The 72089-nt window shown below is 31.6% G+C and overlaps 6 protein-coding genes, 1 long non-coding RNA gene and 1 other non-coding gene across 9 annotated transcripts in view; 5 read left to right on the top strand and 3 right to left on the bottom strand.

Moving 5' to 3' along the window:
* The window catches only part of LOC130973574 (uncharacterized), a 542-nt gene extending 268 nt beyond the window's left edge, over positions 1 to 274 (bottom strand). Inside the window, exon 1 of the mRNA XM_057898169.1 lies at positions 1 to 274. This exon is cut by the window's left edge and continues 268 nt beyond it. Within this exon, the coding sequence (XP_057754152.1) occupies positions 1 to 205 (205 nt within the window). The 5' untranslated portion in view covers positions 206 to 274.
* Positions 275 to 15707: 15433 nt separating this feature from the next.
* On the top strand, positions 15708 to 20974 carry LOC130976401 (uncharacterized). Its single transcript, XR_009084671.1, has 9 exons — positions 15708 to 15975; positions 16118 to 16248; positions 18389 to 18579; positions 18686 to 18873; positions 19066 to 19183; positions 19904 to 19999; positions 20069 to 20215; positions 20567 to 20619; positions 20703 to 20974. It is a non-coding gene; the product is annotated as an uncharacterized LOC130976401 (long non-coding RNA).
* A 16636-nt stretch (positions 20975 to 37610) lies between these two features.
* TRNAH-GUG (transfer RNA histidin (anticodon GUG)) lies at positions 37611 to 37682 on the bottom strand. The gene has a single exon. It is a non-coding gene; the product is annotated as a tRNA-His (tRNA).
* Positions 37683 to 38588: 906 nt separating this feature from the next.
* Positions 38589 to 40833, top strand: LOC130976316 (DELLA protein RGL3-like). Its single transcript, XM_057901153.1, has one exon. The coding sequence runs from the start codon at positions 38762 to 38764 to the stop codon at positions 40568 to 40570; it is 1809 nt and encodes a 602-aa protein (XP_057757136.1). The 5' UTR covers positions 38589 to 38761; the 3' UTR covers positions 40571 to 40833.
* An 891-nt stretch (positions 40834 to 41724) lies between these two features.
* LOC130976713 (ubiquitin-conjugating enzyme E2 32-like) lies at positions 41725 to 44940 on the top strand. Its single transcript, XM_057901637.1, has 5 exons — positions 41725 to 41975; positions 43406 to 43537; positions 43673 to 43757; positions 44011 to 44174; positions 44266 to 44940. Exons 1-5 carry the CDS (start codon positions 41868 to 41870, stop codon positions 44701 to 44703), a joined length of 927 nt encoding a protein of 308 aa, XP_057757620.1. The 5' UTR covers positions 41725 to 41867; the 3' UTR covers positions 44704 to 44940.
* Positions 44941 to 45413: 473 nt separating this feature from the next.
* Positions 45414 to 46211, top strand: LOC130974700 (uncharacterized). The gene has a single exon (XM_057899559.1). It carries the CDS (start codon positions 45414 to 45416, stop codon positions 46209 to 46211), a length of 798 nt encoding a protein of 265 aa, XP_057755542.1.
* A 931-nt stretch (positions 46212 to 47142) lies between these two features.
* LOC130972905 (universal stress protein PHOS32) lies at positions 47143 to 48523 on the bottom strand. The gene is made up of 4 exons (XM_057897243.1): positions 48290 to 48523; positions 47817 to 47926; positions 47613 to 47731; positions 47143 to 47451 (listed from the first exon to the last, which is right to left on the bottom strand). The coding sequence occupies exons 1-4, from the start codon at positions 48471 to 48473 to the stop codon at positions 47361 to 47363; spliced, it is 504 nt and encodes a 167-aa protein (XP_057753226.1). The 5' UTR covers positions 48474 to 48523; the 3' UTR covers positions 47143 to 47360.
* A 6471-nt stretch (positions 48524 to 54994) lies between these two features.
* On the top strand, positions 54995 to 61955 carry LOC130977099 (aldehyde dehydrogenase 22A1-like). 2 transcript variants are annotated; one of them, XM_057902108.1, is made up of 14 exons: positions 54995 to 55462; positions 55556 to 55599; positions 56340 to 56444; positions 57089 to 57216; positions 57398 to 57520; positions 57693 to 57846; positions 58065 to 58168; positions 58256 to 58334; positions 58605 to 58700; positions 58848 to 58985; positions 59463 to 59678; positions 59964 to 60155; positions 60650 to 60793; positions 60877 to 61955. In XM_057902108.1, exons 1-14 carry the CDS (start codon positions 55351 to 55353, stop codon positions 61024 to 61026), a joined length of 1785 nt encoding a protein of 594 aa, XP_057758091.1. In that variant the 5' UTR covers positions 54995 to 55350; the 3' UTR covers positions 61027 to 61955. The 2 variants fall into 2 exon arrangements, with proteins under 2 accessions (XP_057758091.1, XP_057758092.1); XM_057902109.1 differs by lacking the exons at positions 54995 to 55462; positions 55556 to 55599 and adding an exon at positions 56931 to 56997 and having other exon boundaries at positions 56371 to 56444.
* The last annotated feature ends 10134 nt before the right edge of the window (positions 61956 to 72089 follow it).

Genomic DNA, 72089 nt, shown 5'->3' with positions numbered 1-72089 from the left:
GGCCACTGTTATTAATGGTAGGGCCAGAACCATGATTGTTGGTGATGTGGTGGCTGTTACCGTTACCAGAGTACGCACCATTGTTGGTGTTTGGAGCAGCATAGTTCTGGTTCCCGTTGCCATGGTTGGCGAACGAGTTTCCACCCTTCTGTGCTCGTTCCTCGGCTTCGAGCTCTGCAATGAGCATTCTCAAGCGAGATGCCATGGCCTTTTGATGATGATGTTGGTGTGTTTGTGTTGTGTTGTGATATTGAATGGATTGTTCTGTAGTAAGGTTCAATTTATTTATAGGTGATATGTGTAGTCATAGTCATGTGTTGTTATTGTTTAGGTTTAGCTTCATGATCAAGATAGAATAATTTTTGGACCATACGCACAATGGATTCGTTTTGATAAGGAGAAATAAACTTTAGTCTTTATTGCTTATTATGTTATGGGCATATGCTCTTCCTGCAATTTGGAAAGGGATCTATACCCATGCTTCCAATTGAACCGGTCGGTTCAACTCATAAGTTAATTAACCGAAACTCGATCATTTAATCCATTTGATTGGATAAAAAAAGCAAAATAAATAAAAAATTAGTAAATTGGTTGAATTAGGTTAATTTTTATTACTTTTTTTTAAATTTATTATTTTATTATATATAATTTAGATTTAATCAATTTTAATTAAAATTTTAAATTTTAAATTTTACTTATTCAATAAATGATCTAATAATTTTAGAATCTTGAATCTATTACTAAAAGAAAAAAGGTTTGTCGCTACACTTTTTTTTACCACGCTTTTAAGGTCAATGATCATATTTGTTTGAGGGTGACGATTAATTAAAAATTTGGCTACGCTTTTTTTACCATGCTTCAAAAGCGTGTCAAAAAGGGTCAATGACCACGCTTTTTCTTGCCACACCTCAAAAGTATGGCCACAGAAAAAAACAGACACGCTTTTAAAACGTAGCAAAATATTCTTTTTAACGTCATGTTTTTGAAATGTCCCTATTTCCTTTAACTATTTCAACAACCCTAAAAATTATGGCCAAAAGATTCCACTAAAACAATTTAAATTTTTCCTAACGACGTCGTTTCATTTATTGATGAAGAAAAAGAGAAAGAAAGCATGCGTGAGGTCGCTTCTCCGAACCCTAGATTCCCTTCTCTCATTTCCTTCATTCTCCCCACTTAAAGAAAAATGGAAACCATAGCCTCTACGACTACCGCAAGCTGCAAGGAGTGAGCCACTACCGCTATCCATCGCAATCAGAGGCTTCTCTCCATCTGTCCTTCCATTCATCTGTCGGCGTTCTCTAGAGAAAAACTCTTGTTTTCTCTCACATCAGTCTCACCAGTTGCAGGTGTGAACTTTCTCACCTCCTGAGATACTCACTCCCAGACCCAGAAAGTCCTAAGCCTCCATCTCTTCTCTCTTTTTCAAAATGTGTAGCGTCGCCATCCTAATGCCGCCTTTCCATCACTGTCTTTGAATCTGCTCCAGTTGTCGTCCCCGCTGCTCCATTGCTGTCGCAACTCGTCTCTGTCGTGTTGCAACTCATCGAATCGTCTCAATTGTGTCGCCTTTATTCCACTTCCATCACGCCGCCTCTGTTCCGCCGGGCTCCAACTGTCGTCTGTTCCAGTTCCGTCGCCTTTAGTTCGAGTTCTTCATTTATGCTCCTTTTTTCTCATCTGTGTTTGAGTTCCATCTCTAATAGAAGGTAATTTTTGAGTTTTTCCATCATTCATCACTGTTTTAGACTTCTTTGTTTTTAGGATTTTGTTTTTTTTTTCTCTTGTATGTTTTTTCTTTTTTTGGTATAAAAGATTTTCAATTTAAAAAATTTAAATAAACTAACCTCTCTTTTTTTCTATGAAAGATTGATCAAGAACAAGAAAGAGAGCAGATTGATCGAGCTCTATTAAAAAATGTATTAGACATATTTGTTGAAATTGAAATGAGTCAAATGAATCACTATAAGAATGATTTTAAAGCAGCCATGCTGAAAGATACTTCTGCTTATTATTCTCAAAAGGCTTCAAACTGGATCCTAAAAGATTTTTAACTTAATTATATGCTTAAGGTGCTATTTTTTGTGCTAATTATTGTATGTTAGAATTTTAGTTTTATTATGTTGGTGTGTGGTTTTTATTGAATAGTAATTTATTTGATGTTGTGCAATTTATTTCGGGCTGAGAAATGTTTAAAACGAGAGAAAGATAGAGTTACTCATTACTTGCACTCCAATAGTGAATTAAAGTTGTTGGAAGTTTGTTGACTTTGTAATTTATTCAGATGTAGGAGAGAAAGATAGAGTTGTTCATTATTTGCTATGATTTTTTGCACTTTTTGGTACATTTTAAAAACGTGACAAAAGACTTATTTTTTTTAATTTGTAGTGTATCACGTAGAAAAAGAAATATCTAACTATTAGAATTGGACGAGGGGAGAACTTTGCTTTTATTTCTTTGAGCTCTTAATCCTTTATTCAAAACCTTTTTTAACATTTTAACTATTTTTTTCTCTATTTAATAATAAATTCCGAGTAAATTATTTAAAAACTAAGAGCAATTATTTTCGATCATTGGTCTACTAGTTAATTTATTAATTCGTTTAAATAAGTATTGAGGGTTTGAATTCGTCTTGGGAAGACAGTAACCAATGCATTGACTGCGATAAACCCTTAGATTAGGGATATTTATGAGCATAGCCAAGCCAAGTTTGAATAGACCTAGATTCGGACTTAAAAAGAAATCGGATCTATTTTGACCCGACTTGAAGCGATATGAAACAAACCGAATTAAACTGAGTTGACCTTATATAAAATTGGTATATACAAATTTGTAGATTGTATACATTAAAGTAATAAAACGTTATTTTTAAAAATTCAATTTAACAAATATTATATCATATTTATACCAAAATAAATTATTTTAAAACAAAAATTATACCGCATAATATAAAAAATATTAATTGAAGTATAAAAGTATAAGATAACATTACTAATTAATTTCACTCTAAAATATATATTTTTATTATAATAAAAAGAATCTTTAAATCGAATTGGATAACTTAAAACATAATCTAAACCTGACCCAAAATTAATACAGAATGAAAATAATAAACCCAAACCCAAAAGAATATGCCTTTGATTCCGGAGCGGGATGGGTCTTAAAAAAAAGGAGTACTCATTTTTTAATAAAATAAAATAGATCATTCAATAAAAATTTGTTTAGTGAATCATGATATCAAAATTTGAAAAGTTTACTAAAAGGATAAATAAAAATGCTATATATATCAAAATTTGTTACTGTATATTTATTTTGTTATTTAATTTATTTTTAATATATATTTTATATTTTAATATATATTATATACTAATACTTAATTTTAATGGCTAATTTTAATATATAACTAATATGATTACTAATTCATACAAACAAGAAGGAAAAAAACAAACATGTTTATTTTGTTCAAAGTTTATATTTATTTAGAAACATGTTTATTTTGTTCAACTTAAAGTTTATACTTGTATACATATATGGCACATCTTTGGTGGCCACGTTATTGATGGTTACAGGTGGTTAAACATAGACCGCTCAATAAAAGATTGACAAATGGCTTTTTTATTTTTAGGTAATCTTAAACCGTGTTTAAACTCGCTAAATTTTTTTAATTTTATTGCTAATCATCATGTTTGGTCAAGAACCATGCAATTGACTTTAATCATTGTTGTTAAACTCTCGAGTTACAAGTTTAGATATGAAATCGAGTTGACTCGAATATAGACTCTATTTTGAATAAACTCGGTTAGACTCGATTAAACTCGGATAAATTCATGAGTTTAGGATCGAATTAGTGAGTTCGTGTTTTTCTTCATTTTTACTAAAAAAAATATCATTTTGAAACCAAAAAATATTTTTTTATTAGGGTTATAATAACACTCTCAAAGAATGAAAGAAAACTCACTCACAACTCACTCATCTGCGTCGATTCTCTCAAGTCTCACTTTCTCCATGTTCTGCCACAATTGCTGTTCCCCGTCGAGCTGCCGCTGTTCGCCTACGTCTGCTACCTCTGCTCTGATTTGCGTCATTGTCTTTGTGAATTTTACATATGTTTCTCTCTATTTTGTATTTCTTCACATCTCCACTATCCGCAACTCCATCGTGCTATCACCGTTCACAAGTTCGACTACTTTTCCTACAGTCTTATCTCTGCTCTGGTTTGCGCCGTTGTGAAATCCATGATACTTTGTCGCCATCGTTTCGTGCTGCTGCTGCACTGTCACCACTACTGCCTGCTGCACCCTTGTCTTCGATCTGCTGTTGCTGAGACTTTGTCCCTTCTTTTCTTCTGTATCTTCTATTTTTTGTATGCCTTTTGCCCTTTTTTTGAGTCTGTGCTTCTTGATTTAGTTTATTTTTTTCTTTTTTGCTTTTTAAATTTTATTACTTCTAATTTTAGCCTATTGCTTATCGTTTATGTTAGATGGCCAGATGGTTCATCCATTCATGGCTGATTAGTAATTAATTATTTTGATTAGAGTTAATTTGACTATTTGATATTGTTTAATGTTTAATTAAAAATTTAATATTACAGATTTAGAATTTTTAATTTTGTGTGTTCGATGTTATATTTGTATAAGAATAATTATAGAGGATTTGAATGTGTATTTTAAAATATTTGTTATAATGTATGCTACTATTTTAATTTATTATGTGCTTTAAGATTGATATTATTAATTTTGAAAGGTTAGAATTGAGTAAATATACATTATGTATGTATACGAGTTCACCTGTTATGAAGTTTATATATATATATATATACAAAACTAGAAAATGGATTAATACAGACAGATTTACAGATAGATTTAGTCTTTATTACAAATGGATTTTTGGTTACCGACGAATTTTGTCCCTCTGTAAATTTTCCATCCATTTTCCAAAGGCGACGAACTTTCAGACGGATTTTTCATCTGTAATTACAGATGGATTTTTTGACGGATTTTCAGACAGATTTTTCAACAGATTTTTCGTCTGTAATTTGAATTTTAGAAAATCATTTCACACTTTGATTACAGACAGAAAATCCGTCTGTAAATCCGTCAGTAAGGTAAAATAGAATTTTTTTATATTTTTCTAATTACAAAATAAACTTGTTTTCATACAAAATAAATATAAATTTAATACAAATTTTTATCTAATTTGTATTCGAATATTTATAATATTTCAAAAAATAAACAAATTCATCGTATTATCAAACTAAAAGAAAAGTACTATAAACAAGCAAGTCAATATAATTCAAAACATAAACAAAATGTATTCATCATCAACTATAATTCCTAGTATATTGTTCAACCATACTAAAACTATCAGCAATAGTCTTCAGTGTCATCTTCATCCTCATCATCATCATAGTCCTCATCCGAAGACATTGAGGGTGGCGGCGGTGGCGGTGGCGGTGGTAGTGGAACTGCACTAGAACTACTTAACGCTCTAACCTTCTCATAATAGCTAACATCAATTACAAGAGCAATCCTCATCAATGATTAATCAACATCAATGATGCTGGGAAATACTCCTGATTGTTGGATCTAATTACAAGAGTAATCAACATCAATGATTTAATCAATTTGCCAATAAATATCAATTCTAAAAGGATATAAATGTCAACAAGGGCCATTATGCAGATATTAATTGAATTCTTCAACAACTAGATTGTAGTCATATATTAGAACATGGCAATGTCAAGATGAGCAAAAAACCTGTTGCTTCCCTTTGCCACTACTTTCTGCTCAGCTATATGGTCCCTGTGAAGAGATCCACATTCTTGCTCACTTGCAAGCATATTACGCACCCCAAGTAGAAGGCTTAGAAGAGCCTCTAGACTTGTTGATTCCACTAGATCCGGGAAGTGGTTTCAATCTGTACCACAAAATGCTTATTGATATAAGACTCTTAGCAGGGAGGACAAGAAGTTATGGCATACACAATAACCCTAAAGATATAATTCAAACAAAGAAACAATGGAATTCACAAGCAAACTCAACCCTATAAAAGTGACATTGATTCAATACCATGACCATGATCCATTCAGTTTTAACATACACAAAAAAGTATAGAATCATTCATATGATATTTTCTATCATTAACAAATTCTGTTGGATGAAAACCAGTGTGTGAAATTACTCCATATATATCATCATTGATGAAAAATCTAATAAATCCTCGAAAAAATGATTTGGTCAGTATTAGCATGACAACTAAAACATAAGTTCTGAAATCTATAACAAGACAAACTACGTGAAACCCTGTGTGTCATAAAAACGCATCTTTGAATCAGCATTTGCCTTTGGAAGAGCAGATCGTTTCACATCTCTTTCATCAGTCATGACTCTGTTTCCTACAGCTCCAACAGATCTCTTCTTTTTAATTTTTTGATCCAACCCTTCACCTCCAGCAAGTTATTTTAATATGTTAAGAATCAATTTGAGTACATATAAAATATTACAGGCCTAAAACTAAAACTAACTTACCTAAACTATCATGATCAATAATAATGTAGTTATTTAAAATCAAATGCTTGTCTACTTATATAGCAAGTATTTTACATCAAAGCATCTCCACCTCATGTTTTCATTCCATAAATTCCATTCATATGAATGAATGTGTGTTTTGGGGGTAAGAGGGTTGTTTTTGTTTACCTTCATATGAATGAGAAATTAGAGAAAGTTGAAGGCATAAAATAAGTGGCAAGCTATACCTAGACTTAATCCATCAAGCAAAACAAGAAAGATCTTAGAGTGATTTTTATTCTACCTATCATTGTAACCTTTAAGATAAATTGTTGTTTAGTAAAGATCATAGAGTGATTCATATTCTACCTACATGTTCAAAATCCTTGTTAATAATTTTTACAAAGTGATCAGGAGGATTCTGGAGACTTGGGCAAGGAAAACCATTTGATGAGAAAAACTGCAGCCAAAAACAGAATTCAATAAGCCATTGATTTGCAGCAACAAATACATATATGGACAAACGATACTGATTTCTAACCTTATTGGCAGTTGAGACAGGTCCGAAGTAGCTTATTGCTTATTGCTTATCAAACATTTATGTGAGTAACTTCTATTCTATTTTATTTTATTTATTTAATCACAAACACAAGTTGCATTAAAGACTTTACACCCACGCCATCACTAACTCTCAATTCCTAAAGGTCTATTAGTATTCTGAGGATCATAGGGTTCACCATAAAAGAAGTCCAGAATAACCACATAGTAACCAGAAGCTACAATCTTGTCTGCAAGCTTCCTAAACAACAAAAGATGAACAATGTTATTTAGGACAGGAACACATTGAGATGGAAACATAGATAATTGACAATAAGAGCAGATTGAATCAGATTAGCCTCCTGCTTCTATTGGTGGTAAAATTTATCAAAATCTTCAGAAATTTTAAGTGAAAGATAGCGAGGCTTTAATCTTAGCAAGTAACCTCAAACAAGTAACTCTAACAAGCAAGTAACCTCAAAAAAGAAAAGCTTATACCTTCCTTCTCGTCAATTTTTGTTCAGTCAAACAAGAACACATTCAAATAATTAGAATAAAGCAACAAAATTTGGAGAGAAGAATGTTAGAGAGAAGAAAACTTAAAATTCTTCTTATAATTAAGTAGCTTCATGAGTACTACATTTATCATACAAGCAACAACTAATTAACTATTTATGTTCATGGTTGAAGACTAGATTCATTCGCTTAATTAATTTAAAAAATATATATTATGATCTCAATTTATTAAAAAGGTTATGTTAGAACTTACAACAGACAGAGAAGGAGTGAAATTTGTTAGAAAAGGATGTGACAAGTATGATTAATTAATAACTTAACAAGCCCTGCAATCAAGTGAACACTAAACCTATACTAGCTAGGAATATAGTAATATAGTATCATGAATAAATGACTTACTGGCCGCATGAAATTGTAGATATTGATTTCAAATTCAAATATTGCTTTCTTACTATTGTTGATGAGAGATAATAAAAATAAATGGATAAACATACATTGCGTGCTTGAACCTTGAAAAACATTTAAATTTGATCGATGGGTTGGTTTGCTTTTATTTTCGGGAAGATTCAGAGAAATATATAACATAGCAGAGACGTAATAATTTCTTACTTCTATTTTAGAAACCTAGCTTAGTCATGAAATTATATTAAGTCTCTTACTTTGAACTAGTTAATAATCTTTTATATAGTCAAAATTGAATTTAAAAGCAAGGAGAGTAAGTACCTTACTTGTTCATATAATAACATGGTGCAATAAACTTATATCTAACTCTTGGGTTCCCTTCATTAGCTCTGGTAAAGCCCAATGGGCCGCTAGAATCCATCTTGAATGGCAGAGGCTTGGCTCTGTCTCTCCTGCCTGTAACTTGTAACACCCTTTTTCCTCAAACATTCTCCTTGTCTTGCAATCCAAATCTATAAAGAGCAACTGGCGTATAAAGAGCAAAATACTGATGTACCTATTAAGAACAAAACACCATCTTAAGGTGGTTGCTGTTGAACTCTGACTCACTGTAAGGAAGCAACTGGCATAGAAGCCAACCACCATCCCACAGCGTCCCTGCAGATATAATAGAACAACAGAAAAGGCTAACTAATACATCAATCACCTGAAAAATACACCATACATAAACATAGGAATTGAACACTGATTAATTAAGAATGTGCAATTCTAGGGTTCCAAAAACAATCAACCAAACAGAATAAACAAACATGTATACAATATGAGAAGAAATAGATTAAACCAGCGTTACAATAGTGAAACTGAAGAAGTTTCAGTAGCCTCTTCAAGCTATATATATATAATTGAAATCCAAGTGTTTCGCACATTGTATAAGAACGAAAAATACTAAGATGAATGATTGAAAGCAATGCATTTATCCACACACAAAAAATCACAAATAGAATAGAATCGTGAAATAAGCTCAGAACAGGTGATCGAATCCCTAAGCTGAAAATTAAAAACATTTAAACAGAAGAAAGAGAATGGAAAAGGCAAAATTACCATCGATTTCGAAATACCAGCATGTGATAGAAACTGCAACAGGAAGAAGAAGCTCAATCAGCATCAACAACAACAAGAAGATAGAAACTGCAAAGAAAAATTAATAAACCTAAAATTGGCACAGAAAAATTGAACCCTAAGCAACAGAATCACAAGGAGGGGGCTCATGCGACGCAAGGGATGACAGAGAGAGATCTGCGACGCGAGCAGTGGCGGCAGCAGCGAAAGAAGCTCGTGGACGGAGAGAGGAAGAAGCTCATGGACGGAGAGAGGAAGAAGCTCGTTTTAGTTGTGTATAATGTGAATGGAGCTCGAGAGAGGCGAGATAGAGTTAGGTTTAAATGAACATTTTCTGGCGGAATATTTTAAATTACAGACGGATTTTCCGTCTGTAATAATTTAATAAAACGCAGCATTTTGCCTATTTAATTACAGACGGATTTTCCGTCTGTAACCATTTTCCACGGAAAAAAATTAATTTTTTCGATGGAATTATCGACGGATTATCTTTTCCATCTGTAATTTATGCTAATTCATTTTTTTTGTTTTTCGACAAAAAATTCCTCTGAAATTCCCTCTGTATTTCCGTGGGATAAAATCCGTCAGAAATATCCGTCTGTAATAACTAGTTTTCTAGTAGTGATATATAAACTTCATAATAGGTGAACTCCTACAAGTCTACGAGTTAACTCGCGAGTCGAGTCTAGGTCAACTCCACGAGCTTATTTAGACTCGCGAGTTTGACAACCTTGCTTCTAATGGAAAAAGAGATCGTAGTATCAACAAAATCGGAGGACATCTTAGCAACCGTCGAGGACCAGAACCGATTTAGAGAAGTGAAGCGCGTCTAAAAGTGGAGCCAGGCATCGATTTCGGCGGCAGTGATGAAATCCAGGCGCCGGTAAGTCCAACCAAGTTTTGTCACAACCATGACGAAGAGAGTAGACAACACAACAGCATTGATAAGCGGCGACGGCGGCGTGTTACCAGCATTGCGTTTGTCATCTTTGGCCTTAGACAAGATACGGAAGGGGGGTTGCAGCGACAGAGTAGCATTTGGTAACCATAAATCTCATCTCGTCGAGCATCAAAATGGCAGAGAAGACCTTTGTTTTAGTCAGGTTGGGGATGAGGTTCGGATTGGTTAGGGTAGTCGGGGCAGATGGGTTTTGCATATAACATTAAGCCTATGATATAGTGTACAATGGGAGGGATTCTGTGGTGGCTAAAAGTAGCTTTTATTTTATTGATCAACAAGTGTTTTATTGATACTTGGCGTTCTGATCATTGCAAGAGAAGCATAAAGTATAAAGTATTAAAGTACATGCCAAAAACTATTTTTTTTTGATGTGGATTATTAATTTATTATTGAATTATGGTCCTTGTTTCTATAAGTTTTATTTATTTTTTTCAAATGGTATAATTAATTTTTTATTTTATTACTTTATTATCAATTTTTTTTAGAAGATATTGATTCATAAGAAAAAAATTATCTTGTTATTTGTTCCCTCTCGTACTTCACAAACAATAAGCTTTAAATTAATTTATAAAGAGAAATATAAAATCAAACTGTTTTAATAATATTTTTTTATAATTAAAATGTAACAATGATGTTAAAAATTTATTTTGTCACCCACTTTTTTTTTATTTTAGAAAGTATAAATTCTACAATAAGTTATAGTTAAATTAAAATTACAAAATTGATACCGCATTTAATAATAATAAGCTAAAAACGATAAGCTCATTTTTTGGAGACAGTAAATTAAATTAGATAATAACAATCTCTCTAACTTAAAAATTTAATTAATTTTGATTAAAGATTCAATATTTATTCCTGTTCATTAACAATTTTATCGTGTTTGACTCAATCAATTCGTCTGAATTATTTTCTTTAAAAGTGGCACGTGTTCTTTTTAGATTGGACATTTGTCCTTGGCCACCTTAACTATTGTTTTAGTCTAGCGACCACAGAAGTCACCCGAGTAAATCTCTATAATAGTCCCTGAGATTCAGCGGATTACTCAATTTGGTCCCAAAGGTCCCAATTTCACCATAGTGGTCCTCCAGACTCAGCTCCGAACACCATAGTGGTCCCTGGGTCAATTCCGGTGCTGACTCAGCTGACGAAGTGCTGATGTGGCACTCGTTTGCCACCCTGGAGGTTCCCAACAGCTAGATGACCTGAAAAAATTATAATTGAACCCAATTTGGTCCCTCTCCCATTATAAAACCCTAATTTATTCTCAATGTTTAGATTGCGTTACAATTCTTTTTCTTTTTCTTCTTCTTAATCGAAATTCTATGATCATCTGCACTTATTGACATTAATAAACTATTATGGGAAGTGGGAGCATTGCTGCAGGCAGTTTGATAACGTTACCTTCGAATGGGTACTGTACGAAGACTACTAACTGTGGGAACACAATGCGCGTGCCGGAATGGTGTGGTTGTGGTTGCCATCCGGTTTTGCGATGGTCTGGGACAGATTTAAATCGAAACAAACTTTTTTTTGTTTGTCCTAGTTATAATGTGAGTTAATTTGTTAGTGTTGCGTTAAGTTGTTAGTTCTTTTTTTTCTGTAGCATATTTAAATTTTTTGTTTGTTTCAGAGAAATGGGAAGAGGTGATGTGGGTGATTTGTGTGGATAGACACAAGATGAAAGTACCGAAAAATCAGAACTTGTTAGTCAAAATAATGAACAAAACCTAAACTTTGCTTGGAGATTAGCAAAGTTAGAAGATGATGTTAGGAGTAAAAAATGATTCTTTGTTGTAATGTTCTGTAAAATTTGAATGCACTTTCTTATTAGTTTATGTATTTAATGAATGAAATATATGAATGCAAAAATCTGAAGTTGTTATAATAATGTTCCTTTGTTATTAGTTTATGTAATGAATGAAATATATGAATAAAAAAAATCTGAAGTTATTAAATATGCAAAGTATTGATCCTATAATTGCATCATATTATGAATGATGCCTGATTCAAGTAATAAGTATAAAGAATAAAAATAATAAATCATCATAAGGAGTCACAATTATATCATTATCAATGTACAAGATACCAAACATAATGCAAAAGGAATTATGTGGTATAATGTTTACACACAGTCATAGCCATAGACTAAAAAATAACACTAAAAATTGCACATCTTTAATCAAACACTGTCTAAGACTGTTGTTCTTAAACTAGCACTCCGCATTGGATTGACTGGGATAAAAGATGTTAGTGGAGAGGACTTCTTTCTTTATGCCAACTTTAAAGGCCTTGTAGGGACAGCAACATATGAAGGAAAAAAACAACACTAACTCTTTTTGTAAGAGATGCAGCACTTTTCCATGAGTTCCAAATTTAAGAGATGCAGCACTTTTACCATCATCATCATCATCCAAATACACCACTAACTCCTTGCCTACTAATATCTCTGGAATCGAAATACTATGCTCATAGTACAAATCAACCATTCCTTTATTTTTTTTTTATCACAAATGATTATCTTTATTAGTTCCTTGTCACTACTCAATTTTCTTAAACCATTCTCCAAACCTCTACCAGGAAGGAGCCACCAGCAGTGCTTTATGTCAATGCATATACCAACATTCCTTCTTTCTTTCTATTGAAATTTTCATAATATCGAGTAACTCATTCATCTACAAAAAATCACAGAAACATAACTTCAGAATGCAAAAATTTGATAAAAAATTTAAGATACAACAGTATAATAACATTCCAATCCATGCAAGCATCTTTTTTTAGGTACATTGAATATGGAGCTCATGGAAGGGATGTTATTTCTTGTGCAACACCTTTTATTCTTTTGTAGCATCAAATATAACCTTGACTATTACATGTATCTGCTGCAATTCTGTTTTCAACTATTCGGATTTTACTTTTATGTAATTTTTAAAGTACACATTCACTTTATGTAATTTTATCCTATCCCTATCCTAAACAGAACGTAAACCCCAACCCACCCAAAAATGTATAAAACCCTAGCAAACTAAAGAAACGCTAACAGTCATCTGCATCAACTATATTAATAACACCGCCATTGTACCAAATAATCACCTTTAAAAAAAACGAAGCTTACCTTCATTCACTCGATAATGCTGCATGACCTAGCTTCCAAGTGAGAAGAAGATGATCAAACACATTTCGTCAACGTCACTGTCGTCACGTGACACAACGAATTTCAAGAAACTGACCTCTAATATTTTGCCATCGAAGAAGAAAAAAAAGAAGAATAACAACGAGAGTGAAAGTGTAGAAGACAAAGGAGTTCCTATGTTTGATCAGGTTTATTTTGATGTAACTTTCACACCTAAACGGCATCGTTTTTCTTAAGAATGGACGCCAAACTAAAACGGCGTCGTTTCGAGAACCTCCAGGGTGGCAAAGTTGTGCCACATCAGCACATCAGCACTTTGTCAGCTGAGTCAGCATCGAAATTGACCCAGGAACTATTATGGTGCCCGGAACTGAGGCTGAAGAACTATTATGATGAAATTGAAATCTCAAGGACCAAATTGAGTAATCCACTAAATCTCAGAGACTATTATAGGGATTTACTCGAAGTCACCCACCATATATATATATATATATATATATATATATATATATATATATATATATATATATATATATATTCTGAAGAGGTAAATATATATATATATATATTCTGAAGTCGTGTTTACCTCTCTATATGTACTAGCAGGTTTTTTTATTTGTGCAAATGTAAAACAAAAACATGTTTATTTTTATAAGTTTAAATTTATGTTTGCTTCTCTTTATATATCATTTTTATTGATTTATACAAAACACACTTGTGAATTATTTTTATTCAAAATTTATGTATACTGTTTTTCCTATAAATCATAAAAAAAAAACTATTATGCAAAAATGAAGAATTGAAAAAAAAAAAGAAAAAAGAGAAAAATAAAAGAAGAAAGAACGTACTTGGGGATGACGCACGTTTGTGTATAATTAAGGTATGGCTAAACATACTCTTTTGTGTGGCACAACTTGCTTATTAGATAGAAATGAAAAACAATTATTACAATCTAAAAATAAAATTAAACATACGAAATAAAAACTTTGTATCTCGCTTAGTAATAATACACAGAATTTAGTATGGAAATATTTTAAAGGGACAAAATAAAGTATATATATTTTTTCATCATAAAATTTATATTTTAGTCATAATAAAACATGACGTTGAGTCTGATTGAATTTACTAGAAATATTGTTTGAAATTGATTTAAAGTTTACATAAAAAAATGACAGACCCGATGAATATGCTAAAGTATACTTTGAGTTTGAGTCAAGCTGGATCTTAAACCTTCCTAAAAAAAATGTATTAATTATTTTTCACATATATATAAGTTATTTACACATATAAATTTATATAAGTTATTTATATTCATACATCCTGCACGCTTTTTTTTTTCTTGACACTTTATCTTTTTTTTTTCTTCTTTTTCATTATTTTTTTTTTGTTATCGTCGTCACCAATATCACTACCTCCTTCTCTTCTTTTTTTCATTGGATTTTTTTCTCTTTTTTCTTTTTCCTCCTTCTCCTCCATCATCTTCATCGTCATGATGATCATCGTTATAACATTATCGTCTTCTTCTTATACCACTACTACATTTTATATATTTAGTAACATTTGTCTCTTAACATTTGTTAAAATGTTAGCATTATAGATAAAATATATTTTAGATAACATTTGCCAAAAAACGTTAGTAAATATAGTTAATTTTGTAAAAAAAATTAAAGAATTGTTACCAACAAGGTAGACAAAATCGCGATTCAACTCGCTGAATCGCACGATTTTGCGACTTTATCTCTTCCTCTCGTCTCGATTCTAGTCTTCGTTCTGGAAAGTAGTCGTTCATGCAGAATCGCCGAGCAAAAACGCCGGCTTGCTAGAATCGTAGATTTCTTGTCGTGTAGCATCTAAGGAAGCAGATTGAGGAGAAGCATGGTTTCTTAGCTCAATTAGTGGTGAAGAATGATGAAACCCTAGGTGCCATTTCTGTCCCTTTTAGACTCCTGGAATTTTAATTGTGGGAGGTTTTTTTTTTGTTTTCGCTCAATCTCTCGATGACTTAATCTCTTCCTTCTCTTTTGCTCTCGCCAAAACTTGCTGCTTGTCACCGTCAATGTTGTTCCAGTGAATGCTTCTGTCTTTCTAGTCCCCACTAAGCCTCGCCGAATCACCGCTTTGCTAATTCTGTCGTTGTGTTGTTTTCCACTTTTATGCTCTGTTTTTATATGTGGTGTTCTTAGTTACTCAGGAGGTCATACCTCATGATTGTTCTTCTGCGTTACTACTCTAATGTTCTAAAAATATGTTATATTAAATTCTCTTTTGGTTGATATATTGAAATTATATTCTTGTATTCATGTCCATATATATTGACGGATGATTTAATAATGCATTTGATGTTATACACGATGTACATGACATATATAAAATTTTGTTTTCCATGATTAACTCTGTTTCTGCATACAATGCGTTATGATAAATTGGCCATATTCATATCCTGATAAACATATAATGATATGTTCATATATATACTATATTGAATTAATTTTATGGTATAATTTTTTATATATATATATTTGTATAATTTACGAGTTATATTTACGTTTCGTCTTACGATTCTACGAATTACGATTTTATGCCAGCTCATCGAGTCGAAGTAAAAACTACGAGTTTACTACCTTGGTTACCAATTCCTATTCCTAAACACACTAGGATTCATATTCTCCCAGAAACCCTCTCGCAAACCGTTGCATGTTTTTTCGCTCAGTGCTTTCAATCGGTGCTCACAATCATTGTTTCCTTTGAAATCAAGAATCAAAAAATCATTCTCCATTACAATCTCTTCCTCTTCCTCTTTCTATGTATCGTGATTTGTTCTCCTTGAAACCTTTCTCAATCTCAATCTAATTCTAGGATTTGATTATTCTCAATTCTGATTATTTCATTTTCGTTTCATGCTTGTTCCGATTTCTTTTTAATTTTGTTCCAAAAAATTACGTGCAGAAGAAGAGTTGCATTATTCTAATCTGATCGTAGTGTGCGTGAGTGATTGAATCGGAAATGCGATGAAAAGGGGAAAATTCAAGAGCAAGCCCACCGGTTGCCACCAGTTCTCCATGCCAGAAGATCTCTCCGTAAGCATTGCATGTTCTCACTCTCACTCTCACTCTCAGTGCTCTGAATCTCTCAATCTTGCTCTGTCTCCTTCTCATATGCCAATGATAATAATAAAATGTGTGAGCTAAATGCTTATTATGAGTTTTATAAATATTTGCTCATTGATTTGGATAAACTAAAGACACCTTTCTTGAAGTTGTTAGAAACGTGTTCTCTTTCAGCTATGCAAAATTTAGAACTTAAAATAAATCAAGTTGCTTGCTAGGGTATGTCGAACGTAAGTTTCCTTCTTGTCATTGTTAACACAATTTCAAGTTTAAGCAAGAGTTTAATATGTACGTAATGTTTAGCATTCTTATCTCAGTCATATTTTAATTAATTAAATGTTTTTTGCTATGTTTTGCTCTATACATTTCGATTTGGTGCAGCATAGGTTGGTTAGATGTAGCTGCCCAATACATGTTTGATATAATGTCTGAATCATAGCATATATGTATTGCTTTCATTGAGACTTATGAGGATATTATGAAGTGTTAGCACATTTCGTCTTTTCGATTGCTTTTATGTATTTGGTTCTTTTTTCATACCGAATTCATGTATTTTCACATATCTAGTTCTATTTTCATTCATTATTAGTATTATATATGTTTTGGCATTTGAATTATCCTATGATTGAAGATGTTAAAGCAGGGCTAGAACTGCTTGAACTAAGATATTGAGGTGTTCTTTGATCACTAATATCTCTTGTCATTCCTTCTTTTTTTTCTTCTCTGCATAAAAATATTAGATTCAGAGTTGAATTGTAAGGCAACTTCTTAAAAATAGGATACTAGGAAAATGCAGAAGAACATTCATTCATGATAATTGAATAATTAGGCATTAGTGTTCTTATTTGAAACAGTATTGAGACTGAAAATCCATTTTTCTCCATAATTTTTTTGCTATCAACAATTTAGACTAACATACAATTCTTTCTGGTTTGATAAAGTATATCTTAATAAATTACTGCCAATTTATAACTCTTTAGTCTCAACTCAAGTTGTGTCTCTAGTGAAAGATGTTGTAACTTATATATGAGAATGTAAAGCTTAATAACCATTAATAAATCTAGAATTGGATTTCATGACTTATATATGAAAAATTTGAAACCCTTCTGTTTAAGAGTTGCCTTAGTGAGAGTTTAGTCACTAGTCAGTATTCAGTTCAAATTGAAAGTTTTCATTTCCTTGCCCTTTTTTATTTTTGAAATAAAATGTCTACTTTTTATCAAACCCCCTTTTGGAAGGTAACTTATTCATCATGCCTACCAACCCTTTTCTTGTGTCATTATATTTGAAAATTTGAGAAGTATTGCTTGTTGCCCAGTTGAAGCATTCTATTAATTTTTTATTACTATTCCTAGTGTTCTCACATTCAACATTCCTATTTGAATTTGATATATTCCATTAGTTTCTTCCATCCAATTATACATTCGACACTGTCTTATTTGAGTATGGGGTTATTCACTAGATTATGTCATTGTAGGCATTGTTGCATGTGGAATTGTGGATTGAGGGACTTCTACAATCTACCTATTCTAGATTTTTGCTCAAATTATACTCTGTACAAACGGAGATTAATGCTCACAACTCAGAAACCAATGACAGTTCTTTAGGCTACTTTTAAGATTGTAATTGTGTGTTTGAAGCTGTACCTTGTTGCTTTATTTTAAATCTGCTTTAAATTTGCCAGAAATATACTACTAGCACCTCTTTTTTTTTAAATATGCTTTTTTGATAATAAAAGTCTTTTCCATGAGAAAAATGAAGTCAGATCAAACCAAATTGATAATAAAAGTCTTTTCCATAATTAAAGTCTTTTCATGTAAGAGAAATCACCTCTTTTATCTTTTTTTTTATTTTTATTTTTTGGTACTAATTGAATTTCTTGAATCTGGATCTTATTGACGAAATGATGTGTGTGTGTGTACACTTGTGTTGACTTTATTTGAAATAGTGAAGATTGGTCCTAGTTTTGTTGATGCTGCTATTGGGAGGATTGCTTAGAACACAAAGGATTGCTTAGATAAAATTTACATGGTTTTGTTTTATTAGTATGTGTGCCACAGTGTAAATTCTGTGGTCTGTTTAATGGAGTTAATCTTTCCTTCACCTGCAGGCTTTCGGACTTCGCTGGCTATGGAGTTTACATAACACATTCTTTCCTTGATCACTTGTGTCCTTTCAGGCAAAAACAATCGGAAAGGATACTACATTTATGAAAAGGGTAGCAAGCCAAAACCCGATCTTTCAATACTACCAATTGTTGAAGAGTCGAGAAGACTTGCCAATATTATGCATGGTGGAAAGGTGCTTTTCTTTCAAAAATTCTGTATTGCAAGTGATTGTTTGATCATAAGCTTCCTCTCTCACTAGATTGAATCTATATCTTCTTGAATTTGCTCGTCGGCATTAGCTTGTGTAGTGAAGCCGATAGCATTTATTTCTTTTGCAGCCTATATCTATTACTGACCAAGAGATTTTAGAGATGATACTCTTTCCAATAGTGAACGAGGCATGCCGTGTTTTAGATGAAGGAATGGTTATTCGAGCATCAGACCTCGACATTGCTTGTGTTCTTGGGATGAGCTTCCCTAGGTACAGGTGGGTTTACCCCTTCCTTTTTCTTTCCTCTTCTAAAATATTGAAGGGCTAAAGCTAAGAAAAAGAATTTATAAAAGCATTGCAAAATCATTTGCTTCCATGTAATAATTTGTAAACTATTTGAACTCTTAAACCATCATTTATGTTACTGCCCCTTTTGTATTTATCTAGTCCAGCATGTTTTATGATCAGCTTTCTAGTTGGGGCGAAGCATGTATATAACAGCCTAAAGAAATGGTCAGAATTATATGGTAACTTCTATAAGCCATCAAGGTATCTGGAGGAAAGGGCAATTCAGGGCATTCCTTTGGTAAGACTCTATATCTGTTATTTTCTATTTGAATTTCATGGAACTTAGTATTTTCAATTTCCTTTGTATATGAGAAAAAAAAATGTTAAATTGACATAGTTACCTTAGGATATTTGGATAGTTAGAGTTGAAAAACCAAGATAACTAAGTCCTGCTTACTTTCTTATATGTGACTGCTTACTTTCTTGTATGTGCTTACTTCCTTTGTACATGAGAAAAAAAATGTTAAATTTCCTTGGTGTAAGTGACTGCTTACTTTCTTGTAAAGTCCTGTAAATGGTAACTAATGAAATTCATGCTCTTCTGCCTATAATTGTATGTATGATAATTTGAAACTTTAGTACATAAATACATATACAGTTGAAGATTTGCTATTTTAACTTGTATCTGAATAGTTGTTTGGATTACTACTTTTGGCACCAGAACCTAGAAATTTGATGTTTATTTTTCTCTCTCTCTTTAAATATCATTTTCCTTTTGTAAATTTTAATAGTTTGGTTTTCTTTTCATTCATTGGTTCATTTAGACTGTTAGATATTAAGCATGGTATATGGTGAATGGCAGTTTAAGGTTTTTAATTTATCAGTGTGTGTTATCTGTATGCATTTCAGTTTGCAAAGCATTCATGCCATCTTAGCAATTGGGTGGCAATTTTGTGTAAATCTAAACTGTTATTCTACCTCCTGATTTGGAACTTAAGTAACCCATCTTTTCTGACAGATATCAGACGTCCAATTGAAGATGGAATGAACACAAGGCTTCTGCAACCGTGCAAGCTCAACTCCTCAAGACCTACCAAATTTTGCATTGTTGAAGGTAATTCTTGTACTCCTGATTCATCTAAGATGAGCACCATTAAATTTTCCATATCCTCTTCTATCTCAGGGAGCTTCTTGAGATTTGAGCAACCACGAAGATATAGTTTTCTTAGCCATTTCAGCTTAAAAAGGTTAATTGGAAGGGATGTGAGGGATTCACAATAAGAGAGATCTAACCAACAAAGCTCTGAGAGACTTGGAAATAATGATGAAGGTGAACCTTCTCTTAACACTTTCAAGTTTAGTAACTCTCAAATATTCGTCCTGCTTGTATAGGATCTGTAGCTGTTAGGTTAGACGGGTAATAAGCAAGAATGGGGACAAAAAAATAGTAGGATGCAACAACCGATGAAAAACTATGTAAGAATTAGAAAAAGGGCAATATATTACTTTTTCTCAACTGTTGAAAAAGATCTAAATATTAGAAATGATTAATGGGTCCGATTACACTGCCTAGGCAACTAACGAAAACAAATTTCTTGTTGTAGCTTGTAGATAGCTATCAGTTAGGTCAGGAAGATCATGTTAATAACCAATTTTATTTTTTATTTTTATTTTATCATAGGTGAATGGTTGGAAAGTGAAAACTTTACTTGGGATTCCAGACCACCTGCAGAGGTGATCACATGATTATTTTTCTTCAGGTTTTATTTCTGCCCACTATATGAGTTCTTATTGCTTTTTTGTTTGATGTGCATCAGATGAACTTGGTTGACTGGTTTAAGGGAATGGTAATAAGTCGTCGCAGCGATGAGCTAGTCAAGCAGATAAATACATTTTTCTAAGATTAGTATAAGGATTAAGTTTTTTATGTACATAGTATCACTTTTTCTTTTCTTTTTTATATGGAATGTTTATAGAGTTTAAGTGCTATAAGTATTTTTTTCTTTTTCCATTTTATTTGCATCACGAAGCAAATTTGTACAATGATTATTGATTAATGAAAGAGGCTATAAAAATTTCATTTTGTGAATTTAATGAAATATTTCATGTTGTAGTAATTAATTTTAGTATAGTTATATTATGTATAATATAAAATAAATAGTATAATATAACTAAAAAAATTTTACTAAAGATCTTTTGTAACATTTTTTAAGTGTTACAAAAAATATCTATGGTAACATTTTTTGAAGTGTTACAAAAAATATCTATGGTAACATTTTTCTAAGTGTTACAAAATATATCTATTGTAACATTTCTTTAAGTGTTACTAAGAAAAGTCTATTGTAACATTTCTCATAATATTACTATAGAAGATCTATTGTAACATTTTTATTAAATGTTATTAAATCTTTAGAAAAATGTTAGTAAAATTCTTTAGTAACATAGGGTATATTTAACATTTGTTAAAATGTTACTAATATATATAGGTAACATTTTAATATGATTTGGTAATATTTTTTAAATATTAGTAAAAGTCAATTATGTAGTAGTGTACGTATCGTCGTTATCGATATTATCGTTATTGTTATCGTTATCGTAGAAATTTTACCATATTGATAACGTTGTCTGATCCAAAATTTTTGCCATAGAATTTTCTCAAATTTCTTCTTGTTTTACTCTCTTAACAAGAATAAAAGCAAAAAAATCAAACAAAGAAAAAGAAACACATAATATTGCAAAATTACTTGGAAGAGGATGAACTTACATTCATTCAACTAAAAGAAAGAAAGAAATAAGGAAAAAAGAAAAAAAATACAGTATTAAAAAAATATTTGTATAGTTGCAGCAAATTTCGGGATAAAACTAAGACATTTATGTGTATTATTGATTAAGAATTTTCGGCGGATTTGTATTGATAAATTCTGCATAATTCAAAACTCTTCCTCCTCCTCATTTTCTGCTGCTTCTTCTTCTATTTTTTTTTATCATCATCACCATCTTTTTTTATTTTTTTATTCATCTTTCCTTTCTTGTTTTACCTTCTCAAATTTTTTCTTGTTTTACTCTCTTAACAAGAATAAAAAAAACTAAACAAAGAAGAAGAAGAAACACATAATACTGCAAAATTATTTGAAAGATGATGAACCTTACATTCATTCAACTAAAAGAAAGAAAGAAATAAGGATAAGAAGAAGAGAAAAATGCAGCATTAGAAAAAAATATTTTTGTGTAGTTGCAGCAAATTTTGGGGTAAAACTAAGACATTTATGTGTATTATTTAAGAATTTTCGGTGGATTTATACTGATAAATTTTGCATAATTCAAAATTTTTCTTCTTCCTCCTCCTCATCTTCTGTTGCGTCTTCTTTTTTTTTTATAATCATCACCATCTTCTTTTTTTTTTCTTATTCATATTTTTTTTTCTTGTTTTACCTTCTCAAGTTTTTTCTTGTTTTACTCTTTCTCAACAAGAAGAATAAAAACAAAAAAAATCAAACAAAGAAAAGAAGAAATACATAATGCTGCAAAATTACTTGGAAGAGAATGAATTTACATTCATTCAACTAAAAGAAAGAAAGAAATAAGAAAAAAAAGAAGAAAAAAATGCAGCATTAGATAAAATATTTTTGTGTAGTTACAGCAAATTTTGTGATAAAACTAAAATATTTATATGTATTGTTTAAGAATTTTTGGTGGATTTGTACTGATAAATTCTGCATAATTCAAAGCTCTTCCTCCTCCTCCTCCTCATCTTCTGCTGCTTCTTCTTTGTTTTTTTTCCATCATCACCATCTTCTTCTTCTTTTATCTTATTCATCTTTCATTTCTTGTTTTACCTTCTCAAATTTCTTCTTGTTTTACTCTTTTTTAACAAAAATAAAAACAAAAAAATCAAACAAAAAAGAAGAAGAAACACATAATGCTGCAAAATTACTTAAAAGATGATGAACTTATATTCATTCAACTAAAAGAAAGAAAGAAATAAGGAAAAAAATATGAAGAAAAAAATACAGCATTAGAGAAAATATTTTTGTGTAGTTGCAGCAAATTTTGGGGTAAAACTAAGACATTTATATGTATTGTTTAAGAATTTTCGGTGAATTTGTACTGATAAACTCTACATAATTCAAAACTCTTTTGCTTTCTCCTCTTCATCTTCTGCTTCTTCTTATTCATCTTTTTCTTCTTGTTTTACTTTCTAAAAAAATACATAGTATTAAAAATCAATAGAAAGAGGATAAAGAAAAAATGTACAGCAATAACAACAGCAATAAAAAGAATGATGAAGAGGATGAAACACGCAAAAAAAAAAGGAAGAAACACGAAGAAAAATGAGAAAGAACGCAAAGAAAAATAAAAAGAAAGAAGAGGAGGAGGAACGCGGGATATATACAAATGTTAAAAGAGAAACGTCGTGATTTTACGCGTGCTTATAAAAATGGATTTTGTTGGATTAGATTAACTTGTATAAATTTGTATATAAAAAAATTTGCATGTGTAACAGATTTAAAAATATATTATTAGAAAAAGAATGGAAACACTATAAGGATGATGAAATTGTACATTGGAAGAATTAATCAATTAAAAAGAAATTAGAAAGAAGGAGAGAATAAAAGGAGAAGATAATTTTACTACTAAAATTTTAAAGAGGAAAAATATAAATCACTAATTTTATGCCTCTTTGATTCTATCTCTATTACTCTATTTATAATAAATTATATTCTTAATGATAATTTTTTAATTAGATTATAGACTCATTTTTTACTCCTAAGAAATACCCTAAAAAAATATTAATCAGCAATCTAATCTATTTATATAGCCTTCCTTCAATAAAATTAACTCCAAAAGATAAACATGACACAAATTAAAAAAAAATATTATTAGCTTAACAAAAAATACTAGTTAAATATTAAATATATATTTTTTAAAATAATTTTAGAGATTAAATTTTAATATTATATTTTATCAATATAATTAAAAAAATCAGACATTTTCATTTTTAAAATTCGATAATTTTTGTATCAACTGATTTATTTTTTGCCATTATTTTCTGTGAATGGCCAAAAATTTGTTTAAAAAATGAAAAAGATACTAGATATTAAAATTTTCCCTACTTGTCCAATCAAAGGAATATAAATGAATTAACATATAAAATTATTATTAGTATATCTCTCAATTGTTATTTATAAAAAAAAACTCCTATTAAATATTGGAAGTGTTTTAGAAATTGGGATCGAAATTCATTATAAAAAAAATATGTAATATAAAACAAACATTTTCATAAATTATTCTAGAAATATTAAAAATAATTTCAAAAAATTTATGGTAATAAATAACGTTTTTTATAATACCTAAATATAATATTTCAGAGAAATATAATTCATTGAAGCATATCTTTTAATCTTAAAAAAACTCCATTTGATTCACTCACCGTTTCAATGTCGAATTCAAATGTGTATAAGTAACAAATGTATAGCAAGACTAGCTAATACGTGTTTATATCTTAGTTATCATTATTTTGACATAAAATTTATTTTATGTAAATAATCATCTTTATACACTTATTTCAGTAAAAATTCCCAGACGAGTGAGAGAATGTCAAAACTGGTGATCTTTTTTTGTTGTCCATAATATTTTCCACTTCAACAGATTAATTTATGCATGCATATACAAAATAAAAATCAAACACCCACCCACTTATTTAAGCAATCAACCTAAATTAGTTGAAACTCGCTACTTTAATCCCAGGCCATTACGTTGGACTAGTTCATCAATTGATGGGCTAACTTAGAGGAGTAAATTGGGCTTTCTAGGACTATTCCATAACAAAATGTATAGTAGGGCATATTAGAACAATATTCTGTCCAAAAAAAAAAAAAAAAGAACAATATAAAATCGCAGCTGAGGTCTTGGTTCAATGGCAGCATTATCTGTCTCGCTCAGAGTTGCACGCGGGTTCGAATCTATAGCTAATTAGTGTTTTAAATATTTGTGATATAATGATTTTAAGTATTATTTAATAATTATTAGTTTATATTTTTAAATATTAAAAAGATCAGTTTAAGTTTATATATTTTAATTTTGCTTATTCAGGTATTAGATTTAATTTTATGTCAGTAGGTTTAGAATTTTGTTTATTTTAATCTAATAAAAAGTTATAAATACTTCCTAAACTATTGTAGCTGTCGTAGAAAAATTAGAAGAGTATCAAGGTACTTTTTGATTTCATGATGAAATCATGATATGAACAAGTGAGGTTGAGTGAGTTTTTCTCTTGTTGTATCGGAAAAGGAAAAGTATAGGTAACCAACAACATTTTTGAATAATGTGAATTAATAGGGTTAAAAAAGTAAATTTAATTAGTAGCATTAAATTAGAGTATAGTGTATTTTTATTTGATTGGTGGTTGTTCATGTTGTTCAAGATAGTCATTGTTTACCTAGCACTCCCCATCAAAAAATTATTAGGTAGAAGCAAGGTTAAGTGATCTCTTTAATTCAATTGTCGAACTATAGTGTATGTGGACACGTTAGGTTGAGCATGTCCCATTCTTGTTGCAACAAAAAATTGGATATAGAGTAGAGTGATATTCTTTATATTTAATTTTAACCTATATTTTTGTCTCTAATCAATTTCAATATATATTTTTGTTAAATTTCAATCCTTATCTTTTTGTTTATCTCTTTTTTCATATATATTATTTGGTATCAGATTTCAAGTATGTTTATTCTTCTTATGTGTCCTTAGAAAAAAAAAACCAAACAAGAGTTTTACTGTCGGTAACGTTTTTCTTAATGTTCTTGTCATTCTTGTCTTTTGTGTTTGTATTTTATTATTATTTTATCGTTCTTGTTGATTTCGTTATTTAAAAAACATACAATGCAAAATAACCAACAAAGGGAAATAAAAGAAATTATCTTTATTATTATATTTGTCTTTTCATATACTATTTTTCAACTATAAGATTTCAGAATAAATCTTTTTTAATAGAAGAAAAATGATATATGCTTTAAGTATTCATGATATAAAGTGTTCAAGTATTATTTAATAGTTATTAATTTATATTTTTAAATATTAGAATGTTCAATTAACTTTATGTATTTTGATTTTGTTTATTTAGTTATTAGATTAGGTCTTATGTTAGCGGGTTTAGAATTTTCTTTATTTTAATCTAATAAGAGGTTATAAATACCTCATGAACTATTGTAACCGTCATATATATAGAGATTAGAAGTGTGCCAAAGCACTTTTGATTTCGTAATAAAACTATGGTATAGACAAGTGAAGTTGAGTGAATCTTTTTTTTGTTGCATTAAAAAATTGGGTAAAAAGTTGAGTTATTCTCTTCGACTCAATTTTCAAACTATAGTGTGCATAAATTAAGTAAGTAGATCCCTTTTTTATTGTATCAAAAAATTAGATAAAAAATAGAATAATTTTTTTTATATTCGATTTCAACTTATCTTTTTATTTCTATTTTAATTTTAATATATATTTTTTTTATTCAATTTCAATTTTTTTTTAAAATCTATTTCTCCGTATCAATAACCGAATTATGATTTAAAAAGTCTTCTAGTGTGTGGGTAGTGATTTAATTTGATGTTATACTATTGGATTTGTTTTGTCACAAATTTGACCTTGAACTCCTCTAAACTATGGCATGCAATCTCTATATAGAAAGGCAACAAATAATTAAAGTCCTTATATAAACTCAAACCTGTAAAAGCTTTAAATTACAACTATATATATATGTGCCTCATAGTTATAAAAGCATGAAAAACACACATGCATGATTGATGCTTCATCTATATATAATCTATAATAATTGAAGACACTCTAGCCTCGAAAAAGCTATTATTCAAGCACACCCACAAACCCTAATTTACAATACACATGACACATAAATTCACATATACATATATATGCCGTACATACGCTATTTTATTATATAGTTTAATTTCCTATGTGACATGAACTTAGCTTAATTATTAAAGTCATCATCACTTAGTATTGGTTGCTGCAGTAGTGTGGGGTTGTTGTTGAATATTACCGAAACTACCTTTCACCCTTTGCCTTCCAAAGTAACCGTTGTATGGTGCTTGTTGCTGGCGATTCCTTCCGGGCATGGGAATTGGAAAGGAACTTGGTGGCATTCTTGGATGATGATATTGATTATGGTGATGATGGTGATGACCCTTTTGATCAACATCCTCAATGTTCTTTAACACACCACCAACAAGACCCTTGTTGAATGCATCAATTTGATGATGATGAAGATCAGCCATAGTTGCTAGCTAGTGTGTATAGATATGGTAGGTGTGGATCGGAAATTGATGAAGAATAGTGATATATATGATATTCTCAATCAAGTTATATATGCTTGATGTTATGTGGTATAGTTTATAAGTGGCTAGGCACATCATATGATAATAAATATCTCCTTTTATATATAGGTTTTGACAGAGGAAGAGAATATTATAGCTTTTACACATAATGCAAGCTTAAGAGGGAAGGATTCATAGACCACTACTAACACACAAATTGGAAATGATTCTATCAGTTTAGTTAGAGAGTTAATTTTTTCACTTAATAGTTAATTTTAAAATTGTTTTTTATTTTGAATTTTAAATCTTAATGTCAAACCCTAAACTTTCTAAAAGAAATAAAATTCAAAAATAATTTTACATTAAAAAATTAATTAATGATAAGTTGACTAAAATTTTATACATTTATAAATTGTAAAATTAAACGTAAAAAATTGTAAATCTACACATCTAAAATTTATATTAGCTGATTACTAACTAACTTTTATTATTTCTCTATATTTAGTCATTGGAGCTAACATAATAAGGTATTCTACTATTGATTGGATACGTTATTCTCCTTAATTGCGTTGGATTTTATATAAAAAAAGATTCAACACACAACTTTATTAAACTCTTTTAAAAAAATAATTTAAAACATAAAAATTTATATTAAAAATAATTTATAAATAAATTATCTTATATTTTATAATTTTTTTTATTTATAAAAATATTTATTTAAAAAAATAATTAAAAAAATTTATTATAAAATAGAGCACCTTTTTAATTTTATCACAAATATTTTAAATAATTTTTTAAAAAGTCACAAATTATCTTAAAATTATATCAAATATTAATGTGATCATTTTTTATAAATTAAAAGTTAAGAAAAATCAATTATGGACATATTTAAAGTGACATTACTGTGGGTTATAACTTGAGCTTAGATTAGATTAGATCAAATTGAAAATGAAAAAAGATAAAAGTTCTCAATGATCGTTATTATTGTGCCAACTCCTGTACATGGCGGTTATTGATAACATGCGTGCAACCGTAAGAATAAATACTTGGACAATTGAACACGCCGAATAATTCACTATGGACAAGAGAACTCGAATCAAAATATTCTATTATTAAAAATCTTTTGACAAATCTGTTGAATAGATATTATTATATGAAAATAAAATCACGAATACAAAGAAACGGATTTCGAATAAAAGAAAATTTGAGACAAAAAGTAATTTAACGTACTTTCTTTCTTTGTTTATTTTTTAGAATGAGTTTGGTTAGAGAATTTTAAAATTTGAGAAAATTTTAAAACTATAATTGAAAACGTCAATTTAATTTTTTTTATTCTGTTTAATTTATTCTTTGAATCAAAATAATATAATGCTGCTATTCATGATGATATTGTTTGATGGAGGAGGTCGTCATAAGACAATATAAAGATTTTAGGGTAGTTTATAAAAAAATAAATAGTATTTAATATTATTATATGATATAATACTAAAAGTTATAATGTTACATGCATGTCTAACAATAAAATTATGTAAATCGAAATAAATTAATTCAATTAATTTTAGTCTTCCTCTATGTAAATCGAACTTAAGGAATTCGATTTACTAACATAGAATATTGCATAATGTAAATCGAAACAAATAAATTCAATTTACTGTATGTGGTATAACATAACTAAATCGAAACTTATATATATATATATATATATACACACACACACACGTTAAATTCTCATCATAGTGGAAATAACAATAACTAGTGATGATAGTTTTTGTGCATTTCAAAAACTAGGATTGTATGGCATAAAATGGGTGTATAAGTTATTCTATAAAATTTCGATTTTTTTTGTACGAAATGGTGTGAAATACAATTCCTTTATGATAGACCGTGATAAAGTTTTGCATGTTTTGTTTTCCTGTCGTCGTCATTTTTTCGAGGTAGGGACCCACGAACTATTGGTCAAGTTTGGAGATGTGGTATGTAGTTCAAGAAAATCGAACTGGAATCCTCAATCTTTAGCAATGCCAAGAGCCTCTAGTTCAACGCCTGTTGGTGCATTATCATCTGTGCCTGTTATTGCACTTGAGGCATAGTTTTGGTTGCATCTCCGTCGTTAGCGGACGATCTAAACCGTGATTGTGACGGACAAATAGGTGATAATCGACCTTAACTTTCGGTCAACTTGCTATTGCGCTGGCCGGTACTCCTATTATAATTCTAATTTTCGGTGTGGATGGAGAACCAGATGGTGTCGAAGATGTATTGCATGATGATGATGATGTGGAGTCCGTCACGATTGATGAGGATAGCAATGATGATCTTGGGAGGAATATTCCAGTTTGGGAGGTGGAGCATCTAGTTTGAGAACTCAACAATATTTTCGCACTTTTTGACTTTAGACTTAGAGGCCATGACACAGCAGGGGTTATCGGATCTAGCTATATTTCAAGTTGATCAGCAGTTTTAGAATAAAGAGGAAGTCGTCTTAAGCATGGAGACTTATAACATCTGTCGTGAGATTAAGTACAGAGCTGCTGGAATCTGATCATTGCAAGTACCATGAAAAGTGTAAAGATTTTGACAACAATAAAAAATTGTTTCTAAAAACTATAACAAAACAATTCACTAAAGTAATATTAAATAATGCATATCCTTTTCGACAAAATGTCCTAAACCCAAACAAATAATCTTACAAGTTCAAAAAAAAATCCGAGCTAAATCTAAAATCACCTGACACGAAAAATTCTAATAAAAATAACTTTAATATAAAATATATCACAATCCTAAATCACTATTATCACTGATGCTTTTGAATTAAATTAAGTTCAAACTAAACTAATTTTCACTACTTAATCTAATATTTATAACTTACAAATTATAACAGAGTCTTTACTCACTACTCTAATTAACAGTTATTATAATCACTACTATAAATAATATTTGTAGTTTTAAAATTCTAACAAACTAATAAATACTACTGTAACTAACAATTTTAGTTTAAAAACACTAATGCACGCTTATAATAAAAAATTATAATTGACTTAATATTACTAATATTTCTTATTTACCTTAAAGAAAAGACATTTTTTCACTAACCTCTCCATTGATGATCTACCAGCAATATAGATAACTCTGTTCAATTAGTAGATACGATCTAAGTCGTCTTTCATTTCTATAGTTTTGAATCTTATCGGGTTGTGGTCTCATTTTTTTCTCTTGGATGGGGTTGAATGGTAGAGGAATATATGAATTAGAATTCGAAACAATTAATTTCAAATTGTATATACAAGAAAATCAATAATAAATTGAAGCTAATGCATTTGATTTACTAATAGATACATTATCTATAAATCATTTAATGAATTCGATTTACTATAAATTATAAATCGAAACCATTTATTTCTATTTATTATACATCTTAGATCGAATCTTCTTAATTCGATTTATTATGAGTTAACATGTTTCAACGTTGTATTCATACTAAATCGAACCTAATAACTTCAATTTATTAATTTAACACTAATTCGAATCTAATTGATTCGATTTATGTATAAATGCAAACAGAACTTATTTAGGATATTGATGTAATAATAGATTATTGCATTTGTTTTCTTTACGTGAATTACCCGAGATTTTAACAGAAGGTGGGATTTGTATATTATGATTCAAAAAATATTTTATAAAAATATTTAAAATTTCAAATTCTATTTGTTAGAATACATTTAAAATATTATAGTTTAATATATTAAAATTTAGATATATCTCGAATGGTGTTATGATTGTACATCACACTTATCACAGTATTTGAATGCTGAATTTATTTTTCAGTTCATTATAAATTGTAAGATGATATTAAAATCATGGTATCCACCTTAAAAACTTTCTTCTTTCGTTTTTTTGAGTTCTATCAGAACTCACTCTTGTTTGTTTTCATGTTGACTTTTACTTCAATATTCCAAATTTGAATCATCTTTCTACTCGGTTTAACAACTTCAATTTGGTAATCTTCCTCTACTCCGTTGTATGTTCAACATTACCTAAAATTTCTACGATTTTGCCTGCACTCTGAGTTTTGAAAATTCCATATGTGCCCTGAGTTTCGGCAAGTTTATTTGCATTTTAAGTTTCGACCATTTATTTTTGGCCTTAGTGTTTTACAGTTCCTTTTAGTTTTTTCAAGAGTTTCAAATCTATGAATTTTTTAAACAAGTAGTGTTTTCATTGGTTTCTTATTCCATTGATTTTAATAAGTTGTGCCGCTTGAGTTTAAGGAAGTATTAGAATATATTTACTATTTAGGATATTATAATTTAATATATATCTTGTATTGATTTTATATTGCTGATTTAGTTTGATATTATGTGATTTCCATTATGATTAGATTCTATCATTATCTTATAAATACACAATTTTTATCATACAAATTACAGTAACATTCGAATATACCATTTTATCATAAATTTCAATATAAGTGCTTATTTATAGACAAAATATAAAATTTATTCATAATAACAAGATCAATTTAATATTAAATTAAAATAAAATCAATATAAGATATATATCTAGATATACTACATTAAATTATAATATTCTAATAAATATTATATATATATATATATATATATATATATATACTCAAATAAAGTTTTTACATAAACAACTTGCTTTATATTTTATTTAGTCGTGAAAATGTGCATTGTACAAATCTATACATAGACTTTCTTTGACATCATTATTTTTTGGACTTAATTTTTATTTGTATGATAACTTTTCCTTTTGAGATAGAAATTATATATTCTCATGTAACAAAAGTACCAAAATTTGGTATTCACTTAGATATATCTTAAATTTAAGGGAAGGAAAAGATCAGCAAATAATAAAAACTAAATGGAATTCATTCAATGTTTATAAGAAAAGATTCCACAATTGAGTATAATGATAATAAAATTAATGTTAGAATGATATATTAGTAATATAAAATATTTTACATAGTTTAGTAATTATTAAGATCGCGAGAATTAGATTGGTCAATAAATTAGTAAGATGATTGGTTTACTGATTCAATAGTCTGATCAGGGTTCAACTGATTTAATTAAATATTAAATAAAATTATTAAAAATTTAATATATAATTTTAAATATGTAAATTCAATTATTTTTAACCTAATAAAATTTCACAATTTTCACATAATAAATTATCTATAATTTATTAATAAAAATTTATAAACAATTATAACTAAAGTAGATCAAAATGCACGTAAATGATAAACACATAATATTCTACCACAAAAAAAAAAAAGAAAAATAGCATTGACAAATAAGTTTTCAATTAAACAAAGGCAAAGAATCATCAGAAAATCAACAATAACATTAACCATCAATAAAATTAACTCACAGAATCAGAAAATTAGGAAGCCAACAACAATATTATTTCAGCAACAACATTATTTCAGAAAATCAACAACTCAAGATAATTAAAAATTAACAAAATCAATAGTTTAATACTATTAAGTATTAACTTAGCAACTCATAATCAGTAAAGTAGTAAAATCAGCAACTCAATCAGTATTATTTTTTTGAGAAAGAGAAAGGGGTGGGAGAGAAAATTTTGATCTTTGAATCTTTTTTTAGAGGTAAATATCAAATAGGTACTCGAAAGATTTTGACGTTGATAAAATGGTACCTAACTTTTGTTATTGACAAAATAAACCCAAAAAATTTTTAAAAATTAACAAAAACACCAAAACGTTAAAGCATGACATCACATTGAACGAAAAACGATGATCTAACAATCGAAAGAGTTTCAATGATGGTGGCAAAGAGCACTGATGGTGTTTTTGGCAAGGAGGGGAGCTTGCAACTGTGATAATGTTGTTTTTGCATCTCATTCTTTCTTAGTCTCGCATCCCACCTCTCATTCGTTTTTCTCTCTTCCTCTTTAGTTTAAAGAAAAAGAGAAGATTGAGAGAGAAATTGAGGAGAGAAGCGAAAGAAGAAGCGCCGATGAAAGGAGGATTGTTGCTCGCTATCACCGTTGTTGTCGTGATTGCAAGGGAAGAAAGTCCGAAGAGTACAGAGAAACGCAACTTGAGAAAGAGAGAGAGAGATGCTGAGAGGACACGGGTACGACGATGAAGAGGAAGGAGGGAGATGTCCCATCGTTGCATTGTTGTCGTGCATTGTCACCGTCCTTGGAACTAGTTGGAGTTGTCGCCTTCGACGCAAGAGAGAGTGAGCTTGATTCTTCTTCTTCCCTCTCTTCTGTTTCTCTCTCGATCTTCACTTCTTCTTCAAGCTAGAGAGGAAGAGAGAAAGGTGAACAAGAGGTGGGATAGGAGTCTGAGAGAGAACGAGATGTGAAAATGCCATGGTCGCAACTGCAAGCTCCCCTCCTTGTCGAAAATGCCATCGGAACTCTCTGCCATTATCACTGAAACTTTTCCAATTGCTAGATAAGTGTTTTCTTTTCAATGTAACGTCATGTTTTTATGTTTGGATATTTTTGTCAAATTTTATATTCTTTCGAGGGTTATTTTGTCAATAACAAAGGTCAGGTACCATTTTGTTAGCGCCAGAATTTTTTGAGTACCGATTTGATATTTACTTCTTTTTAAAATAAAAAATTAAAAAACGATGTCATTCTAATGCATCTGGTCCGAATAAAAAACTCTTTAAAAAATTGACCTGATTCTGATTGTTTACTGTTAACCGCCAATTCGGCCAGTTTGTATATTATTTTTTTGTCTGGCAATTTTTTACCTCAACTGGACCTGCAGTTAGGAGATCAATTCACAATTAATCTGATCAAATCGGGTGATCTTCAGGTCTAATTTTTAGAATTATGATAATTATATTTATTTTTTTAAATGATTAATTATATAGTTAGTCTATTAATATAAAAGATAGTTATTATTTTTACGAATATACTATTATATAATTAAATATATATATAAAATTATTTTATACTTATATTAACACTGCATTAAAATTAAAATGCTAGGATGAATACTAATTTTTTTAATATGCAAATAAACATTATTGATTCGTTTGCATTATTTTTTCCAAGTCAAGAATCTCGGTGTGCTCTTTTCATTTCGTGTAAGATTGTGTAGTTAACCTAACCCACGCGTCCCTTGTAGTTTTATTCCCTCAAGTACTATAGCTTTCAATTTATTCTTTAGTCTTTTAAATATTCACGACCTGAAAAAGATAATTAAGCTATTTTAGTGTGAAACTTGTTCGATATGTATAAGTACGAATCTAGTAACGCACTCAGAAAATTTAATTAAAAGAAATAAAAAACGGAAATCACTGTAGCACTAGTTGTAGACTTGTAGTTGTAGGTAAAAAGATAAAGGGGAAAAAAAGTAAAAAAATAGCTTAAGAATCTAACCACTTAAATAACTTTATATGCTTTTCTACCTAAAAAAAACATAATTTTATGTGATAGAATGTTTTCGGTACTTATCATCACCAAAAACTGTGGAAAAGTTTAGGACATACAGTTCAGAGTATATAAACAAAATTAGAGGGAATCTGATAACTAATAAAGTGCCTTTAGCTATAAAATAGCCGAATGGATAAGTTTGTCTTCTAATTAATTAAGCTTAATTATGGTTATGGAAACAGGAAAAGGGTTAAAGGCAAAGTAGTGGCTGGGGACTGTGTTTTTGTATATAATAGATATATAATTGTTTAAGTCATTGGTTGTTGATAACTACGTTTGATATGAACTTGATGATGGATCCGTTAGATATGTATTAATTGATAGTGCTATTATTATTTATTAGACAATAAGTAAAGATAAAGCACCAATTAAGGAAATGTTAAGTATATTCAGAGACACAATTTTCCTAGAAAAACCGCAGTTACTGCTAAGAATACTGCACTACTACCCTCAAAAAAAGGAAATTAATTAAAGTATAGTATTTATTCTTCAATCATTTCATCAAAGTAGAAAAATTTAGAATGCTGTATTGCTGTGTATGTTAGTCTTCAATCATTTCACCACTTCCTATATATTTCACATGGTTACTGATTAAACATTGTTCTTTAATTAACAGTGTTTGAGAGGTGAGTTCAAATGGTAGATAATTAAGGTTAAGGGGATGAGAATTATAGAATTTCTGGGAAGAAAGCTTTCTAAGCAAGTAATGCCGAGTAAAATTAAAATTTAGAGTAGATGAAAACTGTATACTGAATTAACTAATTTGATAATGAATCTATCAGTGATTACGATGAGTATTAAGCTTATACAGAGAGATTGCTAAGATGCTAAGATACAAAGATAAAGACTTTCTAACCAATTTATAAACAAAATGCACAATAACTTAATAGTTAAGTCACACTATGTTAAATTTTAATTGTTGTTGTTTTTCATTACTAGCTTTCATTTGCAGTGAAAATAAATCAGGTCAATTTTACTCTTAATATGTTAAATCTGTAATATATTTAACTGATTTAAATTTAACATCTAACTTCTTATAGACTTTATCTTAATACTTTACTGAATCTGATTTGACCTTAAATCTAATAATAAAAGACCTAATATATATAACTTTTTACTAAAATAAAAAATAAAAAATATTTTTAAAAAAATTCAAAAAAATATTTATATACAATATACTAAATTCAATTTTTATAATAATATCTAAACTTAAAGTATTTAAAATATAAAAAAAATATTTATAATAAAATATAATAAATTTAAATTTTTTAATAAGTATTTTAATAAGTTTAGATAGGAGGTTTAATAGGTCTATTAGACTATTTTGTAAGATTGGGTTTAGTCTATTAATAGAATTAGGCTTTTAAATTAGCATGGGTTTAGAATTATTTTATAACAGATCAGACCGAATGCAGGTCAAGTTATAGACCCCTGGCAGGTTGCCTGACTTATTTTCACCCGTAGTCTTAACACCTCTTTCAAACTCGAGTGAGATCTTTGAACCCCTTAAAATTTAGTCTTTAACCAGGCAGATTCTTGAATTAGAAAAGTTCGTATTTGATTAACAATTTCATAAAAAAAAATAGTGGTAGAAGAAAATCAAAGTAGGTTGAAAGTTAATGATGATTGGTGGTAGGGTTAATTTTGGAATTTAACATTTTTTTTAAACGGAGTCTACAAAATATTTAAGGATTGGATATTTTTGTCAAATATAATTCATTTTTCATGAATATAAAATTCATTTAGTTCTTTCATGATCAGAAATGACTATTTATTCTATATATTATGATAAAGATGGATGTATCTAGGCAGGGACGGATTCAGAAATAATATTATGGGGGCCAAAAACACATATAATATTAAAAATTATGTAAAAAAATTATATAATATAAGATGTATTACAAAAATATACCGACAGAGAATATATTTTAAAATAAAAAAATATGTGTATACTTTTTATTAACGAAGTGGTCGAATCTTTGTATCATAAAATTCACTAATAATAGAATTTGTGTCAAATTTTTCAGTAATTTTCTTTTCAATATAACTAAAAGACAATTAGCAAGAAATTCATCTTTTATTTTGTTTCTAAGTTATTTTTCACAATATTCATAGTTGAAAAAGATCTCTTAATTGTAGCAGTTGAAACAGAGAAAATTAACACCAAATGAATAAAAAAAGACGGCCACAAGAAGAAAAATAATTCACTTTATGAGATTTGAAAATTTTTATTTAATTAAAAAATATTAGTAATAATATCTTTTTTAGATTTCTTTAATATTGTTACTTACTTTGTAGATATTAAAAATTATTAATATTTAAATTAGACTACTGAACTTTTATTTATACTAGACAAAATAATAAATAATTTTTTAAAAAAAATTAAATTATACATAATAACTTATTACTATTAAAAAAAGTTGGGGGGCCGAGACCGCCACTCGCCCCCTATGTCCGTCCCTGTATCTAGGGATGGCAATGAGATGTGACTCCTCCTTCGTTCTCCATCCCCATTTAGTAAAATACATATCGTTTTCGCCCCATCTCCATTACAGGTTTCTATTTATATCTGTGGGTATCTATAGATATTTAACTTGAATTTAAAAAAATTAACACAATCATAATAAAATTCAATATAATTCAACTATATGTATCAAATTAAAATATAATCAAACACAAATTCAACTAATCAATATACACAAAATTAGTCACCAAAAAAAAAAAAATATACACAAAATTTTTAACATACAAATTAAAATGAATGACATAAAATTAAATAATTAGCTATTGCAAATTTAAATATTATACACATAATTAATTTGACAGACAAATTAAAATGAAGGACATAAAATTAAATAATTAGCTATTGTAAATTTAAATATTATCCACATAAATAATTTGTCATTTAAATATTATAAACATAATTAATTTGTCCTTTATAAAATAAGGTAAAAATTTTGTGGCTGCTGGGATTCGAGCCCAGGTCTCCACGGCCACAACGTGGAATTCTTACCACTAAACTACAGCCACTTCGATGTTTTGATTTGGCCAAAATGTTTCACTTATTAAATAATTTTCAATTAAGTTATTATTTTCAGTTAAACTATTTCGAAAAATAAATCTAATAGCTAATGTATCGGTAAAAAGTAAAAACTAAATTTGTATGTAATATGCTTGAGATAGTCATGTTACATACAAACTTAGTTTTAGAATAATAAATATGAATTGACTATTTTCAATCATTATTTTTTATACTTTGTTGTGATAGTTGAATATAATAAAATCAATTAAAACGAAAAAACAATTGGCACTCATTACAATTTATGAAGTTATGCTGGCTACTGCATAGCTGGATACCTTGTCCTAAATCATATTCTACTCTGCTTTCCTTTTTTATATGATATATAAATTTCTTGTTTAAATGTCTTGGTTACCGCTGAATTTTAGATAAATCAAAATAATAATTTTTTATTTTTTAATTAGCAGTTTTGAATTTAAATTCTCAAAATAATAAAGAATAATATATAATTTTATTTTAATACGCTGATATTATTAAACTTTTGCCATGATCTATTTTTATAAATAATTATTCACGCAATGATAAATGTCAGTATGTAATTAGTGCTGTAAATTTCTTTTTTAAACACGACACCAAAACTAAATTCATAAGAATTGTAGATATTAATAAAAAATCTCCCGACAGTCCTACAATTTTCTAATATTTTCTCCGGTAATCATTATCCATCTTTGTTTGGACTTTGTTGGATACTAGCTTCTTGGTTGAACTTCTGAGTAATTTATGTGGAGAACCAAAAAAATCATGCAACTCATTGAAACTTTAATCAATTATATTTGGCATTATAAACAACTGGTTTTCTATTTATATATATGTGCAGGCCAATGAGGGCATCTTGGTCATATCGACACAGACCTCAGTCACCTCACCCGTGACAAAATCAATTTTAACTATACTATAAGGATCTAAGTGTTAGAACTTAGAACTAACAAATATAATTTCGCATCAATTTGTTAATAATCCCTCAGTTCTCTGTTATATATTGTTAGTTACAGAAAGAACTTAGTTTGAGTAATACAAAGAACTTAGTGTGATGGAAAATTTGAGTCCTTTCAATGAGTTCGGTTTTAGTGCAATTGAGGATAAACATAGTTCATCAAATTATACTTCTTGGGCTATAGAGGGAATGAATGAAGTGAACAAGGTTCAATTTTCTGGTGCTGAAGAGTGGGGTGAGTCAATGGGAATTGACCCTTTTGGGTCTAGTTTTGAATTCTTTCCTTCACAGCAGCAGCAGCAACAACAATTATCATATCTTGAGTATGGAACATTGGAGAATCTACAATTTGTTGCGGTTTCTCCACCACCACAAACCCATACATACTTTGATGACCTCCACATGTTTGATGAAAATCCAACAAGAATGGTTCCACTAAGTGAAGAAACTATTGCAAACGACAAACAGCAAAACTCATCAACTCCTTTAGCATCACTTGAGTTATTGAAGAGCTATGGCAGCAACAAAGGATTTAAGAAGTTATGTGATGAAGAGAAAATTATGCAACCAATTGATCACTCTGCTGCAGGTAATGAAGTTCTTCGAAGAAAGCTTTCAACTGACGATGTGATGAGGATAGCAGGAACAAGGTTCATTCAATCATCACCATCATCACCAAAATCTTTAGGATCATCAGCTTTGAAGTCAATTTTTAGCCACCCTTTTGGTCAATTTTTCTCAGGACTCTCTGGTGAGGAGAAAGAGGAGGTTCAACTTGCTGAATCACTCTTGGCTTGTGCTGAGAAGGTGGGGTTTAAGCAGTACGGGCGAGCCGGCAAGTTGCTATCTCAATGCGAATCATCGTCTTCCAAGACTGGTTCACCAGTTAAGCGAGTTGTTCATTACTTCGCGGAGGCTCTTCGCCTCAGGATTGATCTTGAGACGGGAAGAATTTCATCCAAGGACTTGAAAAAGATGCAACCAATGGATCCTCGAGAGATAACCAAGAATCTCACCCCCTCTGTTTTGGCATTTTATGGAGCAGCTCCTTTCTGTCAGATCACAATGTTCACACTAGTCCAATCTATAATTGAAAATGTTACTGAGGCAAAGAAGATTCACATCATTGATTTTGAAATCAGAAAGGGTGTGCAATGGACAACCCTGATGCAATCCCTTGTGTCAAGAAATCGATGTCCTTTAGAGCTGCTTATGATAACAGCTGTTGGAAGTGGAAGCAATTCGAAGCTTATCATAGAGGACACTGGAAAGAGGTTGAAGGATTTTGCAATAAGCTTGAAGATAAACCTTTGCTATGATTATGTTATTGTACCTGACATGCTGCAACTCAGAGAGGATCTATTTAAGATAGATCCTGAGGAAACAATTGTGGTTTACTCTCAGTATGCACTTGGCAGCAAGATTCAGCAGCCGGACCAGCTCGAAACTATCATGAGAGTTGTCAAAACAATAAGGCCTAGTGTACTTGCCATAACTGAAATTGAGGCGAGCCACAATTCGACTTCATTTGTAAACCGGTTCATTGAGGCGCTTTTCTACTTCAGTGCATTCTTTGATTGTTTAGAGAATTGTATGAAGCATGACGAGCCGAACAGGCTGGTTTTCGAGTCGCAGTACCTTGCTTATGGAATCAAGAACATATTGGCTGCCGAGGGAGCAGAGAGGAATGCTAGGAATGTGAGGATTGATGTATGGAGGGCATTTTTCTCCCGGTTTGGACTGGTGGAAACAGAGATTAGCATGTTATCTTTGTTCCAAGCTGAGCTTGTTGCTAAAAGGTTCCCTTGTGGAAGCAGTTGTACATTTGATAGGGATGGGAATTCCCTTCTTTTGGGGTGGAAGGGAACACCATTGAACTCTATTTCTGTGTGGAAGTTCCTATGAGGAAAATTTTATTTGTATGCTCTGATCAATGATTCTGGTTCTAGAAAACAAATACTCTTTGCTGCAAATTGAGATTTTACACTCACCATTATTCAGCCATCAGATAATGGTAGTTGTTATAATCTCAACAGCATGATCTTGGTAGTGTGAAACTAGAATTCAGATTAGGAGTCCTTAGGGGCCTAACCTTGTGAATTATATTTCTACTTCGAGCGAGGTTTTTCCTGGTCCAATTATATTTTACTCTTACCACGAATTATTTTTCTTTGGTTAACTATGAATAAATTGTACTCAGAAAGATTTTGTCCCTGAGAGAAATAATTCAAAAAATACAAACTACAAATAAACGCTATAAAGATAGTTAAATTTAACAAGAATAAGTATCCGTCTATCAAAATGTGTTTTTGTGACAACCACTTAGATTATGTTTGGTTGGAAGGAAAGAAATAGAGAGGAAAGAAAAGAAAAAAAAAATTAAGTGAATTTTTATTTTTTTTAGATATATTTGGATGAAAAAAAATAAAAGAAAAGAAATGTTATAAAAAGATAATTTTATTCTTATATTATAAAATATATTGAAAAAATGAGAAATAGTATTAGAAGTATTGAAAAAAATAGTTTTTTCTCTATTTTCTTTTTAATATTAGAGAGAGAAAAAAAATTGGTGGATTCATCTCTTTTTTTTTTCTCTAATTTCTCTCCTCAACTAAATAATAAAAAATTTATTTATTTTTTGTTTTTCAAAATTATTATCGTAGATAAACACTTTTGAATACTATTTTAATAGTTTATTTTTAAACAATAATTATACTCATGATAATTGTTCATGTTATATACTAAAATGAAAGCACATAGCAGCGAAGGAATGTAAAATCTCTGCAGTAGAATATATAACAAATTTTACAAGAAATAATTATTTTTGGTTAAAAGTTAAAACTCGTGTATACTTGCCAAAAATGAAAAAGGTTAAATATCTAATCAAATTTACTGAATCTACTTTATTAGATAATTCAAGAAGTATAATTTAGGGCATTGATGACAGTACTCACTTGAGGGAAGATTAAATCTGATGCGTGGTCAACGTCAACTAAAGTAGAAAGAGTGATACTGTGATAGACCCTTATGTTAATGACACGTGTCGATGATTATGGAGATGGAACGTCGTTGTTGTATTGCACTCTGACTCAGACTCTTCTTGTCTCCTTTCCAATTTTCCATTCTCCTCCTACTCTAACGATCACAATTTCACAAACCTCGAACTCCTTTCACTCTGAGAAATTCCCCATATACCCTTGAGATGGCGGAGAAGTACAACATGAAGAACCCCGCCGTCAAGCGCATTCTCCAAGAGGTCAAGGAGATGCAGTCCAATCCTTCCGATGATTTCACGAGTCTCCCTCTCGAGGTTCTGTACTTTATTCCTTTAATTTTGTTTGTTTTTCTTAATTAGGGTTTATTGAAGCGTGATCTCTTTTTTGTTGTGGAGCAATTGTGTTGGATTCAGGTGATTGTTTATGTTTTGGCATACTTATACTATTTTGTGAACTTGTGGCGAATTCAATAAAGCTTGGTATGTTGGATTCATGGCGCTAGTGGCTGATTTCAGAAACTCCTGTTAAGGGAATTGTTTGATTGAGCTTGTGTGAACTCTGCTGTTTCGTGAAATTGGAAGTGGCACAATTAAATTTGCTTCTGAAATTAAGTGGGACTGAGAGAGAAAAAAGAGGTGTTTGCTACGTATTTAAATTTCTGCACTGGTTTTTAGGGATTGGTTGAATTGTGATTTTGATAGTTATCACTCCTATTAATGAAACTTGAGAGAGAGAGAGAGAGAGAGAGAGAGAGAGAGAGAGAGAGAGTTCATAGACTCACGGTGGCCATTTCTTCGTATTAAATTAGTTTGAGTCTGTGTTTATGAATTAATTTAGCATGGGAAGGGTAATGAGAATTTTTTTGAGAGTTTAGTTTAATGTGTCTTAGAGTATATTTAGCTAAATCCTAGTTTATTATATATTAGCGAGAAATAAAAGATTAATTTACCAATCTGCCCCCTCCTATAAGATTTTAAAACGTATTAAATGTGTTTAGTTATTTTAATATAAAAGGTAAAATTAGCAAAATACATTATAAGCTCTGATCATTACTTCTTTTTTGTTAAAAAAAATCTAAAAGATTTATGCAAGAGTAACTGGATAATGTTAAGCACTTCTCTCGTATCTGACTTCTCTCTTATCTATCAGATATCTTTCCTTTTCGTAGTTCCTCCAAACACTTGCTTAGTCAAAGACTCAAAATAGAACAATTTGCATATGTATGAATAATAAACACTTTGGAAACTTCTTTTTTTTTAAACAAAAATCTCCTTTTTACTGTTGTGTTTAACCTTAAATTGAAATGGGAAGTTCAGAAATTTGATACAGAAGAATTTGGCACGCCCTTTGGGCCTTTACGCTATTCTATTTCTACCTACTCATGTAGGAAACAAGATCTTAGGGAAAAGATATGTTTACACTTTACAAGGTGCTGCTTGTACAGGACATCTTACTTCATCACTATTTATTTCGGCTTAGGAGTATACCCAACTTCCAACTTCATAAGTTTCTGTGACTTCTGTGTTATTCAAATGACTTCCGTTTATAAAAAATAAAAATAAAAATAAAACTAAAAAAAGATAAAAACTTTACTTCCAGGGAGCTTTGTCTGCATGATCTATAACTTGTTACCCATTGGAAAATAGTCTTTTGATTATTGAGTATATTTCGTGTTTGCTGTGACATCATGGCTCATAACTCATAAAACTTGGCTGAGCAACTTCAGTATCACCCTTGTTTTCAGGAAAATATATTTGAATGGCAATTTGCAATTAGAGGACCTCGTGATACTGAATTTGAGGGTGCTGTCTATCATGGACGGATCCAATTGCCTTCAGAGTATCCATTCAAACCACCTTCATTTATGTTATTGACGGTAAGATGCTGATTGAGGATAATACTATTATGTTAATCTTGTCTTTTGCGTTCAGTCTTTTGTGTTGGAAGTTTGGAACAACGAAACGCAACCTCTATTATTACATGCTTATAAGTTTTACTGTTATGCTATCAGCCTAATGGACGTTTCGAGACCCAAACAAAGATTTGCTTGAGCATATCAAATCATCACCCTGAGCATTGGCAACCATCATGGAGTGGTAAACAACTTTTCTTTTTTACCTGAGTCACTGCATTTGAGTAGCTAATTTGCAAGTTATCTGTGGTCTATAGATCGAGTTGCTCGATATGCATGTTATGCATGTTATGCTTTGCGCACTTTGATATTATATATGCATACAAGAGGAATTGGAATAGAATGTGAATTTTCCTTTGGTATATTTCATTGCTCTAATTTAATACATTACTTACAGCAAAGGTTCTGATTTAGTTGGTGTAAATTTCATTTGTCAGTAAGGACCGCTTTAGTTGCTCTGATTGCATTCATGCCTACCAACCCTAATGGTGCTTTGGGGTCGTTGGACTACAAGAAGGAAGAAAGGCGTACCTTGGCCATCAAATCTCGTGAAGCGCCTCCGAAATTTGGGACTCCTGAACGTCAAAAACTGATTGATGAGGTAAGATATTGCATATGTTTCACCTGAAAACATGTTTTCTGCAACTACCAACATATTGTGCATTTGTGCTGATTCTATTCTATTATCACAGATACACGAGTATATGCTAAGCAAGGCACCCCCTGTTCCTCAACATAGCTCCATACAACTACTCGAAGAAGAGCATTCCAGAGACGAGGAGGCTGAGTCCCAGGCAAATTCCCATAATCCTGAGGCTTTACCTGCTGAAGAGGGGATTCCAGATCAAGCAGGAGATAGAATTGTTGAAGAGGAGGTAGTTGTTGATGATAATCCTCAAGGAGTTGAAGCTTCAACGGAGATCCAATCCAATGTTTCAAGGAACCAGTCGCCCCATAATTCTGGTTTAAGGGTTCAAAATCCGAAGCCGGAGACTAGGATACAGCAAAAGCTTGATGATCATATTTTCACATTGATAGCCATTGGACTTGCCATTGCAATTGTGGCCCTTTTGCTGAAGAAGTTCGTTAAATCTTCCGATCAAGGACCAGTTTTCATGGATGGGTCTTAGATACGTTATTACTCACACTGGCTTTAGAGATTATAATCTTTAGGCATTAGCCTCGTGCTGTGAAGCAGTGAAGGATTATGATCTTTTCATGCCCTTTTTACGTGATAATGTTCTGTGAAGAAAAAGATAAACAATTCAAATAAGTGGAATTCTTGTAAATTTGCTCCGATGAAAAAATTGATAATACTACTTCCTTTATCTTGACCATCCAATAAATGAATGATAGCCTAATGTAGAATATTAAGTTACTAGACATCAATATATATATGAAGAGAATGAATAAGATCAATTACAAATACATCATATAAATTCTACACATTAGTACGTATATATCATCCTATCCCAATTCTTTATCTAAATTTAATAAGCGTGACCAAGGTTTAGAAAATTAAATGGTGAGGAAAACATTCCAAAAGCAGAACTTCGAGAGTTCCCTTCTCTATTATTAGGCCATTCACACGTTATGCATAATACAGTAGTATTTTGAGGGATAAAAAAATAGATGCTAGTTTCAACCTCTAGTAAATTGTTGACTTTCCTTTAACCCCGTGAGACAACACTAATCATGAATGACATCCTAAATTCATGGTTAATTCACCAAACCCAAATTCCTCATTATATTGTGTTATAAATCCCTTCTCCCGTGCCCCCCAACAATTGCATTTCCCCTGATTATTTTCCTTCGTTGCAAAACCTTTCAAGTAATCAAAATGAAACACAATTTCTCCACATTAATAATCCTCATATGTTTTTCGCTATTAAGTCAATCTAACGCCACCTTCCCTCGCTATTATCATCACCAGGCTCACGCGCCCGAGACAAGTCAGCAACCACACCACCCATTTGGCGCTCACATTTTCCATGATGACGCCCCTGGAGCTGAAGCAACCCACCACTACCAGCTGGGTGTTGATGCTCCGGCACAATCGCCGTCGAGCCATGGCGGCGGTGGCCTTGACTCATCATCATTCTACTCTTCTTTCTCGGATCTCCTTAAAGGAACCTTACGCGGCCACACGTTAACAATGCCCGACGATATCACACACTTGTCAACCAAACACCACAACGAACTCAGACAAATATGCGGCCACACCGATTATCCTGACGTGTGCTTCTCCACCATCGCACCGCATCTCCACGGCGAGCACTTCGACCTCACCCACGTCCTCCAAGCTTCCATAACGGCCTGCTCGATCGAGTTGAAGCTGACCATAGAGAAGTCGAAGAGGCACTCGAGCACTTCGTCGCCGGAGAACCTAGGTGCAGTCATGTACGTGGACTGTAGGGTGCAGTATACCAACGCGCTTGAGAACCTCCAAAAAGCGAGTGATGCTGCTGCGGGGCGTGATCTTGGAACGGTTACCATCATGCTTAGTTCTGTTATGGCTGACGTGGCAACATGTGAGAGCGGTTTTCAGGATCTTGAGTCCTCTACCTTCGTTTCCGGGTCGGTTGGAATTATGGCAAGCAATTGTCTTGCCATTGCTCATATGGTTCCCCATCAGTAGCTTTCATTTCTGTATATATTATTAATTTATTATGCTTTATTTATATTTTTCATTTTTATGTGCATATTAATTAACTAGAGTAAATTTCTCTTTAGTACAGGAAGCATTAACATTTGACATGTAGATTCTTGTATCAAAACAAAATTTTACTTTAGTTGATTGAAATATATGTATTGTATTGTATTTTCTTTTCCTTTTTTTTTGTTTAACCTTTGTTTTTTCTTAATAGGCAATTTCAAACGAATGAGCAATTTCATACAAAGAACTTTATGTTTAAATAAAATAGTAGGTAGTATCGTATCTATTATTAATAGAGATAATTTCATCAACTCTTGTAAATTTTTGTTATTGTGAATATATTTTTTATTTACTTGATTTGTATATTATTTTCGGGTAATATTAAGAATTAACACTAATAAAAAGTTAATTAATTTTGATTCAAATGTAAGATAAAATTAAAGAAAATTCGTTGATCGCTTAGAATTTTCTATTATGTTATCTTAACGAGTTGTAAAATAGAAAATGATAATACTAAAAAAACACAAAAAAATAGAAAATTAATTAATGCTAAATAAAATAAATTTTAGTTGTTTTTAGTTATTTTTTATTATTAAATATTTTCAAATAAAAAAAATTATATGGTAATATATGATATTATTAAATGGATATATAAATGATTAACGTTTTATATGATGGGGATACAACTTATCAATTGTTGGACACATAAAATTCTTTACACTATGTATCATAATTAATGTCTTATAGACTTATAGTCATAGATGACTAAAAACAAATTAATAAGGAAAAATTAGGCAAAATTTGATACATTGTAGACAAATTTTAATTAGGAGAAAATTTTTATTACATGTCATATAGATAAACTTAAGTATGAAGGAAATATTAGAATTCAAAAAATAATAACATTCTTGACACTGTTTCCTTTATATAATTATTACTCATCACGGTTTGAGAACATTTTGATTTTTGAGCAACTAACTTTCAATATGGACGCCCGAAGGAGTATCAACTGAGACACATGATAACATAATACTATACATATGCAATCCACCAAAGCCCAAAGGCATCAAAACTTGGTTGTGTAGCACAAATTTATTCTCTGTCCTATACAATATCAAATTAGGAAAATAATTAACTTTTATTTTGATTGTCACTCTTCACCACAATGACTGGACATGTGGCATGATTCACTACATAGTTGCTCACACTTCCCATAAAGGCCCTGCAAAACACGGCATAAAATGAAAATTCATAATGAGATTCATTCTACTCTTCATAACGAATTAACCATGAATAACCGAAATGCAATGCATGCTTCTCAAATCCTATGCTATAAGTAGAAAGCATGATTATTAAAAGAACGTTTGCTACTTTGGTAGTAACCTTTGGAGGGGACCAAGGCCTCTATTTCCCATGAAAAGAGCCTCTAAAGGTATTGAATCGACTGCTTGGCAAATCTTTTCACGAGGGTCACCCCAAAAGATTTTCATGAGTACCTCTACCTGCCAAGGACCAAAGTTATTAACTTATTATAGTAAAATGCACATTATTATGCATCATAATGTCTGTTAAGAACTCAAATCATACTTTTTTATCCTTTGCAGCTTTTTGGGACACTTCAATTGCTTCGGGAGTGGGCTTCAGTCCATATTTCTTCATGACCTCAGCATCAGTGAACTCGTTTAGGGGTATGTAAGCTGCATACCATCAAGATTCAAGAATGAATCCTTTGGCCTATGTATAATTAATTGTTTCAAGTGCAATTTAAATACGATACTTTAAATTCAAAAATATTATTCGTAAATTAAAATTAATCATTATATTCGTGTATGAATATATATTGTTTAATTTATTTTAAGTATGTATTTTATATTCAAATATTTATTTTATATTAATAGCTTATATTGGTGATTAATTCTAGCATATACTTAATATGATTATGATTATTTATTCATTTATGAATGGGCATTATCATGCAAATAAAATAAGGTAGAAAATAATTTATTCTCTAAGTATCTGATATTTAGCAAAGTAATAATTGTCAACTACAAATAACTTACGAGCTCCGGTGAGTTCCCAGAGCTGCATCTCGCCATGCTCGTAGTTAACGTCTGGGCGAATGATGAGGAGGATGATATGGTCTCCTTCTCTGGCAAAATTTTCCACCGCCCATTTGAGCGCCGCGACGCTGCACGGCGAGAAATCCATGGCCACTCCCAGTCTCCTATGATTACTACGTGGCATGCTGATCACGTTGCTTTCTTTTATTTCTGGTTTCAGTTGTGTTTGCACTGTTGGTGTTTAATTATTTATTTATGTGTGAATGTTTTACGGAGCATTATTTAATCAACTACGTGAGGCCAAGAGAAAAGACGACGACAATTGCGTTCACACCTCATACAATTAGTGGCTGAGGCTGCTGTTAGATGAAAATTTGATATTTTGTTTATGATATGTTTTGTTAAAGAAATTATAGAAATTCATATTCACGTATTTGATAAGTGTTTTATTCGTATTTTTACTATGCTACTGGATAAACTCTAATTATCGTTGAAATTATTATCGAATTATATCAATAAAAACTTCGACAGAAATATTTTGTTAGAACTTTTGGATCTGACGATTTTTCCGACGCATACAATTTTCGGTTTTGACGACTTATATTAATATAGTAATATTATTGTTGGATAATCTCATGCTAACTTTGAAGGTAAATTACTGAAAAAAAATTATAAATAAAAATCTATTTAAATATATTATATAATCTTAATCTTGTTATAAAAATTTATTTTTAAATTATTATTATACAAATCAAAAAATAAATATTCTTTTATATTAAAATAGTCCAAACTAAAAAAAATTAAGAGTTAAATGAAATTAAAAGTTGGCCTCGTGGAGACGGTGACTTAAAATGGGAGTTTTTTGGATTTTAGCTTGACAGAGCCAGCAAGAATGGCAGACGACATTGAAGTAGTATCTTTAAAGACTAATTGGTTGTGAGCTTTCTAATCGTTCTAACAAAGGATAGCAAGCAATTAGAGATTTTGGTTAACATTTTTCAATGGGTTAAGTATTTTCGTTACTGTAGTCCACCATATTCAAAAATTTTAAGAACTTTGAGGGGAAGGTAGTCCCGAAGATCATTCTAAGACCATACTTCTTTAATTTCAAAGTGAAGCAAGCAATAAGTGATTGTTTATGTTATTTCATGATAGTAAGGACATATTGGTGATGTGGATGGAAAGCAGCTGTAAATTTGAGCAAGCACTGGAAGGCGACCATGGAAAGCTTTTCAAATAAAGAGCTTAATTTTGTGTGGCAAGTTCAACTTCCATAATTCAATCCACTGCATTTTCTCTGTATATGATTAGGGTAAAGTTCAAGAGGCGGATAGTGAAATAAATAGCCAATTTTATAGACTAAAACTGTATTATAATATTTGAATTTGTTCAAATCTCATTGCAATTTATCCCAACTCCAATGAATTTTAACTGACAAAATCCTATTTACAACTTCTTAGGAAAATAATTCTAAATGAGATTCTAATTTCAATTCCTATTTTCAGTAATTAAATCTTTAATTCTTGAAACCAAATTGAAAATAACCTGCCTATTTGGCATTTTAAAAATCATTAAAGGATACGGAGGAGGCAGCCAAGAATCCTTCATGGTTCGAATATTTTTTTCAGTACTCAGAGTTCAGTTAAGACCTTTTTTAACAATTTAGCTTTCAGCTCTCCAGTATGCTCTTCCATCCCTAAGAAGATAAGATTCTAGTTTTTGCAATTATAACATTACCATTTTTAAATTACTTACTTTTTAGGATTTTGGATAATAAAAAAGTAGGCTGTGTTACAAGTCACCAAAATTATTTGTCTAATAGTGTCAAATTCTGAATTCTAAAATCTTTAAATTTAAGGCCTCTTTCTTTTCATGGACAAGTCATAGTATCCCAGTTGATCCAAGTCATTTGTCTTTCAAAATCTTTTTACCCCCACCAAAATTGAGAAAGTAGGGAGGAAATTTTCGAAATTAAACTATATCAAGTAACTTAAAGCAAGACAAAGTATAAATAAGAATAGCTTCACCCACTGTCTTGAGCAATACCTGTCTACCACTCAAAGATAGAAGATCGCGCTTTCATCTCTTTGGATTTTTTTTCCGAACCTTCTCTTTGCTCATACTAAAAGAAGCCTTAGCTTTTTCGATCTAGAAACTTTAGAAGGCAAACTCAAATATCTATCCTGGACCCTGTCCTAGACCCAATGTGATCAATATTCATAGAGTTAGTAAGTTGTGTACGAGTAGTAGAGGGAGTGTTGTGGCTAAAAATACAACAGGTTTATTACCCTCTAACCAATGATGCTTTCGTAAGAACTCAACAATTCAGATTATTTGAACATGTCTCAAGATTAGTTTTACAGAAAAAAATTGAATCATCAACAAATAGGGGATAGTTGACCTTGGAATATCGTCTTTGTACCTGAATATTTTGAATTAGTCTATTTTATTTTGCCTTATGTAGTAAGAAGAAGAGATATTCTACATAGAAAAGAAAAAAGTAGTGAAATAGAGATTTTTTTATTGGATACCTTTATTTGCCTCGAAGAAACTAGAGAAGAGTTGTCCTTCTACAATGATAAAATAAGAATCTGATAACAAAAAAAAGGATAAATAAGAGAGAATTGAAATTAAATAAAAAAGATAAATTGTAATTGAAATTGAAACAAAAAATATAGGTTGAAATTAAATACAAAGAGAATCAGTCTACTTTCTATCAAATTTCTTGACGTAACAAGAAAGAGACTCCTCAACCTAACTTGTCCACTCCATAGTTTGGGAATTGAATCGAAGGGATTTCTCAACCTTCTATCTAATTCATCGATACAACAAGAGAGGCAGAGACTCACTCAACCTCACTTGTTCATATCATGGTTTCATCACGAAACCAAAAGGGAGTTTCTAAATCTCTAATCACTGAATATTATGACTACAATAGCTAAGGAGGTATTTATAACCTCTTATTAGGTTAAAATAAAGAAAACCCTAAAACTCACAAACATAAACCCCAATCTAATAACCAAATAAAAAAAATAAAAATACATCAAAATAAAACTAATAACTTTCAAATAATATTTGATCTCTTCATATCACAAATATTTGAAGCATGTATCATTCTCCTCCTCTTAAAAAAGGATTCGACCTCGAATCTTGTAGCTGGAAAAAATAGTATACAAGATAATAATGAAATACAAACAAAAAAGACAAGAACATAAAAAAGGACGTGAAAGACACTAAATTCTTTTTTTATTTTTATTTTTTTATACAAGAAGAACAAACACAGAATAATAAGAATTAATATAATACTTGAGATCTGATACCAAATGATAAAAAAAAGGATAAACAAGACAAGAATTGAAATTGAATAGAAAAGATAAATTGTAATTGAAATAGAAATGAAAAAGATAGGTTGAAATTGAATAGAAAGATAATCACTCTACTTTCTATCCAATTTCTTGACGCAACAAGAAAGGAACTCCTCAACCTAACTTGTCCATGCCATAGTTTGAAAATTAAATCGAATGGACTCCTCAACCTTCTATCCAATTCCCAGATGCAATAAGAGAGGGACTCACTCAACCTCACTTGTCCACATCATAGTTTCATCACAAAACCAAAAAGGGGTTTTCAAATCTCTAATCATTGAATATTACGACTATAATAACTAAGGCAGTATTTATAACTTCTTATTAGGTTAAAACAAAGAAAACTCTAAAATTCACAAACATAAAGTCCAATCTAATAACTAAATAAACAAAAATCAAAATACATCAAAATGAATTAATAAATTTTAAATAATATTTGATCTTTTCATATCACAAATATTTAAAGCACGTATCGGAAACAATTATCACTAATTTTGGAATCCACATAATCCACCAGAGTCAAAACCAAACTTCTCTAATATAAACAAAAAAAGTGCCATTCCACCTTATCATATGCCTTACTCATAGCTAATTTTAGCATCATCTCACTTTTGAGTCCTCTTTTTTTGTTCTTCAAGTAATGCATGCACTCATGAGCAATTAGGATATTATCAAAGATTAATCTGCCTTTAATAAAAGCACTCTGTGTAGGGCTAATTAGTCTATTTATCATACCGTGAAGTCTATGCACAAGTACTTTAGAGATAATCTTGTAAAAGACTGATGATAGGCTTATTGGTCTTACTTAAGTCATATCTTTAGCATTAAGAATTTTGAGAATTAGACAGATTTGAGTGTGGTTAAAACACTTTAAAATTCTGCCCCCTGAAAAAGAGCTCTTAACTTCTCAGAACACATCACCACTAAAAATGATCTAGAAGCTTTGAAAAAACTTTGCTATCAAGCCATCGTCTCCTAGAGCACTTTGTGGATGAATACTAAATGTCACATGTTTCATTTCTTCTATAGTCACTAGTCTTTGAAACCTACGGTTCATGTGAGCTGTATAACCTTAGGTTCAAAGTCAGTAAACAAAAGTTCAGGATTCTCATGACAAGTGGAGAAAAAGATGTCTTTGAAATATGATTCAGCCACAGAAACAATTCCAGCATTTGAAGTAGCCACGTCATCATCACTACTATTTAGTTGCCAAAATTTATTCCTTCGGGTTCAATTTCTGAACTTCTTATGGAAGAAAGTCGTGTTCTGATCACCTGATTTGAGCCATTTGATTCTAGATTTCTCTTTCCAATAAGATTTCTCATTTTGTAATATTTTTTTCAACTTTGCCTTCTAGTTCTGAAATAATTTCACCCGATGAATTTATGCTACACGGAATTCCTTTAATTCGAATTGTAGTGAATCAATCTCCACCTTCGAATTAGATCTGTTTTCTTGCTGTCATCTGACAATCTTATGCCGACAATGTTTTATTTTTTGAGATAGGATATACATGAATAAACTATCAATTTGTTCATGCCAAACCTCTCTATCAATCTGTCTTATTTCATCATTGGAACACCATCTTTTTTTGAAATTTGAATCACCTTTTAGATCTCTCAATTCTCGGATTAAAATCTAAGAAAAGAAAAGAATGATCCTACCCTGATTCTGAAAGTCTAAGAACCGATGCATTGTGATAGAGTTGCTGCCAATCAACTCCTACCAGAAATCGATCTAGTCTCTCATGTGTTAACTCATAACCACTTTGTCTATTCGACCAAGTAAATGGTCTTCCGCTCATACCAATATCAATCAGAGAATTATCATCGATCAGAGAATTATCATCAATAAAACTGTTGAAAGTCTAAATAGAAGTGGGAGATTTTATACCCCCATCTTCTTTCTCCAATTGATTAGAAATGGCATTGACATCACCCATTAACACAACCTTACAGTGAAACTGTTGGGTGATGAAGTTAATTCAACAAATTGAGTCATTCTATGTTAATTATTTGAACCGAGATAAACACCTAGAACACCATAGGAATCGTTAGAATCGGCTGTCAAAATTGAAGCCGCAATGAAAAATCTACCGTGCTATAAAATTTGGACAATGCAACTATCTCTCTATACCATTGCCAAACCCTCAGATAAACCATCCGGATCCATAATAAACCATTCCTTAAAACTACAAGATCTTAGTTTTCATTTAACTTGTCGAGATTGATTTTTGTTTCATAGATAAATCTAACTTTGGGTTGGGGGAATAGGATTTACAAATTCCTTTAAGATTATGGATTGTTAGAGATTTTCCTAAAATCTGACAATTCTATGAGAGCAGTTTCATATTTTTTTGGGTGCCACTTGAAGGCTGTCACCCTCTACCGTCATAGCATTAGAAACAATATTACTCTCTACCGTCATAGCATTAGAGAGAATATTAATGAAACAAATTTTTTAAAAATATTTTCAATATCTTTATCTTTACTCTTCCGTTTAAAATTTATTACTAATTTTTTGATAAAATAAATACTAAATATTGTCTAAATACAATAATTAATAAATATTAAATAAAATAAATTTTAATTATTTTTAGTTAATTTTTTTATTATTAAATATTTCGATTTATAAATACAGTATTTATTTTATTTATTTAAAAAATATCGTATAAAATAGAATGCAACCGCAGCACTTAATGATTGAGTTTGAAAGAACAAAAGATTTATGTTGTATTCCAAATTCATGAATCAAGCTCTTTTAATGTAAAAGTTCGTAAAACAATAAAATAAGAGTCGTGCTAGAAAATTAATAAAATATTTGTATAATGTGTATAATGGATTATATAAGTTATAAAATAAACATCACTCATAATATCCATAATAACCATTGATATTAGAGTCAATAGAATATTTGTACAATGTACTATATGAGTTAATTTTTTTGATCTAGAGTTTTGATACCATGTCATGATATCACTTATCCTAAAAGCTTATTGATGGATAAAGATAACACCAATAATTATATCTCTAATATTTCCTAAACCTCCATTATACATATTGTACAAATATTCTATTGGCTCTCTATATTTTTTTATAAAATAATATTTTAAGTGTCTTTAAATCAAAATGGTAATAATACTCACAAATAATAAAAATTATAAAGAGATGTGATTAAAGCGATACTTTATGGCTTTATCAACTTATTTGTTTTTTCCTCCAATTTCACAGTTGATTAGTCTGATCAACGCTCTAGGGAAAATATAACCATCAGATAACAGGGTGCATAATGCACCATTTATCCCAAAGAGCATCTTAGATACTGCCACAAAGAGTTCATTCATCAATTCCACTCAACTCAACTCATGGTATCAGGGGAGAGTGGAGGGATCAAGGCATTCAAGCTTTCAAACACGCATGGAATCTGTTCTTGTTTTCTCATTTTGGTCCCTATTTAGCAACCGATCCACTCAACATATATAAATTGCAATCCGAGTCACTTTTTTAGCAGCTTCTCTTTATTCCTACCTCAGTTTTTTGCAGTTTCCTTCTTCTTTCTTTAGTCTTTTACCCATTTGCATCACACATTAACGTTCTATCTTCTTCGATTACTCTCTTCTTCTAGAAGCTTCTGCGGAACCCTAGCGCACACTCTCTCTTTCTGAATCTGAATCTGAATCTTTGAAGCTCCTCTCTAATGGCGTTCTGGTGGTCCTTGCTCGTTCTCGCACTCGCTTTCGCCATCGGCAAGTTCCTCCTCTGGCTCATTCCTCCTAAGGTTCCTTCCATCGATGTTGACGCTTCTGATGGTACACTTTCTTCTCTTTCTCTTTTTCTCAATCTGTCGCACGAGAATTGTTTTTGTGATGGTGAAAATGTGCCGTGAATTTTGGAAATGGCAGTTTTAGACGATGGAAACCAAGCTCAGGAGAACAGCTTCATATATGTGAGTGATGTTTCTGCTGTCTTCTCATTGGATCGCTTGTGATGTTGCATTTTCTGTTCAGTTTTGCAAATTGTTGCATAGTGAGTTAGGACATATTAGGAGCTTATTTATTTTGTTAACTTGTTTTTGCATCATGTCACGATCGTTGCGATTTTCTCTATCTATTTGAAAATTCAATGTTGGTTTCATTGTAATGTGGCTTCGGAATTCGGATTGATGCGTTTTAAGAAATGAATTTTACTGTGTACTGTCCTCGAAGGCTAGAACATCCTCCAAATATACTTAATAAAGAAAATATTAAATGAAGAAACAAATGTACTTAATATCTTGTGAACATTAAAATGAAGTTATACATTCTCCTAAGTCCTACAGATACTCCTAATAATCATCCTAATAATGTGAAGGTATTAAATGTAAAAGTAACTGTCATCAATATTTTATAATTTGTAAATATTAAAGCATTCAAGACTTTGAATATCTAATAATTATGCGGATTATATGGAGAATGTGTTAGGACTTGGGAGGATTTATTAATTTCCTTGAAAGTGCCCAATCATTCCTTTATTTAGCCTACTGGGAAGATTATTATGAGATTTAATATTTCTGTTAGGAATTCACTTCTTGTAAGTGAGGCACATTGAATGTAATGACTTGGAGTTTGTTTGTTAAATGTGCTATCTATATGTGAAAAAGGAAGCAAATGGCTGATCTGGTTTTGTTGATGGCTTATTCCTCTTCAGGTACCTCCAAGGGGAGCGGCACAGCAATCTGGCACTAAAGTTCAGTGCTATGAGCCTGCTACCATGAAGTATTTGGGATATGTTCCTGCTTTGACCCCAGATGAGGTCAGTGAGCCCATTCTTCTCATGGGACATGGTTATGAATTATGATGCATAGTTCTAGTATCTATTTCCCTAAGCACTAATAATAGTTTAAGATGCACTGCATATGTGAATACTTTTTTGCTAGTTAATGTTTATGAAAGTTTGATAAAAAGGGAAACTTAGAAATTTAACTGCTGAAGTAAAATAGCTAGGAAAACAAACACAAGTGAGAAACTTATGAGTACATCATTGTTGAGAAACGTGTCACATCAGAAATATGCCATTTGCATTGAAGAAAAGTTGTCAATAGCTTCTAGTTAAACCTGTGTCCTTAATTTTCATTTGGCATTCTTTAAAGATGGTAGTCCCATTTACTGATGTTGTGCCCTTTTGGCTCTAAATAAGTATTGTTTTCTTGCATATGAATGCGTAATTAGCTGCACCTAATTTTAGGAATTAACAGTCATCATGGTACTCTAATTGATCTGTCTATATTCTATGATCCAGAAACATTAAGGACAGCAATAAGATGACCCAAAGGATAATATTGATGCACAGAGCAAGTTATTGCAAAGTATTCAGAAATTATTGGATGATAGTTTGACAAGATTCATAAGTAAAAGCATTGCAGGAATTAACTCAAAATACTTTGCATGCATGGATAGGTCAGGGAGCAAGTGGAAAAAGTGCGGAAAGCCCAAAAAATGTGGGCAAAGACCAGCTTCAAGCAAAGACGCCAATTCTTGCGTATACTTTTGAAGTATATAATAAAACATCAAGCGCTTATATGCGAGTAGGTGCACTTCTCCGTGGTCATGAAAGGAAAATTTAGGTGTCACTAAATTTGTTACCAAATTATGGAACCATGCAAACTTCCTTTGTTTTTAGTTATCATATTGTTGCATTCCTTAGGTAATTATTCTTATTCCATAATAATGTGTTATGATATATTATCATTGATGTGCTTTTATTAGAATATCTTCGCGTGATACTGGAAAGACAATGGTGGATGCCTCTTTGGGAGAAATAATGACAACATGTGAGAAGATCCATTGGCTACTGTCAGAGGGTGAGAAGTGGCTGAAACCTGAATACCGGTACCTGGCTCAATCCCATCCCCTCATTCCTTTTCTGTTGTTAGTATATGTACTATGTAGCCTATTTGTTCATATTCATTACCACAAAACAGTTCATATACTTCTTTATCTCAAATTCCAGTATTTGATGGACCACTCTTTTATTCATTTATCGTTGATTAACAACTTACAGATCCAGTGGAAGATCAATGCTTCATAAGAGTGCTAGAGTAGAATTTCACCCCCTTGGTGTTATTGGTGCCATTGTGTCATGGAACTATCCGTTCCACAATATTTTCAACCCTATGTTGGCAGCACTTTTTTCTGGAAATGGCATTGTGATTAAGGTATATAATGACAAAATATCTACTGTGCCAATCACCAGTTTGTTAATCCCATGATTTTACAAAGTCTTTTGCAGAATAACACGGTTGGCTGTTATGCTGCTGGGGATTAAATCATATTCTGTAACCTTTCAAGTTGGAATACCCACTCTTACTAACTACAATAAAATTTATGCTTATGCTTTTTAGTTTGACACTAAACTATATCATTCTGATTGCAGATATCAGAAAACGCGAGTTGGTCTGGGTGCTTTTACTTCCGAATCATCCAGTCAGCACTTGCTGCCATAGGTGCTCCAGAGGACCTTGTTGAGGTGATAACAGGGTAGAGTCTTATTTTGTACCCTGCTTCTTACTTTTTTTTTTCTAAGTCATGTTTGCAGCTGCAGCTTTAACTGGACCTTTTTACCAGATTTGGTGAAACAGGAGAAGCATTGGTGTCTTCTGCTGATAAAGTCATTTTTGTTGGATCACCTGGTGTTGGCAAGATGGTATGATTGCTTTGGCCAATCGACTTGGCTCATCCCATCCTCTCATTTGTGAATCATTTTTTCCAATTATTTCATTTATGATATGTTGTGCAAATCGGATACTTAATGAAGAAATTCTAAAGAGTACTAGGTCAATATTTACTCAGTTCTATCAAAAAGAAAGAAGAAAAGGAGAGGGAAGAGTCTCACCAATGGAATAAGATGGCAGATCACTTTTCGTGTATTAAGATTTCTGTGCATTCTGCTAATATGCTGCTTCCTGTTATGCAGATAATGAGAGGTGCTTCCGAGACACTTATACCTGTTACACTTGAGCTTGGTGGAAAAGATGCATTTATTGTTTGTGAAGATGTAGATGTGGACCATGTAGGAATACTATCCATATTTTCTGGTTTCCAAATGCCTTGGGTGTTATTGTTGACCACTTGGTTGGCAAATGTTAATTTTACAAGTTAATGAAGTATACATTCATGAGTGCCATAGTTTTAACAGACTTTGATCTGCCAAACATAGGTTGCTCAAATTGCTGTCAGGGCTGTTCTTCAGTCAAGTGGGCAGAACTGTGCTGGAGCTGAACGTTTTTATGTCCACAGGAGCATATATTCATCTTTTGTCAGTAAAGTTACACAAATTATAAAATCTGTTACAGCTGTAAGTGTTTTGTTAAAACATTCTCATGCAACTCTCTTCTAATGTTAACATGGGCTTCTTAATCACTTGTGGTTGCACTTAAAACTGTTGCAGTGTTTCTGCAATTTGTGATATCCTGTGGAGCATCCATACAGTTCATGATATGTTGCTGTGTCCTCCCATTTTGTTGAGTTAAATAATTTTTCCCTGAAATTATATGCATCAAGAACTGGCTTTATAGTCTATTCTGTGTCCTGAGAACAAACACAAATATAGATTGTTATTAGCTTCCCACTGCTCAAATATAGCAAATTGATAGAATTTTCTCAATTTACAGTTGAAAAGTTTATTTTTTGGTGTTGCTAATTTTCTTCAATAAATAAAAAAATATAAAAAAAGGGGGATCTGGGATTGATTTAGAGGGGAACAATGTCCCCTGAGCTATTTTGTATTTTATCCCTGTTTTTTAAGCTTCACACAGTTAATGATTACTTGCAGGGTCCACCACTAGCTGGAAGGTATGACATGGGTGCTCTATGCATGCATGAGCATTCTGAAAAACTTGAAGGCCTTGTCAATGATGCTATAGATAAAGGTGCTGAAATTGTTGCAAGAGGAAGTTTCGGGCCTATTGGTGGAGATGCAGTTGATCAGTATTACCCCCCAACTGTGATTGTTAATGTGAATCACTCCATGAGATTGATGCAAGAAGAGGTAGCAGAACTAGCTATTGTCTCTTCTCCATGACATTACGCTCTTTATTTCCCCCCATTTTTATCATATTTGTTCTCTATAAATGCTTACTGATGGTCCATACTTCCATATCTATGTAAAATATTAACCAACAAAAAAATATGAAATGTTGCATCTTGACTAAAAGCATTGAAGATTTTAAATTTACATTATTGTGTTTCATGTCATTTACTTATTTGAGATTCTTATGTTTTATGCTTGAGCAACTGCTTACTAAGTTCATCTTTGTACTTCAACTACATATAGGCATTTGGACCAATCATGCCAATAATGAAATTCAGCTCTGATGAAGAGGTTGTCAAGCTTGCAAATGACTCAAGATATGGGCTTGGCTGTGCTGTTTTCTCAGGCAATCAGAGCCATGCCAGAGAGATAGCTTCGCAGATACATTGTGGCTTTGCTGCTGTTAATGATTTTGCAGCAACATATATGTGTCAGGTAACTTTTCTGGGAATCTGCATCTTTGTGCAAAGGAAGCCTACTTCTCTTTGTAATGATATGATGTATGCATTGTCGTATCGATCACATATTCACATCCATCCAACTGCTAGAGAGAGCCTACCACAATATAATATAATATAATATGATTTATGCAATTGAATAATAGCTTTCTGATTAGAAAGTTGGACAGAAGTTTTAAAATAGTGGACTCTACCAATTAGGTGATGGAACCAGCCTCTGATTTATTCTTCAGAACAGGAAGGACAAGAAAACACAACTCTTAACTGTTTCTGATTTACTTTCATATCTACTTTGCTATATCACATCTTATTGCCAAGCAGAAATAAATATAAATGTTACAACAGTTGTTTCTTTATTCAGCTTTCTACATTATGCAGTTCTTTTTGGCAAAATCTGCCAGAATATATTTCTATCTCAATCTCGGTTACCTCAAATTTCTACCGAAGTAATGATGCATTCTGATTTTTCAGTCCCTCCCATTTGGGGGTGTCAAACACAGTGGATTTGGACGATTTGGTGGTGCAGAAGGTTTGCGAGCATGCTGCCTTGTAAAAGCTGTTGTTGAAGATAGATGGTGGCCATACATAAAAACCGTGATACCTAAGCCTATTCAGGTCAGCCTGGGAAACCTTTGATAATACACTTACATGTTATCACACTTTGCTACATAATGACATGCGCTTCTTCTTTGCCTTAGTATCCTGTAGCAGAAAATGCCTTCGAATTTCAGGAGTCACTAGTTGAAGCACTATATGGTCTCAGCATATGGGACCGTTTGAAAGCATTGGTAAGCGTTTTAAAAGTACTTACTGAGCAGCATTCTACCAACAGCAGTAAGTTGAAATGACTAATCATACCTCGGCATCTAACACACCAAATTGTTGATATCACCATATTCAAATGATTGGTGCTTTCGGTGTGTCAGTTTTATCCAACTGCAGTATTTGGTAGCTCCTTTTATTGATGATCCTGGGATAGTTCCTGATGAATGCACAAATTTCTTATATCAATATTCTATTTTGTCGATGACAAGGAAGTTGATAACTCGTTGAAAGTTACGGCTATAGTTATGTATCCGCCAACGATTATGGTAGAAAACTTGTCCACAGCCGCAACCTGATACATCTTTACGTTCATACTGGTTGGCTGGTTGCATTCTTCATCTTCATATTGAATGAAGAATTCAACACAAATATCATTGCATTTCACTTTCGTAATCAAAAACAGGTTTTCTCACTTGTTTCGACTACCCTCTGAAGAGCTTGTAATATTTGTTTTCATACCGGTATAAGCGTGTTTTCTTTCCACTATCTAAAATCACAAAAAAGAGGAGCGAGGAGAATTTTAGATATAGATGATACTTATCAACAAGATCAATCTCTTACGCACATGCAAAGATTTCAGATTTTCAACGCTAGAAACTATAAAATAATATCGTAGGATCGTTCTGGGTGAAGCACTTTCCTGAATTCCTGATGCGTATGTTGTACGGGAATATGAACGACCTATTTAAAAGTAAATGATTTAGGTGTAATAGACGTACTAGCTGTTATTTACTCGAATAAATTGATGCATGATTTCTTGCAGTGCTCAATCTATTCGCAGAATGGCAACATGTATCCTACCTGCGTGCGGGTTGTCAACCCGATTCGCAGTGGGTAGGGTTTTCATGTGGGTCGAGTAGGGTGTGGGTTGAGTTTCAATCCTACCTGACCAACTCACACCCTATATATGTATATGTTATATATTTATATAAAAATATGTTTTAAGTGGATGTTGAACCAAAGATCTTTTACTAAATACAAAAGATCTTTAGCCATTAAAAAAAGATCATTAATTGATAATTTAATATTTTTTTAATATAAAAGGCAGTTTTATTTTAAATGATTATTAAGTTATATAATAATGTTACATTTTTGTTGTAATTCGCGGGTAGGGTTGCGTACGCAGGTTAAGAATGAGTAGGGTTAGGGTTGAGGTAATTTCAACCCGCGAGTAATGTAGGGTTGAGTTTATATAAAAATCTCAATCTGCGGGTAGGGTTAGGATTAGGGTTGGTTCCAAACTCTACCTTACGCTATCCATTGCCACCCCTAGCAGTATGCTTTAATGAATCAAATGATAAATGGTTACTCGGACTTGACAGTAGTGTTACTAGCAAAAAGTGAATTAAAAACCTTATGTTGAATGCAGCAAGAGATTGAAAAAGTTCCTAAAACAGAACAACTAGTAGCACAGCATCACTATGACTCTTGTTTAATTAAGACTATTTTGGTCATTTTGAGAACTTGCTAGGAAGTTTCCTTTAGGAAAGCTTTAAAGTGTACCAGTATACTATATTAGTATTTCAGTAATTTTTAATCATTAATCTTAATTATAAAAAATATATATAATTAAAATCAACGGTTAAAATTTACTGAAATACTGATATACTTGAAAGTTTTTCTATAGTTCATAGACGCAGTGAGAAGGTCGAAATGAATAGATAGACTCCAGAAGCAGAGATAAAATTGTTCAAAATTTGATTACTTATGTAGCTGGTTCAAAAATGGCTTTTAAGAATCTACAAAATAAACCTTAACAAACTATTCGGTAGAATCTGTAGATATTCTGTTGGCAAAAGACATGTAATAGCAGAACAATCAGCAGCAGTTCCCAGGTAGTACCAATGAGAAAAACTTGCCTGACTGCCTCTTCAGGAATCAATTCTAGAGAGGCCAGAAAACAAATTGCTAAGAATTTTATAACTTCTTAGTCAAACTTTGTTAATGATATTTTTAATAATAGGATTCGAGCGCAAATAATTCTTTCATGATGTTTTAGATTGATGTTGCTAATGATTCGTGTCATATTCAATCCCATGCTTTATTTTCTTCAAGCCTAGATTTGTAGGCACCAACAAACTTATATATTCATAAAACCATGTAGGGACGGTTCACCCACAACAAAATGTGATGATAATGACTGAAGTGAATCCTTCTTGCCATAACCTAGCTAGCCATTCGAGAATAGTATTTTGATACCTAGATATTACATAAAGAAGAAACAAACAATAGAGAACACATACTATACTAATACTAATTTAATATTAAACTAATACTAATAGAATAGAAATAGAACGGTCTTTTTTTATATTCTCTCTGATTTTTTTGTTATTGCACACTTTACGCAATCGATCTGATCGTGTAAATATCCCTTCAACATAACATAGGTCATCAAAAAAATCTTGAAGACTCACCAAAGCACGAAACTCGAGATTTTTCAAAAAATAAACTTTTCAAAAAGTGCATAAGCGCATGGATAAGCTCATCCTTTCTCTTATTTCTAATGATTTATAAATTTTAGTTTATAATTGTTTGACATGCTTTTCTTTTAAGAAAAATCACATTCTTTTAATCGAGACTAAAGATTAACCGCTTTTTAATTTCAATATGGAGGTAACAATGGGGTTGGACATGGTTATGGAGAACACAGGTGCTTGACATGTGTGTGGTGTCAGATGAACACAAATCAGACTATGCGAGTTCCACCATGCTTATCGGACAGTCCGAGTTGTTGGTGTAAAAACGGACGGTCTGTGTTGTGGTTCCCTAGCCACGTGTCGCGCGCAGAACTTTCCCCGCAACGGTGCCCTTAATCCCAACATAACCCCATGCTGAACCCACACCCACCATCCGATATCACTTTCACCTTCACACCAAAGAGCAGCCACTCTTTTCTTCTTCTTCCTTTCTCCACTGCTTCTTGCTTTGTATGGTGGAAGAAAAATTAAAATGCCAAAGAAAAAAAAAATCTAGAGATATTGATTGTCCTGAACTTCATATTATACATTATATTAGCCATCCTGATTATGTAAGTTTTGTTTAATTTTTAATATTTTATAATTATAATTATTATTGTTAGGAAGTTAATTATTATTATTATTATTGTTAGAAATTGAATTTAGGAATATAAACAGAATGATTATTATTATTTTTACCTGATTATGTAAGTTTTTTTTGAAATTTTTTTAATATTTTATAATTATAATTATTATTGTTAGGAAGTTAATTATTATTATTATTATTAGAAATTGAATTTAGGAATATAAACAGAATGATTATTATTATTTTTATCTGATTATATAAGTTTTTTTTTAAATTTTTAATATTTTATAATTATAATTATTATTATTAAAAATTGAATTTAAGAATATAAACAGAATGATTATTATTAGTTTTAAAAATTTAGAAATATATATAAAAATAATAGTTAGAATATTTGTTTAAATGTAGTTAGAGAATATTTAAATGAATGATAATATTTGAGTTAGACTAATATAATAGCTAAGTAAAAAATAATGTACGGTTAAAATTTTTTGTAATAATTTTAGAAATTATAATTATTTAATTAACTCTTATAATTAATTTTAGAAATTATAATTTTAGATATTATAACATCTTTTTGTAACCGTAAATAAATAAACAACTAATCTAGATCTTGTAATGTTGTTGAGAATTTTGATTGATGATGATTCGGTTTCGTGAAATATACTTAAATATAGTCGATTTGTTTGTTTGGTAATATTAATTTGGTTATTGTTAGCGTTTTAGTTGAAATAAATATGTTATTGTAGTTAAGGTCTTAATATTAAAGAAGAACATTATTAGTTTAATAAGAATTGAAATTATGTATTAGTTGTTATTGTTAATAGTTAGTTATGAATAATTTTTAGGATTATTAATTAAATTTAGAAGTTAGAATTATTTATTTTAGTTGGATTTAGTAAGATAATTTATGATAGTTGAGTGGTTTTAATTAATATGTGTTGTTGAGTTAGTTGTGCAGATTTTTTAATAATGAGACTTAATTATTTGGCGGGTTAGTACATGGTAATTACTAAATTTTGTAATTAAGAAAAAGTTTAGCACGAGTTTAATATTTTAGTTGCTCTAGTTAAAAAATTATTATCTTTTAATAATAAATTAGTAATTGTTAATGAGTTAACTAATAATTTATTAAGTTTTTGTAGAGTTTAAGGATGTCGACATATGATCACCCAGTTCCTCCGGATCGGTACAATGATAAGGTGGAGGAGTATTTATGATTAACTGATTTTTATCATGTATCTCAGATTGGGGTAGTCCAATGTCAGAAAGTACTGGTGAATGCTCTAATCGAAAGGTGGCACCCAGACGCACATACCTTTCACCTTCCGATTGGTGAATGTGCTGTGACGCTTGAAGATGTGGCAATAATTCTTGGTCTTTCGATGGACAGTCTTCCAGTTACAGGGATGACAATGAGTAGTTTTGAAGTCTTGGAGGCGGAGTGTTTACACCAATTTGGAGTTACACTGAGTAAGTCGGACTATAGAGGAAGCTGCATAAAACTGACCTGGTTGCGGGATCTAAAAGAAAATTTACAGTTGACTGATGAAAACAATATACAGAGGTATGTGAAGAGCCACATTATGTTGTTGATCGGAACGATCTTGTTTGGGGACAAGTTTGGGACATCTGTGCATTGGAGGTTTCTACCTCTGCTTCGTGATTTTGGCAGTGTTGGACAGTACAGTTGGGGATTGGCATGCCTAGCACACCTATACAGGGCGCTATGTAGGACATCTCGTTATGACTGTAAGGAAATTAATGGTCCACTAATACTTTTGCTCGGTTGGGCTTGAATTCGCATGCCATATCTAGCGCCGCTTCCTAGGGAACGCCGCAATTTTTTGCTTGCAAACAGGTAATATTATCTTACATTTACCCTGTATCTTCATATTTAGAATCCAATTGTGTTAATAAAATAAGTCATATTAGGTGGCGTAACTGAGAGCGTGGAGACCGACGCTATAGATATCTTACGCTTGCTCACTTTAGGAAGGCCTTGGATGATCTTCAAGAAGGCCAGGTGTGTTTTCATTAAAGAAGTATTTGTTTCGGATTTAGTGTTAGTGTTAATCTTATTGTTGAGTTAAGAAATTAACTAAATTAATTAGTGATGACAAATATTATTTTGGTCAAAATAAATAATTAGTGTTGAGTGTTAATAATTATATGTTGCTAATTATTTATAAATTGTTGCAGGCCAAAATTCAATCAAACAGCCCAAAATTGGAATGAAAATAAAAACATCAAGGCTAATGAGCTGGTTAATCAAGTGGAGCCCAAAAGAAACAAAGAAAGGAACCAACGGGCCAAGCAAATCAAACCCGATCCAAGCTCGTGTCCATCAATTCAAGTTGATCCCACCAAACTTCTCATACAAGATTGAAGTTTTTACTCTTTTTTATTGCTTCCAAAGCAACGTTCCTTTCTTCTTTGTCTCTGTCAAATCACTGAACTTAGAAAAAGTAAGAAAGAAAGCTTAGTCCCTAAGCTAGTCATGAAAGAAGAAGGAAAGAGAAGGTTAAGCAAAGAAGGGTGAGGTCTAATCAATCATATCAAGAAAAGATCAGAAAGCTCAAGGTAATCCATTTCTTCTTACATGCAACACACTTTCTTCTCTTCATCTTCAACCCTCTGTATCTCCGTTTTGAGCTATATGGAAAAGAGGATTTTTGTTCCTCTCTACTGTATATCCACGGTCTCAAATATGTCTTGGGGACCAAGTTAGTTTTCAAGGACTCGGATCAAGTTGACCATTGGAAGACTCATGTGGTTACTGCTTTATGACTTTTGGTCAAGATGAAGAAGTCAGAAGTAAAGTTTCTACTCTAAGGTTTAGTGAGAAAAAGTGAATCTGTGGGTTGGTGAAGCTCAAGAATCAAGGTGTTGACCTTGGAAGAAGAACCAAGGAACATGCAAGGAGATAAAAAAGGGAGCTCTCTGCTCATTCAGAACTAAGGAGAGAAAACCAGAGTTTGTGAGTAGTGTTCTGAAGAAAAGTTCCTCTACTTGGATAATGCTTTCTTTCAAAGAAGCATTCGGCCAATACTGAAGAACTCAATCTGAGGTTTGCGAATCTGGTTTAGCACATAGCAAAGAGGCTGCTGATGAAGTCAATCTCCTTCATGTTTTACAGATTGTGGTGTACTTTTTTATGTTTATTTTTCTGTAATTTCTTGTAAGAAAAGACATTGTGAGAAAGCTCAAGTAAAAGCCATGAGTGAAAAAAGGCTGAGTGATACACTTGAGAGAAAAGCCTAGAGTTATTTTCTGATTTCTTTAGGTTGGTTAAGTGTCTTGTATCTTGTACCTGTTAGGTATCCCTTTCTTAGTTGGGTTAGCACTAAGAGTGAATAGTTAGGTGTTAGCATAGCCAATGTCAAGTTAGGTTAGAACTTGAGTGTGAACTTGGTGTATGTAATACTTTTAACTATAGTGGAAATTCCTCCATTGTTGTGGAGGAGACTGGACGTAGGTTGCATAGCTCAAGGCAACCGAACCAGGATATATGCTGGTGTTAGCTTTTCTCTTCTCTGCTGTGTTCTGTTTTCTGATATTCATGAGACAAAAATAAATTATCTCATAAATTTTTGCTGCTGAGTACAAACATAATCAGAATTAAAAGTTTATTTTAAAAGGTCATAACAGCTACTTAGAAAAGGAAGGCATATATTCAACCCCCCTTCTCTAAGCCTACCACAACCTTCAATTGGTATCAAGAGCTAAGGTCTCAAGAATCAAGCTTAACTGCTTGGAGCAAAGATCCAATGGCGAACAACTTGGGCACAACCACAGTTGTCTACATCCTCACTGAAGGCCAGTCAAACAACCGGCCACCTTTCTTCAACGGGAAGAACTATGCCTACTGGAAAGAGAGGATGAAAATCTTCATCCAATCCATTGATTACAACATATGGAAGATTGTTCTGAGCGGTCCCAAGATTCCAACAAAAACAAGTGCTGATGGAGTGGTGACTCCAAAAGAAGAAGCTGAATGGAATGAAGATGATAAGAAGAAGATGGAGCTGAATGCCAAAGTAATCAACCTTCTTCACTGTGCTATCAGCTTTAAAGAGTATCGGAAGGTGTCTAGATGCAAGACAGCCAAAGAAATCTGGGAAAAACTCCAGGTTACACATGAAGGCACCAAACAAGTCAAAGAAACGAGGATTGATATGCTGCGAAAAGAGTACGAAATGTTTAATATGAAGGATGGAGAAAACATTGATGAAGCATTTGAGAGATTCTCAATCATAATCAACAACCTTAATGCTATGGGTACAAACTATGCAGAGCAAACCTTGGTGAGAAAACTCCTTAGAAATCTCACAAAAGAATGGGAAACCACTGCCACTATCCTAACTGAGAGCAACAACCTAAGTCCCATAACCTATGATGAGCTGAGAGAAAAACTCCTTGCCTATGAAACCACACACACAAACACAGACTCAAAGAAAAAGGGAATAGCCCTCAAGTCACAAATAGAACCAAAAGAGAGTGAGTCTAGTGATGGTATTTCAGATGATGAGCTTTTATTTTTTGCTAGGAGATTTAGAAGGATGATGAAGAACAATGGCAAATACAAGGGTTCAAGTTCAAAGGAGCACAAGATCGACTTGAGCAAGGTGATGTGCCATCACTGCAAGGAGGCTGGACATTTCAAGCTAAACTGTCCAAAGCTCAAAAAGGAGGACAAAGAAAAGAAGGAAAGGAAGAGAGTGCTCATGGTAACTTGGGAGGATCTTGAGAACGACTTAAATGAAGAAGAAGAATCTGAAGGAGATGATAAAGACTGCTTTCTGGAAACAACAATCTTGATGAGGTAAATTATTATGATTTGACCATTGAGGACTTACATGCTATTATTGATGATCTCACTTTAAACACCTCAAAACTGTTTGACAAGTACAATGAATGCAGATCTGAAAGAGATGTGTTAAGAGCTGAAAATAATTTTTTAAAAGAAAAAGTGAAGAAAACTGAATGTGCTTTGGACATCATTGAAGAAAACAGATTTCTAAAATCTGAACTTGAAAAATTAAAAGGAAAGCACATTGTGGATCCTTCTCATGAGTTAATTGCTGAAAATGAAAGATTAAATGATATGATTAAAAGGCTGAATGGTGACTTAGCAAAATTTGCTCAAGGTTCTAGTAACTTGGACAAATTACTTGCAAGTCAAAGACCATTGTTTGAAAAATCTGGTTTAGGCTACATAGCCAAGGAAGATGCAGTTTCAAATATTTTCTCTATAAAATTTGTGGCTTCTTCATCAAATACCAAAACCATACCAAACAAATCTGGTATTGGACATGCTCCAACATTTGAAGAAAAATTTGATGAAGTATACACAAGTGAAAATGAGACTTCACCAAGAACCGAACCGAATTCAAATAGGCCAGGTTTGGGATACATTTCGAAAAATGAGGGAGTTTTCAAGAAACCATTTTTTACAATAAAACCTCATTTTCAAAAGCTCCAAAGATTGTCAAAAATTCTGGTGGAAATATTTTTGCAAAGAGAAATAATTATAACAAAAATTAGTTTGTCAAAAGAAATGCATCTCCTCCAAAAACCAGAAAATTTCAACCATTTAATCATTTCAAGTAATATAACTCACCTTAATTTCAGCGACAAAAATCAGAAAATCATTGTGTTAATTGCAAGAAATTTGGTCACTCATATGCACAATGTTTCATTGAAAAGAGAGTTGTAGGAAACAAAGTGTACAATGTTGTTTGTGATTTCAATGCACTTGGGCAACCAAGATGGATTAACTTCAAAGGATCCAAATCAATTTGGATACCTAAGGCTACTTGAAACTCTTCATGCAGATTTGCCTAGCATCCAAGAACAAAAAGGACATGTGGAACATGGATAGTAGATGTTCAAGACACATGACTGGAAGGTCAACCTACTTCATCAAACTAAATAAGTATGATGGAGGTTTTGTGACCTTTGGAGATGATGGTAAATGTAAAATTATTGCTGTTGGAAAAGTAGGTAATGAGCAATCTACTTTCATTGATGATGTACTTTGGTATGTGGTTTGAAGCACAATCTTTTGAGTATAAGTCAGCCGTGTGATTTAGGATATTTAGTGACTTTCAAAAGACTTGAATGTTGCGTTATTAATGAAAAGACAAATGAAGTGATGTTTGTTGCCAAGCGTTTTAATAATATGTATGGACTTACTCTTGATGAACTAAAAGATCAAAATGTAGCTTGTCTTTACTCTAAAGAATCTGAAAAGTGGTTATGGCACAAGAGATTAGGTCATGCAAGTATGTTTCAAATAAACAAACTTGTAAAGAAAGAATTAGTAAGAGGCCTTCCTTTGATAAAGTTTGACAAAGACATCACTTGTGATGCTTGCCAAATGGGAAAATAAACAAAAAGTTCTTTTAAACCAAAGGAAGACATCTCTACTAAAAGACCACTTGAGTTGCTACACATTGATTTATTTGGTCCAACAAGAACTCAAAGCCTAGGTGGTAAACATTATGGTTTAGTGATTGTGGATGACTATACTAGGTTTGGTTGGGTTTTATTTATTGCACACAAAAATGAGGCTTTTTCGGCCTTTGAACCTTTTTGCAAGAAAATTCAAGATGAAAAGGATTTAAAGATCTCTTCAATAAGAAGTGATCATGGAACCGAATTTGAAAATAATTTATTTGAATCCTTTTGTGATGAACTTGGAATATCTCACAACTTCTCTTGTCCAAGGACACCACAACAAAATGGTGTTGTGGAAAGAAAAAATAGAAGCATACAAGAGATGACAAGAGCTATTCTTTATGAGACTAATGTTCCAAAATTCCTTTGGGCTAAAGTGGTTAACACGGCTTGCCACATTTTGATTAGAACAATCATAAGAAAATTTTTAAGGAAAACCCCTTATGAACTTTGGAAAGGTTACCCACCAAACTTAGACTACTTGCACATCTTTGGATGCAAATGTTTTGTTTTAAATAACAAGGATAGTTTGAGTAAATTTGATCCAAAGGCGTATGAGTGTTTGTTTGTAGGATATTCCACAACTAGTAAAGCATATAGGGTTTATCATCAAGATGCTAGAATTATTGAGGAGTCCATACATGTTACATTTTGTGATACTAACTTGGTGCAAAGTATTTTGAAAGATTGTGATGTAGGAAATCAAGCTCAAAAGGACGTTGAAACTGTGCAAAATCAAGAAAATGGAATTTCTGTTCAACCTGATCCAGAAACTATAGTAGCTGAAAATTCGAGAGACAATTTCATCTTGTCTCATGAATTTAAAGGAAATCCTGAAGCCAGCAGCACCCAGAATCCATTGGTATCTGAATCTGCCTCCAAGTCCACCAGACCTCGTGAATGGAGATTCTTGAAAAATTATCCTAAGGAATTTGTCATTGGGGATGTCTCTTAAGGGGTTAGAACTCGATCTTCCACTAGAAAGGCAAATGAAGGATCAAACATTGCCCTTCTCTCACAAATGGAGCCTCAGAATGTCAAAGAAGCCCTTAGTGACCCATCTTGGGTTAAAGCAATGGAGGATGAGCTTCTTGAATTTGAGAAAAACCAAGTGTGGACTTTGGTTCCAAGGCCAAGTAGAAAGAAAGTGACCGACACTAAATGGATATTTCGGAACAAGTTAGGAGAAGATGGCAGCATTGCAAGAAACAAAGAAAGGGTGGTGGCACAAGGATGTGACCAAGAAGAAGGAATAGACTTTGATGAATCCTTTGCCCCCGTTGCCCGAATGGAAGCCATAAGACTTCTTTTAGCTTATGCTGCATTTTGTGGTTTTAAATTATATCAAATGGATGTAAAATGTGCATTTTTGAATGGTGTGATAGATAGAGAAGTGTATGTGGAGCATCCACCTGGTTTTGAAAATAAAGAGCATTCTAATCATGTTTTCAAATTATCTAAAGCTCTCTATGGTTTAAGGCAAGCTCCTAGAGCTTGGTATGAGAGGCTTAGCTCTTTTCTTTTAAAAAATGGTTTTCAAAGAGGCACCACAGACACAACTCTATTTATCAAGAATTCTAAT

This window comes from Arachis stenosperma, chromosome 4 (genome assembly GCF_014773155.1).
Source record: "Arachis stenosperma cultivar V10309 chromosome 4, arast.V10309.gnm1.PFL2, whole genome shotgun sequence".
Lineage (NCBI taxonomy): Eukaryota > Viridiplantae > Streptophyta > Magnoliopsida > Fabales > Fabaceae > Arachis > Arachis stenosperma.
The sequence above is the reverse complement of the archived record's forward strand: the minus strand, read 5'-3'. Positions and strand labels throughout refer to the sequence as shown.

What these genes read in the sequence shown, in the direction of transcription:
- LOC130976713 (XM_057901637.1), top strand. Translation starts at nt 41,868, where the DNA reads ATGGCGGAGAAGTACAACATGAAGAACCCCGCCGTCAAGCGCATTCTC. An exon ending in CTTCATTTATGTTATTGACG is followed by an intron (nt 43,538 to 43,672) that starts GTAAGATGCTGA and finishes TTATGCTATCAG; the next exon opens with CCTAATGGACGTTTCGAGAC. An exon ending in TTGGCAACCATCATGGAGTG is followed by an intron (nt 43,758 to 44,010) that starts GTAAACAACTTT and finishes TTCATTTGTCAG; the next exon opens with TAAGGACCGCTTTAGTTGCT.
- LOC130977099 (XM_057902108.1), top strand. Translation starts at nt 55,351, where the DNA reads ATGGCGTTCTGGTGGTCCTTGCTCGTTCTCGCACTCGCTTTCGCCATC. An exon ending in CGATGTTGACGCTTCTGATG is followed by an intron (nt 55,463 to 55,555) that starts GTACACTTTCTT and finishes TGGAAATGGCAG; the next exon opens with TTTTAGACGATGGAAACCAA. An exon ending in CACCTGGTGTTGGCAAGATG is followed by an intron (nt 58,335 to 58,604) that starts GTATGATTGCTT and finishes CCTGTTATGCAG; the next exon opens with ATAATGAGAGGTGCTTCCGA.
- LOC130972905 (XM_057897243.1), bottom strand. Translation starts at nt 48,473, where the DNA reads ATGCCACGTAGTAATCATAGGAGACTGGGAGTGGCCATGGATTTCTCG. An exon ending in CTGGGAACTCACCGGAGCTC is followed by an intron (nt 47,927 to 48,289) that starts GTAAGTTATTTG and finishes GATGGTATGCAG; the next exon opens with CTTACATACCCCTAAACGAG. An exon ending in AAGCTGCAAAGGATAAAAAA is followed by an intron (nt 47,732 to 47,816) that starts GTATGATTTGAG and finishes GGTCCTTGGCAG; the next exon opens with GTAGAGGTACTCATGAAAAT.
- LOC130976316 (XM_057901153.1), top strand. Translation starts at nt 38,762, where the DNA reads ATGGAAAATTTGAGTCCTTTCAATGAGTTCGGTTTTAGTGCAATTGAG.
- LOC130974700 (XM_057899559.1), top strand. Translation starts at nt 45,414, where the DNA reads ATGAAACACAATTTCTCCACATTAATAATCCTCATATGTTTTTCGCTA.